Source organism: Phragmites australis, chromosome 7 (assembly GCF_958298935.1).
Source record: "Phragmites australis chromosome 7, lpPhrAust1.1, whole genome shotgun sequence".
NCBI classification, from domain to species: domain Eukaryota; kingdom Viridiplantae; phylum Streptophyta; class Magnoliopsida; order Poales; family Poaceae; genus Phragmites; species Phragmites australis.
In genome coordinates this window covers 27,871,043-27,941,621 of record NC_084927.1, presented here as the reverse complement: position 1 = coordinate 27,941,621, position 70,579 = coordinate 27,871,043, and the positions used below count along the sequence as shown (strand labels likewise).

Below are 70,579 nucleotides of genomic sequence, written 5' to 3'. Positions count from 1 at the left end.
AAACCTTGCAGGTTTACCAGCTTTCCAACCCATCCGTCAATACTACCAGTGAAATCATTCACATCAAGTCCTAGTTCAGTCAAGTTATGAAGGTTGCCTATGCTTGAGGGGACTAACCCAGATAACCTGTTGCCACCAAACAGTAGGACGTTTAGGCTGGAGGAAAGGTTACCAACTGAATTAGGTAGTGCTCCTTGTAGCATGTTTCCGTAAACGGAGAACAACTGGAGGACACTGCAATTGCTCAACGCATCTAGGAATTCCCAGCTTCGATCGTCTTGCGCTTTGAGCTTGTTGTTCTCAAGGTTTAGCTTACTCAGGAATCGAAGTTTACCGAAAGAATTTGGAATTTGTCCTGTAAACCTGTTACCTGACAAATCCATCAACCACATCCCGGACGCATTGCCGAGAGAGGACGGTATGTGACCTTCCAACATGTTGATAGCCAGGGTAAGATACTGGAGGTTAGGAAGGGTGTCACCAATGTTTGATGGCAACTCACCGACCAGCATATTCAATTCCAGGGCCATCTCATAGAGCAAAGACAGATTATAGATTGCCAGTGGGATTTCACCTGACAACCTGTTCTGGCCAAGCACCAAGTATGTCAACTTTGACAACTTCCCAAACTCATCAGGAATGCTTCCCTTTAGCTGGTTACCCACCAGCTTGATCTGTTCTAGCGAAGTGATGTTGCTGAGGTCTCGTGGGATGTCTCCGGTTAGATTGTTGAACGAGATCTTCAACGATGACAGGTTCGAGAGGCGAGCTATCTGCCGGGGAATTCCGCCCACAAGCCGGTTCCTCATGAGGTTCAGTGTCCTCAACTTGGAACAATTTGCGAGTGAATCCGGAACAAGTCCCGTCAGCAGGTTGTCGTTCAGGTCAAGAAACTCCAGCTCGCGCAGGAGGCCGAGGTGGGGTATCTCGCCGTAGAACTTGTTGGCGGAGAGCGTGAGAGAAGTGAGGCGCGTCAGGTTCCCGAGGGAAGGAGATACCCGCCCGGCTAGCGTCTGTCCGGCCATGTCCAGCGCCACGACGCGCGCAGGATGCGCCTGGCTGCACCTGACGCCGTTCCACCTGCAGAAGTGGACGCTGGCGTTCCAGGAGCTCAGGGCACCCGCCGGATCGTTCGTGATCGCGCGCTTGAAGTCCAGCAGGGAGATCACGTCCGTGTCGTCGTTGGCGCCGAGCTTTGCGCAGCTGATGCTTCCTGCTTGGTACGATGCTAACAACACAAAGGATATGAGCATGCCAAGTTCCATACCTTGCTTTGAACCCATATCTATGTATGACCTCTGTTACCTGAAAAAAGCGGAACAGAAACAGGTTCTCGGCATAAATATGTTTCAGAAAACAATCATGTTTTCCGGAAAGCAAAACTAGACATATCTGCATGAACAAGTTAAGAACAGAGGCGAAACAGGAGATAAACTGAAGCAACTTCTCACACATGACTCCTGAATCGCACTTCACATAGCTAGCCAAGAGATAAGACAAAGAGTTGTATGAAATATACATACTGATGAATGATGAAGAAGAAGAGAGGAAGCAGGGCACCTTTGGGACTGTGGGAGTTCACAGCACAGAACTCGGGGGCAAAATACCAGAGCTCCTCTTACGGGTTTCACAGGAGGCGAGTGGTGAGTGTTGCGTAATGTTTCTGAGTTTATATCATATACGGGCTTGAAAAGCAGTAAATGGCTTAAAAAGTATAGCATAGTAAGTGTGAAACGGTATTACATCGAATCATCTGATTTAAGTCCATGCAAAAAGGGAAAAGAACATCTAAATACGTATGCAATTTTGAAATGCCATTGCACCTAGACGTCTCAGCTGTTAATCTGTCATGCTTTAAACTTTTTTGTTTGACGGGGTCTGTCATGCTTTAATTGCTGACCACTTCCAAGTCTTCTCAACAAATAGACATTTGCCAACACTGGTGGTTAATGTGCACCACCTACCCTACTAAACCACGAAAGCGAAGCAAAACGAACACGACAGCAGAGAGCAGGGTTTAAAAATTCGTCGGTAACCAACTAAAATGCACGATAATCGGGCATCTCGGTTCGACTCGGTTTCAGAAACCGAATGGCAACCAAATTTGAATTCAAAAAATTCAAAAAAAAATAAAAAAATCCTAAAAAAATAAGACACAATTCTAAGACCTTCTGTGAAAACAATTTTAAAAATAATATCGTTTGCATCATATTCTATAGAGAGGAAGTTTGAAAAAAAGAAAAAAGTTGAAGCGTGCGATTCCGTTATTAACTCATTTTAAGGAAAAGTTTACATGCAAACACATATTTTTATTATGTAGAACGTATCTTAAGAGGATCTTTAAAATTGATTTCACTTTATTTAGAGTTTTATTAATTTCTCTATGATTTTTACAAAGTTAACAAGCATAAAGTGAATATGTTAAGAAACAGCATTGTAATTAACTTTTTCATGTCTACTATTATTTTTCTTATGTAAATCATAGTATAAATAAACTAATAAAAGTGGTTTCACTAATTTTTGAGGAGTGATGGGTCAGTTATGAATTAATCTAGTCGCAACATATTTACACAATCTTGCATGTTAAAATAACTAATTCATGAGTTCATGTATTTTTAAAACACATAGGATCATGTAAGAAGACTAACAAAATTAGTTTCATGATTTTTGGATTAGCAAAGAGTAAACTATGCATTTAACTTGGTTTAACAAATACATTTTCTCACAGAAAATTTTGAACTTTTTTATGAGTATAAATACTTTTATCATGTAGATCATGTTATAAAGAAACCAACAAAATTTGTTTCACTTAATTTGAAGCTCAGATGAATTAGTTATTGATTTTACAAGATTGAGATAATTTTTGAATTTTTTGTTGAACTTCACTGAAAATCAAGAAAACCGAACGGTTACCGACAAAACTGAGTGGTTACCGACAATACAGTTCAAAAAAACCGCTCGATAGATCAAGAAAATCGCTCGGTAACCGGTCCCATTCGACTGGTTACCGATAGGTCAATTTCACGAATTTTTTCTTAAATTTTAAATTTTATCAAACAAATTTTATCCAAATTTTATTCAAATTTTGAGTGGTTATCGCAAATTTTCGATTATTGTTCCACCTCGGTAACCGACCGGCGAATGGTAAGTTGAACCCTGGCAGAGAGCCGAAATCCTGTGTCACTCTATATCTCAGAGAAGCAGAGCAGCTAAACCTGATATTAGCTGCAGCAAGCCAGAGGTTGAACTGCATCCACTCTGTTTAGATGATGAGCTTTGCCGCAACCAGGAACACAAAAGGCGAAAGAAATGCATCAGATGCTGATGAAGAGACAGGGCACCTCCACGAGCATAATCACAAGGCGGATCTATTGTTTTTGTTTGATTGGAGATGAGTCTAAGTGGCTATTTTTTTCTTCTACTTTTAGATTTTTTTTTAAAAGCTATGTTTTTGTTTTGTTTTAAAAGTTGTTTTTAAATAGGTTGTTGGCTTCTATAATAAATTTTTGACTTTTTAGCACATAGTTTTTTAAAAAAGCAGCTCTTAGCGAGCTTCTCAACTTTATTTCATTTTCCTCGTAAACAACCTTCTGATCTCTCCAGAAACCACTTTTCTAAAACCTTATTTGTTTTGTCTTCTAGCTTCTAGCATAGTAAAATCAGAAACAGAAACAGAAAATAAAAAAGACCTAAATATAAGTTATGCTGGCTCTATCCAAGTTCAAACTCTATGTCAGCCGCCACGCTATCTTGAACTCAGCACCATGAATCTATGAGTTTTTCAACACCCGATGGTAGCCACATGAGCTGATGAGCCACGCTATCTTGAATCTATGAGTTTTTCAACACCCGATGGTAGCCACATGAGCTGATGAGCCACGCTATCTTGAACTCGGCACCATGAATCTATGAGTTTTTCAACACCCGATGGTAGCCACATGAGCTGATGAGCATGGAGGGATAAGGTACAATGATACAAGAACTCATCCCATAAACATTTCAGCAGTTGTTGAGAAAATAAGTTAAAATATGCATTGATTTATTTATGATGAGTGATTGATAAAGTTGTTATTTTGATTTGATGATTTCTGGGTTTGTATAAGAGTGGCTATGTATTGCAATTGTGATCATATCTAACTAAAGTTTGAGAGAAAATTATGTTGGAATTTTTATTTTAGATTTCAGAAAATTGTACACATCGGAAGTTTCGGTCCTCATCGGAAGGTCTGTGTTGGGGTTTTATGCACACCGGACCATTTCTTGCGGAGAAGAAATTTTCGGGGGAAAATGGGACTTTGAATACCGAAAGTTCCGGTGATGACGCCAGACCCTTTCTTGCAGAGAAGAATTTTTCAAAGAGTTCTGTGTTGTACTGAACATCAGAAGTTCCGATGTTGACACTGAAAGTTTCAGTGAGTACTCCCAAAGTTACACCAGATGTTCCGATGAAGAGCACATATAACAAAGGAGGTTACACATATCAGATGTTACAGTGTGTAGATCGGAACATCTGGTGTTCACAATTTCTACGGGTTATATTGACAACTAAAGATTCTTGAGTTGGATTAATTGAAGATGGTTTGGAGATATATGTTTGCTTATCTTATGGTGTGTAGGTGATAGATGCAACTTAACGGTCAATAGCGGGATCGGGGCTAAGCAGGATGCTTGGTGCCGGATGATCAAGGAGCCCGGATGAAGTCAAGGATGATCCTAGCAGTACATGTAGAGGTCAAGCAAAGCATAGAAGATGGATGAAGTCAACGTGTTGACGAAGTCAAGCAAAAGGGATGCTGGTGCAAGTGACAAGGCGGCCCGAGAGATTGAAAGCGGAAGAGACTTACTGGCTGTCAAGATTGCAAGATGGATCCACGTGGTATCATCGCGAAACTTGCGTTGAGACGAAGCTAAGTCGTGAAGGCGTCACGGCCGTTTGATGGATGAAGCAGAAAATGGACTAAAATACCCTGCTGGTAGGTAGGAGACTATTGTAAACGAGAGATATTTAGTGAACAAGGAAATTTGGCATCCAAAGAAGCTTTCAAGGCCTATAAATAGAGGGGTAGAGCTGTTAGGAGAGGATGAGCCAGCCATTGGAGAGTTGTGTGGTTGAGTTTTTGGAGAGGGAGAGATGAAAGCTTAGTGTTTATAATAAGTGAGAGCTTTTTGTGAGAAAAATACTTTATAATCTGCTTAAAATAAAGTTAACTTCTTAAAGAAATGAAGTATATGTTTACTCCGATGCTCGTATTCATCTCCTTCTAGTTTCTTTCCATTGCATCCGTTGCTTTGTTGCAAGTTTTTCCTTTTAGATGAGATTTTCATTTTGGTTTTTAGGCTGATTTTTTAGCACCTTCACAAGTCAATCTCGTGGTTGCTAGAGGCATAAAATTCACATACAAATATATACAAGTGGATATTGAATTATCTTGCCTCCATATCCTCAACTTGGAGAGTTACTTCGTATGGTACTCTTCTTTTTGGTTCGAAGGTCTTCTTCCTCAAAGTTGCAATTTGTTGTGGCAATGACTCATGGGATGAGTTTTAGTGGAACCTAGCGTTCAGATACATGCGCTATTGGTTTTTTAGTGCGTTGAATGATAAAAGGAAAAGATCATCCGTTTCGAAAGAAACTGGTAAAATGACTATTCACTCACTCTAGTCATTATTCTCAATCCTACAGTTATATAGTGGACTTCATATGGCTTGATGGTTGTACCCTAAGGGCACATGCCGCCATATTCAATGATAACTTTATTCTTTATATTCATGCCCCTTCATTTTCATAGATTTACGACTTGTCCTCTCTCACGCTGCACAAATCTTAAAATCAGATCAATGGCTATGTGGTTTGGGGCACATGCCTTAAGGTCACAACAAGAGGCCATGTAGGCACGACCGTAATTAGGTTTCAACACATCAATTTTGTATGGCATAGTGTTGAAAATCCAGCTAACCTTAGACACCACATTTTACCTTTAATTCTTCTTTTTTACGGCATGCATTTTTTAAATGTAGGCATGTAGTCCTACTTAAGTATTTAGAGGAAGAATATTTTTCTGCCTCCTTTTACGAAACTAGTAAAAAGTAACATGAAGCCCACATAGCTAGAACATATTAAACCATATATGCAACTAGCACCTGCCATGCAAACATTATTTCACATTTCATAAATTCCAGTTCTTCTTCTTTACAACTATGACACCCCGGGGACAAACGCAAGCCCAGAGTGCCACTAAACCGACCTACAAGACCGTCGACCCTAAAAAATTTGGCAGCACCTTCACTATATCTAGAGTATAACTGACCGAACACCACAGAGAGAGATAAATATATCATAACACGAACAGAAATAAATATCCTAGAAAAATAAGAAACAAGTCTTGATCATACATACATGCCACAACGAGACAAACATACATCAGAACAACTTAAGGACATCAAACTGACATTACAACCAAAAAGACAAATGGAGGTGATTTGTACAAAAGTCGTGCTGCTACCCATCCCGCATGCTCGATATCATGTCAAGGCGTACCTGGAAATATAGCAAGGGTGAGATTCAAAAATCTCAGCAAGTGAATTGCTTTAACAAGCTATTAAGCTATAATTGATTAAACACTTATCTTTAATAAAGATAATAAGTTAAACATGTTAACAATAATTAAAAGCATAATTAATCATGACAAAGCAACAATAACCACATACTATCATCCGCTAGCTACGATTCATTATATAAGTTCCCTCCAAAACGGTATTAAAGACTTCTTTGCAATATGAGAATGACGTTGAAGCAATTAAATTATATACATCCATATGAATGTACATATATGCATATGTCATGATCTTCCTCACCCTTACCCCTCTATGGGCAACGTAATGGTGTGCGTCGTACCCCTCCACGAAAAACATGCGGCGCTGTACCGATACGATCACGACCATAAGACGACGACATAACTTCCAATATATAATATGCATATGAATGACATGCTTCATGCATATCCAACAACATAACTGCCAATATAAGCGTAGTACTTCAAGAATTGCATGGAACCTAGGGTTCAATTCCATAAGAGTCATGTTTTCCTTGAAGATTTTCATCATGTTTTCTTTCTCTCCTTTATGTTACTTACGCTCTTAATTTTGAGGTGTGTTAGGTGAGAAAATAGGAAAAAGACATCCATTTTGAAAAAAATTAGTTGAGGCGTCTGTCGGAGGGTTAACTCCTATCGCAGGGATCCTGGGGGACCCCTTTTTAGAGATTCGACCGGTGGGATGATTCTGAATATGTTTGCTGGAGAAATAAATGGATGTAAATGCGGTGGCAGGTGGGGTGGAATGATCCGATGCAGAATACAGTAAATGCAATGGAGGGATTTTTAGACAGGTTCGGGTCACGCGGAGCGTAATACCCTACTCCTATGTGGATGCTATAAATGCTCTGAGGATTGTGCTAGTTACAAGAATATCTGTCTATCTTAGAGCTCTTAAATACGGTATTGGGCCTTTCACTGGCTGACACCTCATTACTGGACCCCTGTGGGGGCCACTGACGGAGGGCTTCTTGGGCCGTCGGGGAACCGGGTGCTCGGGGGTCACTGTTCACCTCCCCGGGTTCTCTCTCCCAGAAACGCTCTCTTTTGGTACTCGGGGAACCGAGTGCTCGGGGATCACTGCTCGCAGCCCCGAGCACTCTCTCCCGGACTTGACTGTACGGATCATCGGGGAACCGAGTGCTCGGGGGCCGCTGCTCGCAGCCCCGAGCACTATCTCCCGGAACTACCTTCCTTGGGTCCTCGGGGCACTTGGGTGCTCGGGGGTCACTGTTTACCTCCCCGAGCACTCTCTTCCTGGTGCTCGGCTTTCCTGGTCGTCGCAGATCATCGGGGAACCTGGGTACTCGGGGACCACTGATTGTGGCCTCAAGCGCCCTCTTCCGGGACTTAGTCTTTTTTACCCCGCGAAAATGAGCTCCGCGGGAGGGCGCCATGTGGCGGATTGCTGGTTTGGCCTCGGGATTCGGGGACCCCTGGTTCCTGATTCACCAACTGTGTCTATTCACCCCCTTCTAGTCGTCATTCTCGATCCTACACACATCCCCATCCCGCTCGATCCACCGACGCCTCCACCGCCTCTGACACATCACGCTTGTCCCGGAGCTCGACGCAGCCCACATCATTGCGTAGCTCGCCGGCATGCTCGCGCATTGCCACCGCCACAGTGTCATCCACCGCGACGTCAAGCCGGACAACATCCTCCTCAACGGACGTGTACGGGGAGAAGGTGGATGTGTGGAGAGCTGGGTGGTATGCACACAATGGCCGCTGGCAGTGCCATCACGATCGAGGATGAGGGTGAGCACAATGAAGAGGAACCGCACGAGGGCAGGAGGGTGAACCCCCCCCCCCCCATGTCTTCACCATCACAACCGAGATGCCATTGAGGTGGTGGTGTCATTGGGTGGTGAGATGGCAACCAAGGTGTTTGTGGCCGTGCTGCACGAGAGCCTCGATTCTCATTCGGGTTGTTCGCTAGGGTGTCACTGACGGACAAGGACCTCATGCGGCGGATCTCGGGGCCACCTGTGTCGTCGCCCCTCATTTTTGGGCTGCCTGCACCATCACCGCTCGACCTCACGGCCGATGATGCGCCGCCCGCCGTCGCTTGACCCCGCTGTCTTTGACGCGCCACCGCAATTATTCTTGTGGCCGCCCGTGCATGTCACCACCGGTGGCTACTCCCCTGCGCCTCCTCTGTCGCCCTTCCCGCCAATGATGTGCATGAGGATGTCGAAGGCATCGGCAAGCTGGAGTGACTGAGGGCGTAAAAGTCATTTCACTTCGCTTTCACATCTGTAGATGCAAAAATAAATAAATAATATCACATGGCATAGGAAAAGAGTTCAAAGTGGCAAACGAGAATGTTTTCGTAGGGCCTAGATGGCATTTTTGCACATCAGCTCGAGAGGGTGGCTTTGTGGAGTGTGTCATCCACTAGAGTGACAAAAAATTGATTAACCCCAACAAAGGAAGTCACTTGAAGGAGCACCCTTCGGGGTAGACCCCTGAGAGAACTTCTATGACAAGGTTGAACCAAGTTCCCTTGAACGTGCCCCTCTAGGCACACCCTTCAAGGGGACCCTCGGCCTAAAGACCTCCTTCAGGGATAAATGAAGCAAGAAATCCATCCGTCGGGCAAAGTCTCCACTTAAGGACTTCCCAAGATAATAGTTATCACTCCCAAACAAAGGAAATCCAGTTAAGGACATAAAAAGCTGAGCTAGCAAGAACTGGCGGTGATAGTAGTTATTACTGTCAATTCTTGTTATGAACTGGCAGTGACGTATCACTGCTGGTTTGTGTTACTCACCGACAATGATATTCAAATTATCATTATCGGTTTGTAAAAAGACATGCATAAAAAGATGTGCCATTAATAACCAATAGTGATAATGTTTATCTCTACCAGTTCGTATTCCAAACTGATAGTGATAATGTTTATCACTGCCAGTTCATATTGTAAACCAATGGAGCAATAAATGACGAAGACGAACCAGTGGTGTTTATTATTATCAATATTGGTTCATATTCCACACCGACAGTGATAATCCTTCTATAAATAGAGCATGTCTCCCTCAACAGCCCCCATCTCACTTCGCTTCCAATCTCTCAAAGCCGCTCCCAAGGGATAGTGACAGTCAAAGTGGTGTGGTGGTCACTGTCGCTGCTTCGGCAGCCTCTACCCCTTGTGTCTAGCTTCCACATAGCCACCTCCCGAGCAACCTCACAGCCGCCCTTGTTTCCCCCTGAGCCCTCGCCTTCTACGAGCCTATCGCCACCCCGCCACCTCCCGAGCCAACTCACGGCTGCCCTTGTTTCCCCCTTCAAGCTCGTCCCTGGCCTCGTCATCTCCAAGCCTATTGCCGATGTCACCGGCTCCCCATCTGAATGAGCTCGTCTCTCCATCTCTTCATCTCCTCACCCCATCTTCGCAACTCCCCGTCAACGAAGCAAATGTTATATGAGTGTTAAAGATTATGGCAATAGGTAGATGTAAAGAAATGACAAAAAAAACATAAATGTGTTGAAGATGATTGTGTTTTTTCATTCTTTTAGGCTTACTATTGTCACCGCAAATGTAGATTTAGATATTGCCATTCCTTCAAGCGAATGTAGGATTACTATTGTCCCTTTAGATGTACTATTGTCACTCAATATCACAAGATGTAAAGCAGACATTTCGTCATATAAAATACTCTACCTCTAACATTTTAGCATGGAGTCTCAGTCTCAAGTTCAAATTTGAGGTTGTTTCCCATGCTGAAGAGTTTGCGGTAGAGTATTTTTACACATGTGGATGGATTATCACTATCAGTTCTAGTCTTAAACCAGTAGCGATACCGGTTTTGAACTGGGAGTAGTGATCTTTTCTGTAGTAGTGAGATTTGATTGTGGATTATTTGATCATGTAAGATATACGATGGAGATCGTTCGGATCTATCACAACGGATCTATTTTGTAAGAATATAGAAGCATAGATATAGATAAACGTGAAAAATAAACCGCGCTGCATCGAACCATCTGATGATGCTCCGTTTTCATGAACTACCTGTTTGTTGATGTTTGCTTGTGACTTGATTTTCGTACCGTTTGTTAAACTGGAGATGCTGTTTGCTTCAAATTTTAATACTGTCTGGTGACAATTTTACCATATCTTTGCAGCACGAGACGTTATCATCAGTGATGATCTTTTAATTTCTGATGGAAGGTGCGAGCATGATTACCTGGATAGTTTAATTTCTGCAGGTCATATTATTTGGGCTTCATGCATTAGATGCTTTACTGCTCCTCATATACCTTCTAGCTAGTTTGTGCACTGATATGGAGGGTAAGCTTATGCCCCATGAATTGCATATTCTAGCATTGTGCAGCAAGCTAGAGCTGATGCGCCTCGTAGTCATGCATCGATATGTTTCTTATCTGACGACTATGCTTTCTTCATTTTCTACCAAAGTTATATATGCCATACAAGAACTTATCACCATGATCGTCTTTGTTGATGCAAGTTGCATAATTTGGACGGTTTTATATCAGCCATTTGATTCATCAGAAAAAGAAAAATGACACTTGTACTGTGACCACGTAATCTAGTGAGACATGCTGGAAGCCTGGGACATACCATGCATCTGAATTGAGACCGCAATTGTGGATGAGAAAGGAGACATTACTAGACAAGTACACACAACACATCAACACACCCACCCGTCGAGCACAACGAGACAAGCGACTGATCAGTTGTTTCACGCTCGAGACGCACAGGCTCTGCTCTTTTCCGAGCTGTGAACTCACCGGCCGGGCCCTCAAGGATGCAGCGCCGAGTTTTTTTAAGATAAACGAATTTCTTTATTTCGACCTCTGTAAAAAATTTATACCTAATCATTTATTATTACACATTCTAGCTATAATTTTAAAATAAAATACTAACAGATAGTATTGGATCATAAGTTTCATCCTTACTCTCGCAATTTCTTTTTTGAGTAAAGACTACAAGCGGATTCAATATGCCCTAAAAATTACCTACATATAAGATTGTGATCGAACTGTATCAAAAACAATATCATTTCTGCTCAACCATATCACCCAACAGAGAATAATTGCCCTAACCAAAATTTAAGTCTCCATATTGCTTCAACCAGATGTAGCGTCGAGTACATCCGGTATTTGTACTCCTCGATGCCCGCATTGGCTGGCGCGCCAGAGTGGTACTTGGGGCAGCATCAGATAATCCAGTGAGTACATCAGAAGAAACTAGGCGTTGGAATCCACTCAAACTCATCTATGAACACCGGACACTCCAATGTACCTTCAAATCTATTACCGGACTTTCTAGTGAGTTATCTTGAGCTATTCGAGCCTTTGCAGCCTCTCTGTGTAAAATATTTCGGTATATTCATCTTTAGAGTACCGAACCTTCTGGTGGATTATTCTTCATTCTTCAACACTTGCAGTCACCTTTGTAAGAAATGCTCTGGTGCATTTATCCTCAGAGCATCGGACCTTCCGATGGGTTATTCTTCATTCTTCAACACTTGCAGTCACCTCTGAAAAAATGCTCCAGTATTATAATCTGGTGTGCACAAACCAAGTAACAGACCATCCGATAGGTTGATCTTCAGTCTTCTACACTTGCATTCTTTTATGTAGGAAATACTCCGGTGTTACCCAGTGCAGATCACCGGACTATCCAGTAAGGTACTCAGTCTTCTCCCCTTTATCAGAAATACTTCGGTGAGTTCAACACACAGAGCACCGAACCATCCGGTGAAGTCATCAGCCTTCACTTTGCCTGTAGACAAAATACTCTGGTGAGTTCAACCCCTGAACACCAGACTATCCGGTGAGGACAATTCTCCTAGTACTTCTCCAATTCAGCCAATCTTTATCCTGACTGTGTTGGTTTCTTTATATATTGCATTCATGAAACCTATTAATATATATTCTTGATAAACATGTTAGGCACAATGACTATTATCACTAATCACTAAAATCACAATTATAGTCTAATAGTGTCATTTTCGCTACAAATATCTATTATAAATTTTACCGTCAAACTGAAAATCTTCGACGTCAGCATCAGCACCACACCGGATCATCTGGTGAACCAATTTACCAGGCACCGAGTAATCCGATGAGAATAAATCACTTGGACTGAGAGAAAATTATTTCAATTCTATTCTCCTTTAACTCGAGTTAGTTATGAACAAGAACAAACATCAATAAAACACATGCTAACCAATTTCAACTCAACTCAAGTATTATCAATGACTCATCACACATATAAAACAAGTCATTTATCTATTTGTTTCTAAAATATAACTCCACTCATTATATTTCCGCCTAATCTATATATACGAAGAAGATCATACGAATAACCATCACAATAAGTGTCAAAGCTACAGCACCGATGGGCCTTTTGCGAGGCGAACATGCGTTGGAGACGTACGTGGAGGCCGAAGGATCTTCTCCCTAGCTGAATTTCGGATCTGCCGAGTAGCAGTTGGGCTGCTAGTTGGTTGGTTCCATCCGTCCTGACAAATTAGCTGCGCCGTGCTCCTCCCCGAGCACAAATTTTCTCGGCCCTCTCGCTTTCACTGGTTGCACCGTCGACGGCGTGCGCTTTTACGTACTGTTGATGCCGCGGCTTATCTTGCTTCGGATCGTTGTCGATTTTTTATCAGAAACATACGCAGGCATGGGCTTGCGCTCGATTTTGTAGGTGGAGGATGGAGAGTTTTTTAATATATTTTCTAACTTAAAATATTAAATAAAAAGATTTATAAAAATAGACACCTATCATTCTCTCGTAGGACGATTAGTCACCACCGTGAGAGTGCAACAAGCAGTCTGACTCTGTTAGCCCGTCAGATAAACAGTAGTCTTCAAAATTACTGTTCATGGCTCTCATTTCATCTCCGCATGCTTCATTTAAAATAGTAGCCTTCTGTTACTCTAAAATTTCTATAACTTTTTGTATGTGTTTCATAATCCATGTGCAATCTATTTTAATTAGATTCATTAAAAAAGTCTGTCTAAAATTTAAACTAAAATTCTCAAAAAGATTACTTTTATAAATTCTAACAATCATTAGGGTCTCAAATAAATTTTCAAAAATCTAAAAAAATTCATTAATATTCTTCTTATACAATGGACCAATTTCTAAAATTATTTTTAGCCATAGTTTATATAGTGAAAAAAATATCACATGAAATTTTGTAAAATTATTTCCATCCTATAAATAAAACATATTTCCATCCTATACATAAAAAATATTTACAATGGATATCGGCTAAATTTTGTATATGTTTGAATTCAAATTAAATTAAAAGATAAATATCACATAAAATGATAAAAATACATACAAATAGAGTATTATAAAGGAACTCACCTTTTCACCATATAAACTATGGCTAAAAATAATTTTAGAAATTAGCCTATCATATAAGAAGAATATTAGTGATTTTTTTTAGATTTTTAAAAATTTATTTGAGACTCTAACAACTGTTAGAATTTATAAAAGTAGTGTTTCTTGAAGAATTTTAGTTTAAATTCTACGCAGTCTTTTTTTATTAATCTAATTAAAATGGGTTGCACATAGATTATAAAATATAAAAAAATTATAGAATTTTTAAGTAACAAATGATTACTATTTTGAATAAAGCATGGTGGAGACGAAACTAGAGTATGAACAGTAATTTCACCGACTACTGTTCATCTTACAGGCTAACCGGGCGTTAACATACTTTCAGAGAGCGTTAAGGTCCATGCTGCTATGGTGATAGAGTCAGACTGTTTGTTGACTTTATAAGGATGATAAGAGCCTAATCGGTTTATAAAACAGCGGTAATTGTTTATTTTTTTAAATATTTTTAGCAAGAGTCTATTATTCAATATTTTAAGTTAGAAAATATATAAAAAAAAACTCTAGGATGGATGGATGTGCCAGCGCAGCGAAGCGGTCGGTCCCCGAGTCCTGAGGAATTCGAGGCCTCCCGAGTCCTGACGAAGGCAAGACGGGCCTCACCACTTTACCAGGCCGAGCCTAAGTTTTGCTTGATCTATCTTGGGCATCCCTGCCAGCCTGAAACCAAATGGGCTTCTCCACTACCCATCTTGTTCTCGGTCCAGCAAGGGACAAATCCAAATACACCCCCAAACTTTCCTCAAAGTCCATCTAGGGTTTGGTTGCCCGCATACCATCAATCTGACTGTACGAGTCATACAGCTGAGTTGAGATAGGTTGGGGAAATGCAATAAGATCTGTTTGGTTGGTTGCATATGTTCAGTCTGTTTGGTTGTGTTTGATTATCTGCATGAGTATCTGTTGTATTACAAAGGAACTCATTTTTTTTACCAAATAACCTAGGTTGAAAATATTTTTATAAATTAGTACATCACGGGATAAGAATATTAGTGAATTTTTATGATTTTTGGAGAATTTTAATTAAATATTGACTTAGGCTTTTTAGATCAAACTAATTAAAATGGGTTGTCAATGATCTATAATTTGCTCACAAAAATATTTAGAATTTTTGGAGCTCTAAATAAAATCTAAAGTTAAATAAAAAAATTCATATGTACAGTATTTTTCATCTCCCCAGCCAGGCCCGATGGAAACAGTCGATTCCGACATTTCCCCAAACCTGACTGGACGGATGCAGCTGCATGAACCAGTGCAGACCTAGAGTGCTGATCCAAACATCCAAACGAATATCTCCGTAAACCTACTGTATTGGTGGATGCATGCACGAGCTGAACCACCCATCCAAACACCTCAAACTGTCCTCAAACTAGTATTTGACCCAACTTTCCAATGCAGTCCAAATAACCCCTTGCCCGGCTTTGCCATCGCCTGCGTGGTATTTCAAGCAAAGATCAGCCAACCGGGTTTTGCAATACCCAATCAAAGGTCTGTGAATCTTCCATCAAAGCGAAGGTCTGCGAATTACACTGGAGAAATGGCGGCGGCTACCAGCAAGTGATTCTCTTTCACGTTCTCAACGTCAGAGAATATCTGACGTAACTACACCGTAATATGAACGCTAACATATGAGATCAATTTTTAGCGAACTTTATATATCAACGACAACATCACTCAGCAATATAACGTAGCATAATCCCAACCGTTCTTCGACACGGTCAGCTCCTGCTTTGGATGCATACGACACGAGAGAAAAGTCCGCGCCGCAACCCGCAAAACGCCGCGCCGCACGTACCACGTTTATCTCGCTCGCCTCTCGTGCCCGTGCCGTGCGAGCGGCAAGTGTAAGTGACCCCAGCATTGTCCACCAGCTCCCACCATTGAAACCACTCGTCGCTGCTGCAGCCTCGGAGAGCTCCATCTCGCTTGCTGCCTCCGACGGCGACGCCGGCTTCCTCCATCACGTCGCCGGTAATATCACCGAGCTTCCTCTCCTCGTTCCGCACCCCCCCCCCCCCCGGTTTGCGATGCGTATTTGTTGGGTTTTTGCTTTCATCTTTTCATGCTTCGTGCGACGCTATATCCATGCGACTCGAGGATTGATCCGACAACCGCTTTCTTCTGTGCGTAAGCGTGGTGTTCGAATTCCCCTTCCCCTTTGATCAATCATGTCTCCGAATTCCGCTGGGGTTTTTATGTTCTAATTTGGTGCCGCTGCCACCTCCTGAGGAACTCGTCGCTGGTGATTCCGTGCTTAGGTGCCCTGAAATCTTTGTTGGTCGAGAGGGCCCCTGCGTGGCAATAGGAGCATGGGTGTGGCGCCGGGAGGCAAGGCGGCGAACAAGGTTACTCTGGATGCTGCGGCGTGGGTGTTCAACATCGTAACTTCTGTCGGTATCATCATGGCCAACAAGGCCCTGATGGCTACTCATGGTTTCGGATTTGGTAAGATGAGTCTCATATCTGCAAAGTATTAAGTATCTGCTATCCCTTTGAATCTAAACCCATGCTTATGTGGCTGAACAATGTCGATTATCCTATTTCACCTAATTTTTCTAGAACATTTTTTTTCTTCAAAAAGGATGTTGTCATGGAAAGTGACATGCTGGTGTCATTATCTGAAATCCAAATATGGTTGAACCTGAAAATTGCAGGAGGCATGCCAGGGAAAGCCATCGTACCTCCAGTCCTCCACTGATGGAAAAATTATTAAATTGGTTGCAAAATTATAAATATATTTTGCATTTGTAGAAGGGAACTGTGGCTACTCAAATTCCAAAATGCACACGATATTCTGAAAATGATAATACTATTCGATGGAGAGAGATCTGATAAAGGGAATTGACCCTGGATGGGGATGTGGATGTACAATTATGCCACTCAAGTTTAAATTCTCTTCGACGCAAATTTAGGTGCCTATTTTCTTTTAATATAAAGCCACCTAATTCCTCCTATGTTGGTCTAGTTTATTTTTTATAAATGGAATTTGGCAAGCACATTCTATTGTTGGCTTCACTGCTCTATTGTGATGATGCTTGTCACTGACATTAAATACGGAAACTGTTCTGAAACTATGTCTTACGGAGGGGCCAGCAAGTATTGTACTATTGATGCATTGAAATACGTACTGAAAGATGCAACCATACATTCTTTTTGTCGAGGCTTCTTCTGGTTGATGTTGGAAATTGAGGACGTTTTAACTCATATCTTAATGTACCCTTTTTGTCCTACATTTAATATTTGCGCTAAATTCTCCTCTTGCAGCTACGACATTGCCTGGGCTTCACTATGCAACTACAGCTTTGACGACATTAATACTAAAGTCTTTGGGATATCTTGAGCCATCATATTTACCTCTTCCAGAGCTTATGAAGTATGTCTCTTTTGCAAATATATCAGTTGTTGGGATGAATGCTAGCTTGATGTGGAACTCTGTTGGATTCTATCAGGTAAATAAATAATTGCTTTGCTTTTGATGCATTTAGATTGGATTATACATATACTAAATTGTGGAACCACCGTTTTTTCTTTCCCAGATATCCAAGTTATCTACGGTTCCATTTTTATGCATGCTGGAAGTCCTATTTGATAATGCCCGTTACTCAAGGGACACAAAGCTTAGCATAATGGTTGTCCTTGTAGGGGTTGCAGTATGTACTGTCACTGATGTTAGTGTAAATACCCAAGGGTTGATAGCTGCTGTTGTAGCTGTTTGCAGCACTGCATTTCAGCAACATGTAAGTATTGAATAATACTAGAGTTTGTACCTTCATTTGTGGGTTCTTGTACGATACTCTCTTTATGCAAAAATATGTCCTTCAGTATGAACCATGTATTGATAGCTTAGGTTAGCATTGGTTGGGTACAATCACTGCAGAGATGCTGGTTTCCATTTGTAGATTTTCACTATCTGGTGTCTTGTCCATTTGAATAGCATTGCAATTGAATTCAGGACTGTTAATCTTATTCTGTTAAAAGCTAATAAAGTTACTAATAGCCCAAGGCTGATGATTGCATGTTGTATCTATTTCCTTCTTCTTAGGGATTATCAGTGTGCCTTCTGATTCCTTAAAGTTGTAACATATTGTTGCATCAAGATGGCATTAGCAGCCTGAGCAGATTTCATGTTCAACAAAAACGTAGAATATTATTTCCTCATGCATTATGCATTTTTTTGGCAGCTTTGACATGTTTTCATTCCCTTTTCCTATGCTTCTAATTTTAGTACTTCGGCCTTTTTTTTTGCAGTACATCCATTACCTTCAAAAGAAGTACTCGCTTAGCGCATTCGACCTCTTGGGTCATACTGCTCCAGCCCAAGCAGTATCATTGTTAATATTTGGGCCTTTTGTGGACTTTCGGCTGACCAATAATAGACTTGAGACTTACGAATGTAACAACGTGGTGATGGTAAGTGCTGTTAAGCCTGAATAACAATCTGCCTCAATTTTTTTCTTGCATTCCATTTGGCATTATATGATATCTATCAGGTGCAGCATTTTTATTTCGAATAAAAATCTATGGATGGAGTTTAGGGATGGTACTGTAAACCCTAAAAAGGCCATTTGGAAAAATGCCACTGTACAATGAAAATGTCGCTATGTCAGTGACACACGAACAGTGGCATTTTTCCAATTTTCCCTAAAAAAATATATGCATAGGAACAAGTTTGCTTTCCTACAATTTCCCTATCCTATGATTATCTGTTTTACAATAGCTGGGTCAAGTGATGGCTGATGTTTCTCTTTCATCCACATCCCTCGCAGTTCTTCATAGCACTGTCGTGCGTGATTGCAGTCGGAACCAATCTAAGCCAGTTCATATGCATAGGAAGGTTCACAGCCGTCTCATTTCAAGTTCTAGGCCACATGAAGACGATCCTTGTGCTCACCCTGGGGTTCATCCTCTTTGGAAAAGAAGGCCTGAATGTTCATGTTGCGTTTGGGATGCTCCTAGCTATTGTGGGTATGATATGGTACAAATATGCGTCTTCGAGACCTGGAGGCAAAGAAAGCCACGGTCACCGGGAGCCCGTCAAGGAAGATGTCGAACGAGGCGTTGGGTCATCACAGTAGAAACCTGACGAGATAATTTGAGATGAAAACCTCTGAGATAATTTGAGATGAAAGCCTCTGAGATACTGTACTTTTTTTCCAGAATAGGAGGCTCAAAAGGAGCCTCCCGGTGTCAGCGCTGGGGATCAAACCCAGATCGCCGGCTTGGGACGGAGCCAATGAACCACTACGGCTCAGCTCCCTCAGCCTGAGATACTGTACTTGACGTAACTTTGTCCTTCCAGCGCTTACTGTAATCGTCCCAGTTTCATTCAGCAAGAAAACTGTTATTGCAACTACTACTGCCGGCAATAGAAGATCACTGGAAAAACCGCAGTACACTTGAGGCAGATTTGTTCGCGTGATGTCTATTACACAGTCAATCTGTAAATGTTGGGGGTGGTAGGGTAGGACCGTAGGGGCTTGTTTGGCTACCAGGGGACGATTTCCACATGAGAACAGCACCCCGTGTCGGGTTGTCGATCAAATCCATGCCATCCCCCCTGGATTACAATCACCTCCAAATTGACAATCTCTTGCTCTATTTGGGACTGAGGTGTGGGGGGAAACCACTCGATAAAAAAAAGAAAGAAATCATAACAAAAATTGAAGTTCAGATCAGATTCGGCGCAAATAGAATCAATTCTTCAGTTTCAACATGGAAAGGCAAGGATGAAGATTCAGCCATGCAAATTTCCTCTAGAATTTGTCAATTCAAACACGGCAAATTCTCAATCTGGACTAGGCAAACCATACCAAAACAGAGAGGGAGAGGGGCAAAGCCGGATTGTGTTGAGAGTGCGAGGACGAGGAGACCAGTGATGACAACTGCCAATGGCGGAAGCAAGTAACGTTGACGGTGGCGCTACTGCTGCTTGTGCATGTGCCATGTCACAATGTCACAGCTGCAGGAGGCTTCAACAATGGCGAACAGAGAAGACTTTTTCTTATTAAGATATATGGATTTGGCACATTATATTTGAATAAATCTTAGTAAATCTAGCATGTGAAAGAAGGTTAGAGTTCTTTAGTTCTTCATTGCTACCAGAGCTACAGAGAGACCAACTTAAAAGTTCTCTCATTCACCCCTTAGCTCACGAGGACTGGAAGAATACATGTGCACGCTCGTTCGTCTCACTAAGTCGGGGCGAAGGGCGTAGGCGCATGACATCTGCGTGAATGGTTCGTTAAAATTGGATTCAATTGCTTGCGTAGGTGTGATATTCTTTTGTTATGTGGGAAAATATCAACACGGTTATGTGGGAAAATACCAATCATGTCACGTCTAAGCTATGCGGTTTTCTCTTTATATACTTACCAGTCATCATCACAAGAGACATACAACAAATTAAGGTTTTGTCTCTTCCTCGTTGTTTGCGTCGTCACATATAGATTATTCCATCCCACTGCACCAGTGTGCATCGGCGGTCAGGAGAGCAGATATTCGAAACCTATCGCACTTGAAATTCTACATTGGGAGAGGATGAATATGGTTTTTGGGAATCGATCGATACGACTGCTCACGATCTGCTCCCTTTATGTCCCATTCATCATCGTCTGTTGCATCATCATCGTGTGGGACTCTACATCTCTCGCTGTCGATCGGTACGTTTACTTTACTCTTTATCACGCTACGGGACATATGTGTAGCCTTATCGGTTTGTGTATGATTAGGCTGCTTTATTAGTTTGTATTCATGGTTTATTTAGAGATTAATCTAAACCTAAAAGTGCCCTTATATCCAACACTTCTTCCTTGCCACGGCTTCTCCAACCATGACTAGATCTGGACTTGCGTGATGACGGTGCTAAAAAGAGGCATGCCAGAGGAGACACCGGATTAGGGAGGGAGCCTGCCAGAGGAGCTCGAAGAGGGAGCATGTCGGAGGAGCCACCGGATCGGCAAGAGAGCTTGCTGGAGGAGGCTCTAGATCGACAAGGTGAGTGGTGCGAGAACACCACGATGTTTGGGGCTTCGGTTGCACACAAAATCAACGCGCGTGAAGCGATTTTTCGTCCTAGCCTATGAGGTGATTCTTTTTTCTCCCTTGGAACGGACAGGTTTGGACCAGGGTTATTGCGTTCCATGCTCCAATCAAATGAATTCTCGATCCACGAAGGAGTTTCCACCCCGGCGTGAGCTTCGCTTGCTAGGTGTCTAGGATTATGTTACAATCCCAGCTTTTTCTAGGGTTGCCAAATGAAACTTATGTGGTAACATGCCAAAGATTAGCTTGCTCGAACTTAACTCTTAGAACAGAGAATTGTGTGTTAAAAAGTTCAATAGTTTTTAAAGTGTAGACGAACAATCATAGTAGCAGAGAAGATGAAGCGATGGGCTATTGTCACTTTGTTAGTAATTGGCTGCCGCTTGCCCATCCCAAATCGTCTGGTGGGCATGGCGACGTCACTCTCCTCTCGAAAGGAAGTAGAGAGGCAGAGGAGCGTAAACTCAAGCATGGCGTGCTACTTCTCTAGTCCTGACCATTTGATTGGTACAGGATGAGGAATGCATGATAGAACAAGAAGGGAATTGGAGTAGTGGAATTCTTAAGGTTATGTAGCAATTTAAGTGGCTTTTTAACGTGGATCCTGAGAGTCCAAATAATTTTGATATTGAAATAATTCTGAACCACATTGGTTTCATGATTCTTCGTTGTGCCATAAAGTCACTCTAAATAGAGAAATCACTAGATAACTCGAGAGGCCAATTAAATTAAAACCATTATAAAATATATGTATTTTTTAGACACAGTGAGACTATATAATCCCTTTGGCCCTATGCCCCTATCCATCCAGAAAAAACCGTGCCTGGCTGATGAACTGGTCTAATCACGAACCCGTCGCGTCTAGCATATTTTCGTGGCAGGCTACACGCTATTGCATTTGTGTGGAACAAGAACCTGCTTTTTTCTTAAAAAAAGAGAGAAGAACATCAGCTTTGTCAGGGCTGATCCCTAATTCCTGTACTGTCCAGGGACGATACGCAAAATTCCCCATACGGGTGATGGCCCCGTCAGTAGCCAGTACAGCCCAATCAACCAAACCCGGCTCGTTCCCCAAGCACCAACTCGAACCCAACCCGGCCGGAACGCGAAGAGAGGCCGAGCCATCTATACGCACGCACGCACAGACACGGCAGCGCCACGTTGGAGTCCCCGCGCGTAGCCGTGCACCGGGCGGACCCGGTGTTGGAGCACCGCCAGATCAGACGGCACGGCTGGCGCCATCTGGTGCAGGAGCGCCGAACCCACCGTGGCCCGCGCCGGCGGGCAAACCCTAGGAGGTGGGCGCGGCTCCGTCCGTCCCCCTATAACCACCCTCCCACACCCCGTCGCCTCGCCCGTCCGTTGAGAGAGTCGTCCCCCCCGCGTGCTCTCCGCCTGCGGCCTCTATCCCGCAACCAAAAACTACCAAAAAAAAAAGTTTCCCCAACCAAATCCGCGAGATCTATCAGTATCGAGCGACCTATCAATCCGATAGCTAGGGTTTAGAGCCGATTTCTTCTCAAAAAATCTGAAAAAAAGTGGTCGAGGGGAGGCGATGGCGGCGCAAGTGGCGGCGAACGGGGGCGCGGCGGGGGCTGCCCCCGCGGTGTTGTCGCCGGGAGCGGTCGGCGTCGGCGTGGCGCAGCCGCTTCCGACCACGTCGCTCTACGTGGGCGACCTGGATGGGTCGGTCACGGACTCGCAGCTGTACGAGCTCTTCAGCCAGGCGGGGCAGGTGGTGTCGGTGCGCGTCTGCAGGGACGTCACCTCCCGCCGCTCGCTCGGATACGCCTACGTCAACTTCAGCAACCCCTTGGATGGTATAGTTGCGATCTCCTCTTCGCCCTCTCAATTCGATTTCGGGATGGAGGATTTGTCGAGGTTTGGGTGCTGTAGAATCAGGGTGTAATCATATGACGTTAGGTTTTCGGTTTCGTATAATCGATGATTCCGCTGGCATCTGTAAGCTGTTTATCACCAGTAATTGCTTAATTTGTCGGTGGTGGATTGGTTGCGTTTGGTAATTTTTGTAGAGGTTGGATCTTTCATACGAGCAGAAGTCAATGCCCGTGTTATGTGAATATGTTGATATGGTGCAATGCCACTGGGATTTGTTATGTTTTGATTACCAGGAAGGATGATTGTGTCACTTAGGTACTCTCTTTTTTTTTTTTGAGAAGGGGGAGGCTGATGTCCGGCAATAAGTTTTTTATCCTGGAGTCTCGTTGGTTGTATACACTATAGACAAAGGGGTTTAATACAGCCTTGCATACAATTTAATGGCCGGGTTAATTTGATGTGTTTGAGGTTCATTACGTGGGGACATGGATATGCTATAGACAAAGGAGTATGTTGGAAGAATTGATGGCTTGCTAATTGATTGGAATTTATGGTTCTATACAGCTGGCTTTAGGTGTTTCTGTATTGATTTTAGCTTACATAGATCTAATAGGAATGTAACAGCCACATTCAATATCAAAGTTAAACCTGGGCACAATCTAAATATCCATCTTAGTGCCCGCTGAGAAAGCGGGGATTGCTCTAGGAATTTTTAGGATTTAGTTCAAATTTGACTAAATGCTAAGGTTTTGGATCCCAAACCTCCTATCCAAACAGGCCCTTAGAGGAGATATAAGGTGCAATATAGTGAAGCAACGTGCAAAATAAGACATAAGGAAGATAATGGTTTACTTTGCTAGACATGCTTTTCAATAGAGTTACTGTAATGCCATAGTGCCTTACCATACAATATCATCCGTCATGAAGTTTTTTCACGTAATGCAGTTTTGCTATTAGCCTATTACTGCTGAATGTCTGGGCAAAGGACTTGCAATGGCTAATTAGATTTTCCATTTTACAGCTGTGAGAGCATTGGAACTGCTGAACTTTGCTCTTCTTAACAACAAGCCTATTCGGGTGATGTATTCGAACCGTGACCCAAGCAGCCGGAGGAGTGGCTCCGCTAACATTTTCATCAAGGTACTGGGTCATCTGGCAGTTTCTTTAGTATGCATTGGCATCCAAAAATAATCAGCTCTGTTTATAACTTACTCTGATGAAACACTGTCAATTGGCTTTTCTCCAGAACCTCGACAAGACAATAGACAACAAAACTCTTCATGATACCTTTTCTACATTTGGTACCATTCTTTCATGTAAGGTGGCCACAGATGAAGTGGGCCAATCAAAAGGCTTTGGTTTTGTTCAGTATGAAAAAGAAGAAGCTGCACAGACTGCAATTAAAAGTCTTAATGGGATGCTTATCAATGACAAGCCTGTTTATGTTGGACATTTTCTTCGCAAGCAAGAGAGAGACAATTCTTTTGACAAGACAAAATTTAACAATGTCTTTGTGAAAAATTTGTCTGAATCTACCACACAGGAGGATCTAGTAAAATTTTTTGGTGAATATGGGAATATTACAAGTGCTGTTGTCATGATTGGCATGGATGGTAAATCAAGGTGCTTTGGCTTCATCAATTTTGAGAATCCAGATGATGCTGCCCGTGCTGTTCAGGAACTTAATGGAAAAAAGATAGATGACAAAGAGTGGTATGTTGGAAGAGCGCAGAAGAAGTCAGAAAGAGAGATGGAACTAAAAAGGAGATTTGAGCAAAGCATGAAAGATGCTGCTGACAAATATCAAGGACTGAACTTATATCTCAAGAACTTGGATGATAACATTGGAGATGATCAACTTCGTGAATTGTTCTCAAACTTTGGCAAAATTACCTCGTGCAAGGTGTTTTTATGTTTCACAATCATCAATTTTCCTTTTCTTATACCACTGTCTATTGATGATATATTATCGCTGACTGAATTTGTTAAATAGGTAATGCTTGACCAAAATGGCCTTAGCAAAGGCTCTGGCTTTGTTGCGTTTTCAACTCGTGAGGAAGCATCTCATGCTGTAAGTTCACATCATGGATATTGCATTAAGCTCTTTGATGCCACATGTGGTTTGACAAGTTTTCCTTCTACACAGTTAACTGAAATGAATGGCAAAATGATATCTGGAAAGCCATTGTATGTTGCATTTGCACAGCGTAAAGAAGATAGAAAAGTGATGTTACAGGTAATTATTCTTAAACCAGCTGTATTTGTATTGTGCTAACGCTAAAATTGTACCACCAGTGTCTATTACAGATTGGCACATAGTATCACATTTATTTAACACTTCACATAAAATGAAGAGCTGGCATATGAATAACTGTTCTGTCATCTTGAGCAACGTAGAAGCAACAATAGAATGTTGACGTTTGCCAATTATTACTTATTTTTAGGCGTAGCACCTGTTTCATGATACAGGGCTCCCTTCTATTCTTACCATTCTTTTCCCTTCAAAATATATGCCCCACACAATCAAGTGTAATTGCTGAGGTCATTTCCGCTTTAATACGTTTTCCAATCTTCTCATTAATATGGGCAGACTACTCCACTTGTTTCTCTTATCTCCTTGATTTCGCCATTCCTTGACATGAAAATGCACTTGTGCCCTTTACTAACTTTTTTTAATGCTAGCCTACCCCTATTGTACTTTTATTTAGAAACATGAAACCTTTTTAATCCAGAGCCTAAACATTGAGAGAATTCCTTCTGTGCCACTGCTAATTTTTACGGTTTCCTTATATGCCACTAATGTTTTAATTGCATGTGGGTCCTGGACCCAGATGTCATTGAGACATCAGTGGCATATAAGGGAATGCCAAAATTTTCAGTGGCATAGGAGGAATTTGTTCAACATTTTATTTGGGCTGAAGATGCATACTGGTGAATGGAGGTCGCATTGTGTTACTATATGCCTTGTTTCTTACTAAACTCATTGATAACACTACCTCTTCTTAACAAAAGTTTCTTGCATAAATTGCTGACACATTCCATATTATCCAGGCACAATTTTCTCAGATGCGCCCTGCTGTACCAATGACACCCACTCTGGCTCCCCGCCTACCAATGTACTCTCCTTTGGCTCCTCAGCAACTCTTCTATGGACAAGCTCCGCCAACTATGATACCCCCTCAGGTACCATGGAAGCTGTATTTTTCTTTCATTTTGAACTTATGTTAAATCCCTTTCTCCAAATTCAACTTGAGAATCTTCCCATCTTTTGTCAAGATTAGCTAGCACTGGTTTGGTGGACAGTCTAGGTTCTATGAAGTTATCATCATATTCCGTTTGATTAAATGGGCATACAGAGTGGAGCTTAGTCGATTATTGTTTTGCATGTAATGATTAACGGGCATACAGTGTTGGGTAGTGTCATCAACCCTATGTTAGTTCACGCATTATGTTATATGCTCATTCTTTTCATGAAGCATTTTAATTATGTTAGCTAATGTGCTGAACTTAATGGATACTGATGGTATGTTCACTTCATTTCATATAGCCGGGATTCGGTTTCCAGCAGCAGCTTGTTCCAGGCATGAGACCTGGGGGTCCCCATATGCCAAATTACTTTGTTCCGGTTGTTCAGCAAGGCCAACAGGGTCCGCGCCCAGGTATTAGGCGCTCTGGTGCTGGGGCCCAGGGCCAGCAACCTGCTCAGTCATTTCAGCAACAGGTATTTTTCCATTAAATTTCCTACTGTTACTTTGGGTGTTATTAGGGTGATACTTTTTCAATGGAAAAAAAGTTAAATCAGGTATGAACCATGATAATTGCCTAGATTGTCAGACATTATGGTCTGGTCCAGTCCTTTTTTGTGCTCATTTTCCACCATACCTCCTTTTTCTTAACTTTCTTTCTGGACGTTTGGCACGGTGGGTGAGACACTGTTTACTTCTGTTCCATGGGGGACTAGTGAATGTGCAGTGACGTATCTTGTCATGGTTCTCAGATGCTTCCACGAGGACGGATGTACCGTTATCAACCTGGCCGTAACATGCCTGAAGCTCCGCCAATGCCGGGGCTTGCTGGAGGTATGATTCAGCCGTACGATATGGGAAGCTTCCCAGTAAGAGATGCTGTCTTATCGCCTGCTGCTCAAATTGGGACTCTGACTTCTGCCCTTGCAAATGCTTCTCCGGAGCAGCAAAGAACGGTATGTTCTATAATTAATTAATAATCCTCCATATTTCATAGTACTCCTTCCGTTCAGAAATAGTAGATTTATTTATTTTAGGCTTGGTCTTCGAAGTTAGATTTTGACTAATGTTTTCTCACAAAATATAACCTATATAGTGTGAAATCATTTTGAATTATGAATCTAATTGTATAATTTTTGTACACTATATATTCTTATAATTTGATTAATGTTAGTCAAAGTACACAAAGTTTGACTTATTCAAAAAGAAATGCGCCTATTATTTCTGAACGGAGGGAGTATTTGCCTATTTGGTGTTCAGTTGATCGGTTCATATTATCCATTTCAATCCTACCCAACAAATATCAAGTTCACTTGGATCTGCACAGTGATAGTAGATGTCTTTCTGCTATGTTGCCGTGTGGGTTTATAGCGTTACATAAAATGCATTGTTATTTCTCTGCTATACTTTTCATGTAGCACTGTTGATTTCCTGATCTTTCTTTCTTTTCTGCATCTAGCTACTTGGTGAAAACCTGTACCCACTGGTTGAGCAACTGGAACCAAACCAAGCAGCCAAGGTCACTGGAATGCTTTTGGAGATGGATCAGACAGAGGTTCTTCATTTGCTCGAGTCTCCTGAGGCTCTCAAGTCCAAGGTTGCTGAGGCAATGGATGTTCTCCGCAATGTGGCCCATCAGCAGAATCCAAACACCCCGACCGGTCAAGTTGCTGCGCTATCACTGACCGAAGGCATTATCTCCTAACTTTGAGAAGTCGTAGCAAGCTTTAGTTTGCAATTCCGTGTGGTGTTCCAGAGGTTATCCGGCACATGACAGTATTGCTCCCTTGTTTTTTCCCGTGTGGTTGGACTTGATTGAATCGAGTTTCCATACTGGATGTTAGGTGCTATTTTGTGCTGTCTGGTGTGATGTCGTTACGGCGAGGTACTTATTTCCAAGTTTGAGTACTACTGTGGGGCGTTGGTTACATACCTTGAGACTTATCGAAAGTTTTGCTGTTCATGATTGAGTGAGAAGGAATATCTTGATCTTGTGTCATGAATCATATAGGGGCCCAAAGTAATTAAGCTACACTTAGGTTCTACTCGGTTGATTCGTTGGTTAATACTTGCGTGAACTGAGGAGAGGCTCAAGCAGGTTAATACTTGCGTGAACTGAGGAGAGGCTCAAGCAAGCCGGGGTTGCTTCTGGTGTAGCCTGGATATTTTGCTTGGATGTCTTGGAAAATACCTGAATACATGTTCTGCATATCCTTATGTAGGGTTGGAAGTAAAGTTCCAGGCCCGTGAGTCAGCTCGGACGTAACTAGGCTTGGCTTGTTTCAGCTCGGTGGCCAAAAGAGCCGAGCTTAAAGCGGCTCGGTGGCCAGCCCAACTGACCTCCGCTCCGTGCACCAAAGCCTCTTCCTCATGGGGCTCGAGCTTGACCTTCGCTCTGTGCGTCGCAGCGGGAATCACCCTCCTGTTCGCCTGCAGCGTGGGCGTTGCGTTCGTGCCTCGCTGCACCATCCCGGGCGCCGACCAGGCTGGGACGCTGGGTACCTGTCGTTCCTCATGTTCATGGGAGTCGCGCGCTCCATCATCGCCTTCCTCGTCCTGGCACGCATCCTCGCAGAGCTCAAGCTGTTGACCACGCCCATCTGGGAGACGGCGCTTGCGACCGCCGTGTTCAATGATGTGGCCGCATGGGTGCTGCTCGCGCTGGCCGTGGCCATCTCAGAGGGGGGAGGGGAGGGAGTGCCACCGGAGCCTGCTGGTGTCGATGTGGGTTCTGCTCTGCGGCACGACATTCGTGGCGGCGTCGATGGTGGTTATGAAGCCGACGATGGCTTGTCGCGTGGACGCCGCAAGCCAGGGAGACAACATGTGGGTGGCGGTGACGCTTGCGGACATGCTGGCGTCGGGTTTCGCGACGGACATGGTCGGGATCCACGCCATCTTCGGTGTGTTCGTGTTCGGTCTGACGGTGCCCAAGGAGGGGGAGTTCGCGGGGCGGGTGACGGAGCAAGTGGAGGACGCCCTGTGCAAAAGCTACCTTGGCTCACGAGCCAAGCAGAGCCGGCAACGAGCCCGAGCCGAACCTATATTTCAGCTCGGTTGTCTAATCGAGCTGAGCCTAGTTCGGCTCGTTCACAAGCATCTACCAATTTGGAATTACTTTTCGTCTTACAAAAATTGAAATCACAGACATCTATCAACTAAACTACTACAATTTGGAGTTACTAGGACATGTCGTGTACATAGTAGGTGCGTAACTTGTCTGAGTGTAAATTCGACCATTTTGCCTTCTTTTTAAGACCAAACTGAATTTCATCTGTTCCTGTCTTGCATACGGAGTTCGTGGTCTCCCATGTTCTCACTACAAGCCCCATTAGATCAGTGCTAGCAGTGGAAATCACATCAATATTGCAGAAATTTTTATTGGCTGCACCCAACCTACCTAGAAAACTCTCTACTAGACTGATTAATATCCATAATCGGTGCTCGTGCTGCAACCCGCATGCACTCCCATAAGGCTTCAGGTGATAAAAACTCCTTGGATGCTATGTAACTTGAGTAGATAGTTGCAATAAGAGGATCACGTGCCGGCCATTTAGATCATACCAAAATGGTGGCCAAGGCATCAACCACCTCTCTAACTTCAATGCTTGTGATGTGATAGTTGCTTGTGATGTGGTCCTGAAACTGAGCTATGTTTGTAATAAGCCTCATCCTGACAAGATTCTCATGGCTAGGGAGTGACCACAGTTCTACTCTCGCCTCATCTGTTCGTTGGTTGACTTCTTTTGATAGCATGTTAATGACATATGCCAAGGAAGAGTATCCATGATATACTTGCCCCTGAGCTGGAATGATGATGATTGTACAATTGTATTGAACTGATACAGGAATGTACTAATGCTGAATTCTTTCACTTTAATCATTGCTAATATCTTGTGTTAGAATTCCACACTTCTGTCTTGTCTTTTCCCAAGGATGTCTGAACACTATCAACTGCATTACAACAACAATTATACCTCTTGCAATAACACCATCATGACACTTGCATTTGCTCAAAATTATGTCCCATCGAATTGATGATTCCCCACACAAAAATCTCTAGTAACCAAAAACAGTGACCAAGCAATCTTTAAATTGATGAAAGTGAGACCAACTCCACACTGATCAGTGCTTGTGGGTAGAATTAGCCGGTAGATAGACAAAGTAGAAAGTTCCATGGTCTGATAAAATGCCCTTAATACTTGTAACAGACATATTTGTCAAACCTCTCAAGTATTCACTCCTGTATTCCCGTGGTGGCCATGGAAGCATAAATTGCACTCCACTTGGACTGCATAGAGAAGGTGGTGGCAAGGGATTTCAAACTGCAGTAGCACAAGATATTCTCTGCACTTGAATGAGGGCCCAGGTTTTCAATGTGTTCTGTGTACCAAACAAGATATGACCCAGATCGAGAATGAACCATGGAAATACCTTAAGTAGAAACCCATCAATCAATTGTGATTGCCTAAACCATGATTCAGCCACCTCGACCCATAGCAACAATGGAGGCTTTGGCTGCCTGTAGCCTCGCCCATGCATGTCGTTGCCAATATAGGGCAAATTGCTACGGGCCATGCACACATCAAATAGACAGTGGTGGACTATGATTCCGGGTTCGCCATCAGCGTCCAAACTGAAAGTCCTCTCTAGAATTGCAGCCAGCTTGACGGCGACGTGTTCCATGGGAAAAAGAGCTCCATTAGCCAACATGATTATGGTCATGCCAAACCAAGGCTCGAACTGGAGCACTGCAGCAGTGGTGAGGTCAACAACATCACAAGAGTCGGAGTTGAGGTCAATGACACCGTTGTCGTTGATGAAGCTTTGGTCTGGACCAAGTGCCAAACACCTTGAGGGCATCTCATATTTGCAGTTGAGGACCATGTGTTGGTGACATCAATGGTGACATTGCGGATGATGGATGAAGAAGCAACGACATGACCTGGGTTGTTGGTGATGATTTCACGTGTGTCGGAGGTCGCTGCAGAAGTTGGAACATCGGGGAGGGTGTTCGCGGGCGTCGGCATGTCGGTGTCATGGCTGAGACAAACCATTGAACAACTGGCGGGCGCGCAAGTCGGTGTTGAGATCGACGTCGATGACCAACCTTGGTGAGGAGGCCTGCGAGGACTCCACATGTACTGGAACATCCTTGGATACTCCCGTCACGAGCAGGGACGCGGCCGCAGCGTGGCCAGCATCGATGTCGACATCGAGGCCCGGCGTCGAACAGGTGGTGGGCGTGTTGGAGACGGGGCCGTCCTCTGTCCTTGCGATGGTGGTTGTTGCAGATGTGGACGTCGGTGAAGCAGGCATGAACGTGTCCTCAGAGCCGGCTCGCTCGACTTTCATCATGGTGGTCATATGCTTCAACATCTCGATGCATAGTTCGATCATCTCGAACTCCGCCTTCTCCTCGTCGGACATGGCAGCCCACTCCTCCTCCCAGCACGCGAACTCGGTGATGGTGGTGGCTACACCGGCGGTAGTGGTGGTGACGGTGCCGGCGACACTGGTGGTGAGAGGCTCTGATAACCAATTGTTACAAACCTCCATCTCTAATCACTCAATACTCGGTATTATTGACTTAACCAATGGAGAGTACTCAATCCTGGGAAGGTTCCAGAAGAAGAGAAGAGAGAGTCCGAGAGAGATAAAAAGGAGCCGAGGTAGAAGGAAGCCGGTTCTTTAGTTCTGTTCGATCCTCTCTATTGCTGGTCGTTGCCTTCCTTTTATGCAGCCTATCCTGAGCCCAACGGGTCACGGCCCTTCTCACGGCCCACATACATGGCCCTGGACCTATGTCCATGACACCATCCATTTACTTGGGGCATTCCCAGGCATGAGCGTTCTGCGTTCAACAAGCTCGGCATGTGTTCCGCACTTCCTCTCCGCTTGGTTATTCACGGCATGGCGACGGTAGCGCACCGGCAGCCGACGAGACATGGCGGCTCGCCTCCACTTGCCAAGCCCAGTGCTGCCGCGCTTACGCTCACCTGACAGTGAGCTCACGCAAAAATCCCACACGAGCAACACGATCGCTCGCGCGGCGCCCGGGCTCCCGCCACATGGCGCGGCCCTCGTCACAACCTCAGCGTGCATGGCATCCTTTCCTTGCGGATACGAACCATCCGTCGGCGCCCCCCTAAATGAAGCCTAACCGAACCACCGCGGCCCTCCGCCATGAGCTGACCGATCGAGACAAGTCTCCGTCTCCCTGCGACTTCCCGCCTGCAGGTGGGTGCGCATCTCATCTTCTTTCTCTGAGAGGCCCGGGGTTAGCGTCACAGTTTGCGCTGAATGGATAGACTTCTGAGTCCAAAATTGCACTTCCTGTGTGCCTCATAGCTTGTCAACTGCTTCGGCTTCATGTGGTTATCGGCATCGCCCTCATTGGAGCTTCGCATCGTCATGGCAAGCCTTCTATCAGCTGTGTGATCTTTTGGCTTTGATTTTCCACATCTGGTTGCGTGATCGGAGGTGCAATTTGCATCCATCAGCTAGTGGTAAATTCCGCACGAATAATTCTTTCTCGATAAAAGGTTTTACCCTGCTTAATTCCGCACGAATAATTGAGGCTACCACTGCCGCTTTTGAAGGATGAGGATCTCGAGAACAGCACCAAGACACCGCCGATGCAGGCTCCGAGGTCGCGCCTGCTGCTCAGCTGCGGGGAGCCCATCCTGGCCGTGGCGGAGCGCGCGTACCAGCGCGTCGAGACGATGAGCTGCCTGGCCGGGGGGGGGGGGGGGGGTCGCCCACGTGGCAGCCCTGGTCCTGAGCCCGCTGCGGCTGCGGCTGAGGGTGCCTCTCGGCGCTCTCCTTCGTCGACCGGCAGCTCGTCGTCGCGCAGGACGTCGCCGCAGTGCTCTTCCCGCTGGCCGAGCTCGTGCTCAGGAAGGTCGACGGGTTCGTCCTCTTCGTGGAGTCCCTGCCCGTGAGGTTCGACGGTGCGGCCGATGGGCTCGAGGCCCTGGTGGCCGGCGTGAGGAGCGGCGTCGCTGCCGGGCTCGGTCCGACGAAACGGCGGTGTCGCGCCGACCAGGACGGCGACGTGTTCAGGGACACCCGATGCGACGAGGAAGCGGGAGGTGCTGTGCACCGGGACGTGGAGAAGATATGCGAGGACGTGACTCGGGAAGCGGAAAGCCTGGAGGTTGTCACGATCACCGTGGATGATGGCAGCGACGACGTAGGCAGAGCGGGGGATGAAACGAAGGCCATTGGCGTCGCTTCAGCGGGGAAGATGACCGGGGAAACTCAGTGCAACGAGGATAGCGCGTTCCGGTACGGGAAACGACCATTTCAGGCAGAGCAGCGACGAGACTGGCCATGACGACGACGATGCCGCCCAAGGCGCCTGCAGGGAGGCAATGCATCCTGAGGCAGAGAAGCAAGAGGCCGGCTCTGAAGAGAGCAAAGGAGAGGGAGACCTAGTGAAATTTCACATGTCAGGTGCCGAACAACGCGATGAGGGGGTGAGAGTGAAACGGGACGACCGCCCCATGGAGGTTGTCGAGGCACATGCTGCAGAAACCATGGAGACCGGGCAGAGCACGGACTCACAGAAGGTTGAAAGTCAACAGGCTGCCTCTCCAGAGGCGGGAGCCAGCGAGACTGCGAGACGGGAGAGGCCAGCGGCGAGGAGAGCAACAAGGACGGCGATCTGCTGGATCTGTTTGATGAAGTCAACAGCACAAGCTAGCCTAGACCATAGTTACTGATGAACAGGCCATTGTGTTTGTATTTTAAGAGTGTATCTTAGGTATATTGCGTATGCAACATACAGAAACATACCGAATAATGGGATCTTGCGAAATTCAGGTATGTGTCGGCCGTTGACCTTCACTGCTCCCAAGATTCATCAGAATTCAGAGTCTGTGCAAATAGAAGCATAGGGGATTTCATATATCATATCTCATCAGGAGTTCTTTATTTGGAATCAACTTCAGAATTCTTGACACAGAAATAAAGCTATGGTTTAACGGCACCGCCTCAAATGATGTAGGCCCCGCAAGGTATTGCAGTATGCAGCTACGTTTAGGTCTTCCTCGACTAATTGGACGTTGGCAGGGAAGGCCTAAGGGAGTAGGAGCAAGCTTTGTAAGCCTCAACATATCAATAGTTTATCTCACATAATCAACGTTTAAATCATCTGCTTCAACTCCTACTCTCCTAGGTTGGACTGCACAAGCTCAGGGCTAAGACGCCTAGACGCTGGTGCTGCTTGGAACGTCCATATTTTTTAGAGTTCGCAGTGTGCAGCAAATGTAACATAGACACGCTCACCCAATGAACACCTGGATCCTATCTCCAACAGTGTCCTCAACATCAAGCAGTATCTGACCGTTCTGGGGGTTTTCCATGTCAATAGGCGCATTCCGAAGCCTTTCCATGATATTAGCTCCAGCCAAGCCTGTGAAAAGTTGGCAAAAGGACATCTTAATCATATGAAACATAGAGACGTGCATTTACAGATTCATGCTCCTATCAAAGATAAAACTGCAAACCTGGAATAATTTTTGTCATCCCTTCTAAGAATCCGGCCTGTTGTAGAAAAGGGCAATCAAAGGGTACGACCATTTCGATCAGTATTTGAATTACTAATTATAGTAAAACTACTGCAATAATAGGAGAAACAACTTCAGTAACTGGGCATGTGTATATCCCAACATCAAGATGTTGGTTTAAGTTTCATAAAAAATGTTGATTTAAGCGAGTCTAATGTCGTTGCAGAACTTCAACTAGAATGCAAGTGGGTGAGAGCCGAGTATCCTTAGTTCCTAACTAGCTATGGCTGCAACTGAACATGCTTCAGTTTGTTGAGGCGGCCTGTTCAACAGTCTAGGTGCAACTGCAGCGGGCATGGCCAATCTGCTTCGCAGCCTGTGCTCATGAGCTATGGCTCGCTCGCAATGCTCGGATCTTAGATTGTTAACAACCGCGACACTTCTCACCAATATCAGATAATCCATCACGTTATGGAGTTCATGTTCGGAAGGATCGACCTGGGATGTTATCTTAGTTTGGGCAGAGAAGTTCGTTTGATTTTCTTTTCCCTCTTCTCATCTTTTCCGTTTTTCTGTTCTGCGTTCGTTCTTTTTTGTTTTTTTTTTATATTTTGTAACCTGCTTCATTGCTTTCCGACTATCAATGAATCCATAAGGTAGAGACTCCTCTACCTTTTGCTTTAAAAAAGGATGCAAGTGGGTAGCCAATAGGTAGTTTGGATCACCATTCTAGTCTATTTAGCCTCTAAATCAAAGGAATAAATGAGCTAGCTATTAGGTGGAAGTGCATTTTTAAGTTTAATTAATGGGTTTTTGTGTCGACCCAAAAATAGAACTTGCATCCCTAACTTCAACCTACCTAGCAAAAGTTGAACTTTGGACCTCAAGAATTGGGAACTTACAGGTATTCTAGCATCAAATTTCTGAACTCCGTCTCTGCCTGTAATCTTTAACCGCAGTGTACGTGACCACATCCCAGTAGAAGGTCCTCTGCCACCAGTGGAACCAACATCATATACCTGAGGCAATATGTCAACAACAGGTTCTTGTGGCTTTTCAGTCCTGGACTTGGATTCTCCTGAACTGCTTGGTTCACTTGTATAATCATAATAACCTATAATTGAGGAGCAGCAGGTTAAAAAATAAATAATTCATTCATCTTAGATAAGCGTGAAGAACTGAAGATCCATACCACTCCTGTACGATTGGGCTGGTGTCACAACATATTGGTTTTCTTCCTCATAGTAGTGGCTAAACCCCAGTGTATCTTTGATCTCTTCAAATGATGGTAAGCTGCCTGGAGGAGGTATGCGACCACCCTTTATAGCAACAAGAGCATCCTGCAGATCATGTATCTTCTACAGTTCATAAATGACAGAGAAAATTCCGCATATATGTGCATACCAAATTTAACAACTACACGATGAACACTACATATGCACAAGGTCACATGACATGAAACGATATATCTAGGCAAAATTTTCTACTGGACACTATTTAAGTGTGGTCTTTACTCCTGGACACCGATTTTTTTTCATATTTTCTGGACGACACTATCGAAATGTGGATATTTGCTCCTAGTCATTGCACCTGTTAAAATATTCATTTTTTGGCAGAAGAGGACAGAGAAATGCGGTGAATAGACCTTTTTGCCCTCCACCTTTCTTCCCTCGGGTCCGCTCATCAGTATTCTTCCATCTCCATCCTGCCTCGGTCCACGTCAGCTCCAAGCAATTCACAATGAAAAAAAAAAGAAACAATTTCACTTTGGCCTCCTCATCTTCCTCTCGCATGTCGTGTGACCAGATTCAGGCCTAGAAGCGCGCTGTCGCAGGAAGGCCACCATCCTCACCGCTCTCCTTGTTGAGGACATTTGCAGTGGTGGATTTAGCAACGGTACAGATCCCAACAATGATGGCCGTGGCAGTCTGCAGGGGCATGCATGCTTGGCCTCTTCCTGAGCTGCGGCGAGGCGGACTCTGGTGGTGACAAGCTCGGGCTTACATGCTTTAGGCACTTAATTGCGAATCAATTCTGCAAGCTAGTTGCACGTATGTTCTCCTCCGATTGTTAGGCAGCTCATATGTAGCTAGCTAGCATGGACCCATCTCATGATGAGCAAAGATCCAGACAGTCGGCTGCTTCCTTTGGGTGGATGACTGATGGACTCAAACCGTGTCACGGTGCTCAATGCCCCAACCTTCCTCGGCAGATCTAACAGCGGCGGTGCTCCATTACATGTGCTCGGCCCTTGGCTGAGAAGCAAGACGTGTCACTGCCGGCACTGCTGAGGCTGAGAGCCTGAGACAGTGGAGTTCACTAAGAAGCAAAGGAGGAAGTAGGGGAAGAGAATTAGAGAACATATGAGAGGTTCACAGGTGGGGTCAGGGTCCACCTGCCAGTGCAACCAAGGGCTTGAGATGTCATTTTTTTATAAAAAAAAATCTCTTATCTCTAGAGCCAAAAATACATGCCAGTGTCTTTCAGCAAATATCCACTTTTCAGAAATGTCTAGCAGCAAAGATAAAAAAAAAAAATAGTGTCTTTCAACAAAAACCACACTTAATGTAGCAAAAATTGCAATTTATCTATTTTCCCAAAGGTGCTTTTGGAAATCTATGTGCAGGATCCCTTAGGACGCAATTAGTCTTGTAGTGAAATATAACATGCATGACTAGTTTAGTGACCCAGCATAAAACAAATGAGAAGGAACAATGACATTCGCTTTATGTATACAAATAACAAACCTCCATTGCACGCATTGATACCCCGATTAGAGATAACGGGTAGGCTATGATTTTATAACCTATTTCTTCAAGTTCAACAGGGCCCAGTATAGGAGTTTTACCACCACCTTCTAACATGTTGGCCTGCAGAAGGGATTACAGAGTATGATCGAAACCATCGCAAGTATGTGGGAAATTCAGAAAGCACTGATAATAGAACATATCATCTAACCATTTTTGGAACTCCAGGTGCAATAGCACAAAACGCCTTCATCTCTTCTCTTGAAGCAAGGGCATCAATAAATAAAACATCTGCTCCAGCGTCAGCAAAGGCACGTACTCGCAACAATGCTTCATCGAGAGACAAAGCTTGACGAGAATCTGTCCTTGCTACAATAACTATGTCGGAGCCACTCTCATTCCTGGCATCTACAGCAGCTTTTATGTGCATAATTGCTTCCTCCCTCGAGACAACCTTCCTTCCTTGTGTATGTCCACATGCTTTTGGTGACACCTTCAGAATACTATATATCATATCACTATAAGAGAATCTATTTAAGTGAAAGAAAGATCAATCACAAATAAGCAATGGAGGTTACATAGTTTGAATGCAGAAGCAAGGATAAATAAACATTGGTTCCGTGAATATGAAATTCCACAAACCTAAGAATGTGAGAAGTCAACCAGATTCCAGACTACACAAGTTATTACAACTGATGAAACTTTCATGGCGAGTGTTCATTTTCAGTGCAGAAAGGTGCTATTTCTAAACCACAAACTTTAATGCACTACTAGCACATATACAGAGCATAAAAGCAAGACAGCTGTACTGTTCAGCTAACACAACATTTAACATGACATTAAAAAATTCTAGATTTCAATAGGTGCCCTGATCTCAGCCTTGCACATAATTTCTGCAAGAGGAATGTCACCTTATATGTTCATTTCCCATAAAGAAGCATGTCTTTAAAAAGTGCCCTAGAGTTTCCCTGGAAATACCATATTAACAAAAGCATACAAAATAATTCCATACTGACACAGCAGATCTTCCAAACTGGACGTCATGTAGATGAGCAGAAACACTGTTCTCAAGAATAAATTCACATAATATTTACAATTCACAAGATCCAGTGCATCAAGGAGCAAAATTTCAAGACAAGCAGAACAAACGCAATCAATGGGGAAAAATTTCTGGTTGGTATTCACTGAAAACTATACCTGATCTTCAAGAATAATTCCAGCAAAACCAGCATTAATAAATCCCCTAACTGTCCTCTTCACATTCATACAGTTTCCATAACCATTGTCAGCATCACCAATCACAGGGATTGATACTGCTTCAGTGATTAGGCGCCCTTGGTCAATCATTTCCCCATAAGAGATGAGACCAACATCCGGTAATCCAAGTCGTGCAGCAGAGATTGAGAAGCCTGAAATAGAAAATGTGGAAATTTCAATGAATGGAATCACTTGCACCCTCCTTTTACAAACCCTATTGCAAGCTCAAGAAGCAAGGCATTTCATTGTCTGGCACTATCTTAGGGGCTTGTATATAAGCTATAAATATGTTTTTGGTAATTCTGGAAGTACAATGGCACTTGATCAAAGTATCTAAATGTTCAAAAGCAAAAGCAATAATAGATCAACGCAAGAGTAGCATTGTATGAAGTCATTCTCACTATATTCAATTAACTATGTTGATATGTTCATTCTCCTGATCTTCTTCCAATCCGAAATACAAATTTTCTTGGTGTCTTTATATGCTGTTTTTCTTCTTCTTTAAGTGGTGGGAGAGCTATCTATGCATACTACATACAGTGAAAACTGGCAATATGCCAATAAATGCCTCCTGAAGCATTGTGACCTGGAATGGGAGCAGAAAAAGAATTTTTGTGTAAAGACGAAACTATGATCCTTTATACTTTAAATCGAGATGAGATATACCATTGTGTTAATCAAGTCACTCAGCAACCTACTAATTAAGTAAACAATGGGAGAAATTTTCCCAGATCAATAAAGTACCAAATAATTCTGCCTACTACAACACCATCATAGGCGAAGCAGTGAGAGCGCCGCGGGGGCAAAAGAGCGAACACGCACCGCTCGTGAAGCAGGCCCTGAACCCGGCTCGCTCAACAAGACGGGCGCTGAGTGCGTCGTAGCAGGCGGGCGCCTGGTGAGCGCCCGGCGTCTCCAGGACCCGCCGAAGCGCCGCCGCGGGCGGCTCCACAGCGCCGACAGAGTAGGAGCAGCGCGGGGAGATCCTGGCGCGGGCCAGGACGCGGGCGGGAGCGGAAGAGATAGAACGGGTTGCGCGCTGGAGGCGCGGGGCTCCGGCGCCGGGGCGACGTGAGGAGGAGCACAGGGAGAGCGAGGAGGCGAGCGGCTGGTGCAGGAGGGCGGCGTAGCACGCCATCTCCGATCGCCCGCTGGCACGCAGCGTCGTCTTCGCTCGGCCCCGTTGGCTTTTGGTGTGGGTCGGCAGGGGAGCCAGACGTCGCGAGTGTTTGTGAGAGGAAGAGGAGTGGGCTGTGTGATGCCAGTATGGGCCAGGTCCGAATCGGCCTGCTTGCTACAGGACGTCCCCCCATCTGCTGGGTGCTGGGTGCGGCGCCTGACATGGGAAAACTGCTAGATAAGGTAGGATAGGAGTAAGCTTTTTTTTTTCACGTTTCCTAGTCGCTGAAAACGCGAAAACTGACGGTGTGAACGTGACGGTGACCTCGGGTTTCGGGAGGCTGGGGTGGTGACCGACTCGGCGGTTAGTTGCGGTGTGTTGGTGCGGCGAGACGATGGTGGTAGCGTCAGTACCGTGGGTGACACGTGGACGGTTGACTGTGGGTGCAGATCCGGCGGCAGAGCGTGGTTTATAGGCATATCTCTACTTTTGTATTCGTGTTGTGCTCGGTGCCCTGCGAAGCCTTGCACTTGAACTCTCATGGGAACTTGGAAACAAACTTGTAACCTCCTCATCCGCCTCAGGTTCGGACTTTGTACAGAGCTGTAGCGCAAATCCAACGATTCCGGATCCGAACTCACACACGAGTCCTCATGGAACTCGAACACGGCGGCTACCTCCCCCCTCCCCAGACTCTCAATATAACTAACTACACAATCCTCTGCAGCAAACAAGCATCAATCTCGTCGACCGGCGTATCCACGCATCATCGACGACCACCGGCCGCCTTCTCCGGGTTTCCCGCAGGGACGTACGACCGCCTCGGCTTGATTGTTCGCGCGACATGGAGGGGGTAACGGCCAGCTTCAACCCCTGGACGCTGCTCGACAGTAACGACCCCGGCGACCGCATCGGCGAACCCGCTGCACCTGCCTGGGTGTCCAACAAAGCCATGAACTCGTCTACGCCGGCAAAGAAGAAGAAGAAGAAGAAGAAGAAGCCGGCCGCGTCTGGCGATCCAGCTAACGGGAAAGCAGGCCCCGTCGGAAAGCAGAACGGCGCGGCGAAGGCGAACAAGAACGGCGTCTCCGGCGACGGCAAGAACCAGAGCACGGCGGTGCAGAGAGGCTACCACAACGAAGGTTACGGGGCGCCGATGAAGGAGCAGCAACGGGTACGGGCGTTGGACGAGGTGGAGGTCCCGGTGGTGGAAGAGCCGCTGGACATCGCTGATCAGAACGACCTGGCTTGGGTGTGGGAAGATATTCTCTTTTTACGCGAAGACATTCTCCTTTTAGCAGAGAGCATTATCCTTCTAGTAGAATACATTCTACTTAAAGTCGGAATTATATATATTGTGTAAGTATTGCTGAAGTTCACATGTTGTAAATGGTACGTGTGTTGATCTTAGGCTAGTCTTGAGATACACTTCGGGGATACTAGAATTGTGTTTGTTTTGAGTGATCTAATGGCATTGTGTGTTGTTATTTAAATGTGGGTTAGCACATGTGTTGTGGAAAGGCAAGCATGTGCTATATCTTATTTTCGTGGATATTCGTTGGGTCAATTAAACCAAAGATAATTTGGATGATTCTCCATAATGTCTTAGGTTTTAATGCTAGGTGTCTTAGGTTTTATGATTGTTAATCTTTAGATAAGTTACTAGTAAGCTTGTACGAGTAATACTTATGAAATCAGTAATATTGTGATGGTAACTAAAAATTTATACGAGATAGTAATTGTGCACATGAAATACACGTCTAGTCAATATATATTAAACAAAACTTTACAACCACATGAATATTTTCCAAGAAAACAAATTATAACAATACTATAATGTCATCTAAATTTAGAATATCCTTGTCAGAGCCTAGTTGATTTATCCAAACAATATATTTCATGGAATTCTAATAAATGGTAAAACAAAATACGTAAAAACCTATAAATTGAAGCATGATGTCTCATTTATATGTTGTACACACTTCCATTAAATGGCCAAGCTATTATTTTATCTTTTCAACCAACTCTACACCAAAGAACCACTCCGCAAGAATCAAATTATGACTCACTTAAATGGCATCAACAACACAAGACTTTGATGAGAAAAAAATATTTCAACAATAAAATATCAATCAAAGATTTACAATATGGGTGCATTAAAAAATAATTGCAAAATTCCATATTACTTGACTAGATATCTTAGAATTTGCACTTAAGAATTCTGAAGAGTAGAGTGAAATAAACATAATACACTGAACACATATTGAAAAGCAATTCTTGGGTAACCATAGAGCATGGAGACCCTCCAATTCCTAATTAGCTGAAAAGAGCTATAGAAAAGACAATCATTTCAAGAACAATAGATTGATATAACATCTTCGGTTTCAGAACATTAGACATGTATAAATAATTGTGCACCCACATCTGATATTGTTGTACACTGAATGGATAACAGGGAAGGCCTACTTGAAAGTAGCAATGCAAAACTTAATCAGGGCCAATAATCAATGCCATTGAGATTCATGATCAACTGAACATATCATCAAATTTCGGCAACAGACAAGCAATAGATAGCATGGACCTACAGTAAATACCAATATAGTAAAAAGTTCACAATAGAGGATGTTTAATACATTCTGCCTATAAAACAAAAATAAGGCAAGAAAAAGAAAAGTCCTGAGAACTATTGAGCAACTGTTTGAATTGAATATAGTAAAGATACAATAATTAGATTAGAGATGACAACTAATCGAGACTTCAAATATATAAAAATGATAAAAAGAGGGAGGATAAGAAAACACAATATAATACCAAAATGTTCTCTAGATAAAATAGTACTCAATAAGTTTTCTTATCTCCTCTAGATAGAATAATTACACAATACCAATAAGTTCTCTTTATCTCCCAGATAAAAAAACATTAGACACAAAGAAAGAAAATATCTGCAGTTACCTGAATGTTAGATGAAATGTACAATAGTGCTCGGTATATATACAAACTGGTTCCTCCTCTAAACAACAAATGTTGAACTCTTCAAACTGCTGCATCAAGCTGTATACTTTAAGAATCAACAGTCTCTATTTGATTTTTCACTACGTAGAATGAAACCAAAACCAAATATTATCATTTATATAGTTTAAGAAAGGCAATATTTTGAAACATTAGGCCAACTAAAATTTCAGATGGCCATAAGGCGGCCACTGCCCATATTTTGGATGATTATATGAAATATAAGCTCCATTTTCTCTAAGTTGGAAAATCCAGGTGTTTGAGAAAAAAACACAACATATTTTCTAAATACAGTAAGGCAATGATGGAATGGTTGTGGCCTTTATTTTCTACAAATATTTAACAAACTAACATGGAGACCAAGTTGAAGATCAAAGGGCTAGGGTTTTCCATATCAGTTTGTACCCATGCCACACATCTCAGATATGAATAAAAAACTAAATATACTCTACCAAGATATGAGCTATTCGCAGGCAACCTAGTAACCTATAGACTGTAGTGCTACAAAAATATTGAATATATAAACACTAAGCAGGTATTACTCACATTATTATGTCAGGAGTTGAACATCAACTGCTTCTACAACGGTAACACCAAATTTGTTGTGATACCCTGCATGAACAAAGCATATAAGAAGAAGTGCCTTGAGTTGTGAATTGAATAAAAGAAATTAAAGAGATTTGTGACGGATGAGATGACAATCTCACAAAGAACACATAAGATGGTCTGCATTTAATGATGGGACTAAAAAATCATGCTTGTGGCCGTAACCTTGCATGAATAAAACACATAAGAGGATATATGTTGTCAACTGTGAAATGAATAATAGAATTGAAAGACATATGGGACTAGTGGTGGCAATCCCATAACAAAGATTACATGGCCTGCACTAATTATTGTACTAAAAATCAATCTTCCTCAGCCTAAATGTGAGGAAGGCGCTTATTTCTTTCTTTCAAAGTGATGGCAAGAGTTCTGCCAATATATATTAGAAGAGGAGCAAAAATAAAAAAACTCATATATATATAGCCATACAACATTGTTTCAAGAATTGATGCTAGGAGAGTTACATCATTAATACCATAGAGGTTAAAGATTTGATGGTATATGGGTTATGGACATCCACATAAATGAGATTTCATAACACTACCCCTTGGATGTCCATTAATTGTGAATATATATGCCTCGTTAAAAACCTTGTCAAGGAAAAACCCAGTGGAAAAAAAACCATGGTCGTGGAAAAAAAGAGTACACACATATTCACTCCCCCTGATAGCAATATCACTTAATATTTTTGAGTCACCGTAGTCCAACACCATGAGTTAATTTCTTAATACTGAAGTGGGGAGTGTCTTTGTGAATAAGTATGCTAGATTCTCGCTTGAATGAATTTGTTGGACTATAATAACATCATCCTTTTGAAGATTATGGGTTAAGAAAAACTTCGGTGATATATGTTTCACTCTATCTCCTTTGATATATCCATCTTTTAATTGAGTAATGCAAGCTATATTGTCTTTGTGTATGATTGTAGGTGCTTCTTCTTTTGAAAATAAATTGCATTCTTTATGAATATGATGTGTTATATTCCTCAACCACACACATTCTCTACTGGCTTCATGAATTGCCAAATTTTTTGAATGGTTAGATGAAATTGTTGCTATAGTTTGCTTCATTGAGCGTCATGGGATAGATGCACCATTACACATGAAAACATTGTGATCGACCATTATGTGGATCAGATAAATATCCTGCATCTAAAAAACTAGCTAGTTCTCCCTTGCATATATTATAAATATATAAATCCATGCCCTTTGTACCTTGAAGATAACGAAGTATATGCTTCCACCATTCCAATGTTGTCGTGCAGGATAAGAGCTATGTCTTGCTAAAATATTAATAGTGAATGCAATATCAGGTCGTGTATGAGTAGAAACATATATGAGTGCTCCTATGGCACTTAAGTATGGCACCTCAGGACCAAGAATTTCACTTTCACTTTCTAGTGGGCGAAAAATGATCTTTGGTTACATCAAATGATTTGATAACTATTGGGGTACTTAAGAGATGTGCTTTATTCATGTAAAATTATTTCAATATTTTGTCTGTAGAAGTTGTTTGATGCAATAGAATTCCATTCTTGAGATGTTCAATTTGTAATCAAAGGCAAAATTTAGTTCTCCTTAGACCCTTCATTTCAAATTCTTTTTTCAAGCAATCCATTGCATCAGTGATTCCATGAGGAGTACCAATCAAATTTAGATCATCAACATAAATAGCTATTATCACAAATTTAAATCTGGATCTTTTTATGAATACACATAGATAAATAGAGTTATTCTTGTACCTCTCTTTTGTCAAATATTCACTGAGACGATTATACCACATTCACCTAGATTTCTTTAATCCATGTAATGACTTGTTCAATTTGATTGAATATTGTTCTTGAGAACCTGCTTCTGGCAGTTTAAACCCTTCAGGGAGATATATAAGTATGATGTAACACTATCCATTAGACGCAAGTCAAGATTCTTTTTTGTTAGTAGACTAATAAGATATCTAAAAGTTATTGCATCCATCACGAGAGAGTATATTTCTTTATAATCTATATCAGATCTTTGGGAGAATCCTTGGGCAACTAATTGTGCCTTATATGTTGTAATTTCTCCCTTCTCGTTCCGTTTTTGCACAAAGACCCATTTATAACCAACAGTTTGACACCATTATGTGTATAGTTTACAGGTCCAAAAACTTCTCTTTTGTGAGGGAATTCAATTCTGCTTGAATTGCGTTATTCCATTTTAGCCAATCTTTTTTTTTGTTTGCATTCCTCGACTGATGGAGCTTCTCGATCCTTATTTTCATCCATAATTTCTAGCGCTAGATTATATGCAAATGCATCATCAATGATGACTTTATTATGGTTCTAAATTTTTCCAGACAAGACATAGTTTAATGATATATCATTTTATGAATAATTATGTACATTTATTTCCTCTGTAGCATTACTATTTGCCATGTCTACTATCTCTTCAAGATATTTTTCTTGAATTATCATTATTTTCTCGACTTGGCCATCTTGATTCTTTGCTCCTGTTCTTTTTCAAGGATTTTTGTCTTTAGAACCCAATGGTCTACTGCGTTTTATAGTAGATTTTGATTCATTAGCGGTGGACAGTTCCTGGTCTTAGACATTGATTTTTTCAGGAGCATTAGCAGTTAGAATATGTGACTTTGTCACTCTTCTCAAGTCTATGAAAGCATCTGGTAAATTATTTGCTTAACTTTGTAAATGAATTATCCTTTAAGCTTCTTGCTCATATTGTTTTGTACGAGGATCAAAGTGAGATAGTGATAATTCATTCCAACTTATTTCTTTATCCAGCTGCTTGTTATCTCACCGTATTGTTGAGAAATTTGATTCATCAAAATGACAATCAGCAAATCTTGCGGTAAATACATCTCCCGTTGATGGTTCAAAATACTTTATTATAGATGGAGACTCATACCCAACATATATTTTCAACCTTCTTTGTGGTCCTATCTTAATACGTTTTAGTGGAGCAATTGGAACATATACCGCACATCAAAAAATTCTTAGATGGAAAATATCTGGCTCCTTACCATAAACCAATTGTAACATGGAATAAGTGTGATAACTTGTTGGTCTGATGCAAATTAATGCTGTTGCATGCAAAATAGCATGACCCCAAGCATGTGTTGAAAGTTTTGACTTCATAAGTAATGGTCCTGCTATTAGTTGGAGTCATTTGATAAGTGATTCTACAAGACCATTTTGTATATGAACATATGCTACAGGATGCTCAACACTTGTTCCAATAGACATGTAGTAATCATCGAATTTTTTTGATGTAAATTCATCGGCATTATCCAATTGTATAGATTTGATAGGATTGTCCGTAAATTGTGCTCGTAGCTTGATTATTTGAGCCAACAGCTGCACAAATGCCAAGTTATGGGTTTATAACAAGGAGACATATGATCATCTAGTTGATGCATCAATTAAAACCATAAAATATCTAAATAGTCCACTTGGTGGATAAATGGTCCACATACATCTCCTTGTATGTGCTCTAGAAAAGCAAGGGATTCATGCTCAACTTTAGTTGATGATGGACGCACAATCAATTTTTCTTGAGAGCATGCAATATATGAGAAGTCATTAGATTGAAGAATTCTCTGGTTCTTCAACATATGCCCACATGAATTATTAATAATTTTTCGCATCATTACTGATCTGGGATGGCCTAACTAGTCGTGCCAAATAATAAAGTTGTCTTGTTTGGTGAACTTTTGTTCTACCACCATATATGATTCACTCTTGTTGAGATTTGTGTAGTATAAACCATAAGGCAATACTAGCAATTTTTTTAACACATACTTTTTCCCTAATGGTATCTTTGTAATGTTGAGGTACTCCAAATCATCCTCACACATTGTCTCAATATAATATCTATTTTGTTGGATATCTTTAAAGCTCAACATATTTCTTTGAGACTTGGAGAATATAGGACTTCATGTATGTTTACCTTTATCCCACAAGGTAATACAAGTATGGCTCTTCCAGAGCCCTGTATCAATTTAGTACTTCCAGATATAGTATGAATAATTGCATATTGTGTCACAAGATAAGAAAAATACACTTTACTCTTTAATATGATATGTGTTGTTCAATTGTCTATAAGACATATATCTTTTTCATATACAGGCTCTTGAGCCAATAGCTCGTCCATTCACTTCAAAAGAAAATATACTAATAAATATTAATATGTTTAAAATGAATTTATAAGCAGTGAAATAATATAGCCATGAATGCTAAATACAAACATATTAGAAATTATTGGTTCTTACTATTATTACATCAGATTTATTAATGCTTGAAGAAATAAGTAACTACTAGATGATCTATTCTTGTGTGAAGAAATCAGCAACATCTAAGTGAGTTGCATCATCGTGATCGTGTTCTCCATAATCTGTCGCACCAATAAGATCATCTTTGAAAATATCATTACCACTGCCTCTTGCAAAGTTTGTCTTTATCCTTTTCTTTTTCTTCTCAAGTGATACTTGATATACATCGACAAGGTATTTTGGTGTACGACAGTTACATGCCCAATGAGTTCTTCCTCCACAACGGTTGCATGGATTTTTAGTTATTTCACCTTTCTCTTTATCTCCCTTTTCTTACCTTTTATGAGGATTGACCGGGTTCTTGAATTGAACACCATAATTTCCTCTACCACGGCCACGCCCAAATCTGTAACCACAACCATGGCCACGTCCACGTCCGCGACCTTGTTTACGCTCTCTATTTTGGTTATCATATCTTGTTGCATTTGCTTCTAGGAGTGGACTTGAACCACTTGGATTTGACTTGTGGTCTTTCATCAAAAGCTCATTATTTTGTTCAGCCACTAGTAAACAAGAAATAGTTCAGAATATTTCTTGAATCATTTCTCAGGGTTTTGCTGTTGAAGCAGCACATTTGAAGCATGAAATGTAGAGTATGTTTTCTCTAACATTTCCTCATTAGTAACCTTTCTCCACATAATAACAATTGTGAAGTGATTCTAAACATGGTTGAATTGTATTCAGAAACACTCTTATAATCTTTCAACCTCAGGTGCAACCAGTCATAACAAGCTTTGAGGAGAATTCCTATTTTTCTGGTGATCGTACCTTTCTTTCAATTTGTTCTAAAGAATAAGTGGATCTTTATCAGCAAGGTATTCAACCTTTAAACCTTGATGGAGGTGGTGGCGAATAAAGATCATAGCTTTAGCTTTGTCCTGATCAAATGATTTATTTTTTGCTTTGATTGTTTCACCAAGCTCATTGGCATTCAAGTGAATTTTAGCATCTAGCACCCAAGTCAAGTAGTTCCTGCCAGTAATATCCAAAGCCATGAAATTAAGTTTGGCAAGATTCGACATAGAAAACTACAATATAATAATGCAAAGCATAAATATAGAACAAAGACAATATATAAATTAAATAGATTAGAAATAATAACTTACAGTGGAAAAGGACACGACGATCAGCAAAATGTTCTTTAAAAAATATAATTCATGATAGCTTATAGAGACATTCGTGCTGATAACGTGTTATATACTAACCACTTATTGACTATCATAAATTGATATACAAGAATGTAGAGAACAAAGAGAGTGGTAGATAAAATAAGATGGTCTTATTGTCTTCTATCAGATGCATGCAAACTCCTATATATATATATATATATATATATATATATATATATATATATATATATATATATATATATATATATATATATATATATATATATATATATATAGCTATACAACATTGCTTTAAGAATTGATGCTAGAAGAGTTACATCACTAATGCCATAAAGGTTAAAGATTTGACGATATAGGGGTTATGGATACATAAATGAAGATTTCATAACACTAAGCGATTTTTACACCTTCAACAACTAAACAACTGAGCAAAAGGTGTGAAATCTTAGCCTTCTGTACTCTCCTCCCTCAAGGATACTCTTCTTTGATCAATATCTTTCTTTACTTTTGAAGCTACTATAGCGCATTGAGCTAGTAGTTATCATCAACGGCAACATGATAAGATCAAAATAAAACTCAGGAGCAGTAAAACTGCAAGCACCCTTAGCTCCAAAAGACCATGTCATAGTTCACAGATGTGTTGATCATGCAATTACAGAAAACAACATAAATTTATGTTTGGAAGAGAGTTAATTGCAAAAGAATTCGTTTGAACAATGATCAATGGTTTGATGGGAGAAGGCATCAAAACACGTGATTGCTGCTGTTACAAGAATTCTATACTAGTATAATCAGTAGTAAAGTGATAGTACTAATTTTCAGACGATTATGTTTGAGTTGAGGCAAACAAAATCTTCCTGAGCTTACCTTGTTGGTGTAAGGCATGCTATTCACGTTTGACCATCTGAGATGTGATGTGCCACTCAACCTCTACTTGATCTCCAAATGCTCTTCCTGCAATCAAAGTAGCAATCACGCCACACCAATCAACAATAACTGACGCTTGAAAGCTAAAACAACCTGAACGAAATAGAAGTGTCAGACTGACCCATAGTTTTTGCAGGTTCTCAAGATTTTTTTCCAAGGAACTTGATGAGCCACGTCAGGCCTGCCGTCGTCATGTCATGCCTGGCCATAAGCAATGTCATGATGTTGTCCTTCAGCTGCGAGTCAATCAGCTTGTCTGCTTTGTCGCTGGTGTGCTTCCTCAGGATTGTCTAAAGGAAGTCGTTTTGGACTTCACCGCCCTCATTGAGTCCAGCATTGTGTACATATGATTCCTGACATGTTCAATCGACCAAATAATCTCTCAATAAACCATATTTTGATCATGAAAGCACTGCAAATTATGTTGCTCGTGCTAATTTCTTAAACAAATTCAAGGAAATGCAAACACAAACTAACTAAGAATATTTTATCAATGACTTCAAATATACTAAATGCTAATTAAGAATTGGGATTGATTGGGAACATCAAATAAATAATACATTATGAATCCAAAGTTTCTCCACTCCTCTCTACCATATCAACCTCTGAGTTTGCTCAATAGCATGCCACCTACCACCATGGTCATGAACAACATTGCCACACTCCATTTGGTTGAAGAGCTACACTGCATCTTTGCCATGGTCATTCTTGGCCAAACCGATGATCATGCTTGTCCACACCATCAAATCCTTTCTATTAAGACAACAGAATATTTGGAGCACGCTTTGTGCATTGCCAATCTTTTAGTACATATCCATTAGAGATTGTAAACTATGACGTGTGGGAAAGCATTTGTCTCCTCCAAATAGGCGTGCACCCCTCAGCCTAAGGTTCTCTCTCCCTTGGATGTACAAGCATGCAGAATGCTCAGCCATGCCACCTTATCAGGCTTCATCCCAACAGCATTCATGTTGGCAAACGCCTCTAGAACCTTATCGAAACCTCCATGCCAACTGCAAACCTCAACCATGGCATTAAAAGATATCTCATTTCTCCAAGGCATTCCATCAAGCATCTCAAATGCGACGTTCGGACCACCGCACCGTGCATACATGTCAAGCACTGCCAAGGCAAGAACGATGTCTGCCAGCATGGGCTCGATGCCCCAACGCCGAAGCAGCACGTGCGCCCACCTCCCACTAACCACGTCATCGCACTGGGCGCACGCGGACATCACCTGCGCGACTATGACGATGTTAACATCGCACCCACTCGAGCTCGACACAACCTCCTTGAATAGCACGACCGCCTCTTGCGCCTCCCCAGTTGCGTCATGTCTGACGATCATCGTCGTCCAGGTGAAGACGTTACGGTGCTGCTCGGCGTCAAAGACTGCACGCACGGAGGTGTTGTCGCCCCGCGAGGCGTAGGAGTGGACGAGGGAGGAGGCGACGTAGATGTCGATGGCATCACTAGCCTTGACAAGCTGTGCGTGAAGGCACCCAGCACGGGCTTGCGGGGATGGCCGCAGTGAACTAGGGGCCTTGGTCTGGGTGAGCGCCTTGAGGGCGAAGGGAAGGTGAAGTGGTCCGACTGACCGGTAGCAGAAGGCAAGTAGGGAGTTACAATGATCGATAGCGCGACAGAGGAGGGCAGCGTAGTAGTAGGTGGCCATCGTGGAGTAGGTCACCATAGCTGACCTTCTCCTACTTGCATGATGCATGTGGCGTGGTGAATTACAGATTGGAAGGAGGTCATTTAGTATGGCAGACAAATAATGGGTGATTGATAGCATTTTTGGAAGAAAAATTGAGTCTAATTTTGTACATTGACCGTTAGATCAAGTTAGGTGGATGGTGAAGATCATCCAGATCAGTCACAACTGGTAAATTATATAGGAGTATAGACTAATAGTATTTATTTTGGAAGGAAAATTACTATATTATTGTTTTTGGCCACTTTTAGGGTGTTTTCAACAAATCCATGTCAGCTAGCTTTAAGGGTGTCCACATCATATTTTTGTCTATGCGGTGGGGAGTTAATGCTAGGAAAGAGGAAAAAATAGCTATTAATGTATATTCAATCTATAGTGCATTTTAAGAAGCATGTAAACTCATATTAAATTTATGAGAAAATATTATAGCTAGTTTATTGGAGGGATTGCCCATTGTGTTGTGTACAGATGATATGGATAATTTGTATACTCCCTCTGTCTCAAAATAGACGACATTTTAGAGTTGAGCACAAGTATTAAGGTGAAAGATACAATGATCATTTTACCCTCTTTTAATACCATTAATTACATAGGAAATGAGACTTGTATTGGGAAGGAAGTTACTTAATTGAGGGGTAAGACTGAAAAACTTAGGCTAAAGTTACCTCAAAATTTAGAACATCATATATTTTGAACATTTTAGAAAATACTAAAATATCATTTGTTTTGAGACAGAGGGAGTAGCTGCTAGTTGACTATATTATTGGAGATGCTCTTATGGTTGTGTTAAATTGCATTCAGAGTGATGAGTGTATCTAGTTATATGGGTTCAATATGCAGGTTGGTGTGGTTATTGCACAACATTGACTACATATTTATAATACTTATTGTTCAATCTCTTTGGTGATTTAGTTTCAATTTATATGTGCATCTACCCAAATTGTTGAACATATTCCCCAAGATTTGATCTTGCATGTATCTTGGACATTTTTTCTCCATTGAATATCCAACCGTGTAGATCGGGCTCCTCTATTTTAACCTTATCCTCGCTCTCTCCAAATCCCGATGGTGCCACCTATGATCATGATCTTCCTCCCAGGCGATCCCTCTAGAGCCATTGGCATGAGGTAAATCCACAAATCCTAGCCCTAAAATCCCCAACTCTAACCCTTGAATCCAGTTCAAATCTAGGTGACTGAGAGATTTCCAAGATCTCAATCACCTATCTAGCAACAAAAGTTGAATGGTGTGCGTGAAATAAGGAGGACATGTGAAAGAAATAAGGGAATGTCTAGCTGTCTATTGATAGATTGTGTAAGTCAAAATCTGTCAAATTTTCAACTAATAAAAAACTGTCGTGTGACAAAACAAAAATCAGACAGATATTAAACGAAAAATTTGTCAGATTTCTTAAGCAGGCCAACTATTAGCATAACAGGTTAAAAACCCCAAAATCCAATAGCAATGAGATTAGAAACTCCATCATCACAAGTGTAGCAGACATGCTCAAACAAGAAGGTAACAAACATAGCTAACGACAACCGTACAATCGGTTCCACCATTAGAGCCCAAAATATAACAAACACAGAGTCCCAACAAAAAGAAGATCCGAACATGGTAATCACAAAATTATGATTGCAGGATGAGCAAGATCAAACAATCACATTGAAGGAAAAGTAAATATACAAACAAATGGGGAACATGTATACAGACTCACATTCAATAGTGTAATTAGTAGATCCAAGCATGGTAATAAAAAACGGAAGACCACTAACATCAAACATAAAAGATTGGTGCCAACTGTGAAACAAATCATATAAAAAAAAGAAACAAAAGTATGATTTTTGCAAGCACTTTGTTAGAGCAAATCATAACATATCAACATGTGAATTAAAAAATAGTAATTCTTAGTTGCACTTATATTTGCAATGTTGTCATTGAACAACAAATCATTGACAATTTGAACTCAAATATTCTTAATGTTATCTTGAGATAACTCATCCACCAACTTAGCACCGACATTCCACAATTTCATATAGTGTATTAAAAACACCGTAATCAATATTACATAAACAAAATCATAGAATAAAGAGATGATAGAAACATACAACCACAATTCAATAAAATTACACATTATTTTCTTTCATATGGATAATCAATCTTGAACTTGTGAAAAATCAGCACATATAAGGTCGTCATAAAGATATAGCTATAAAAGAGAGAAACATAAATAAAGAGAAAGAGAGTTACATTAGAGATAATGAGAGGAATAGATAGAGTAATATAGAAAGAGAGAGGGATAGAAATATAGAGAGACAAAGATAGAAAAAAAATAGATAGGAAGATATAGAGATAGAGAGACATACATAGATAGAGATAGAGAAATAAAGAGAGAGGTAAACAAACGGAGAGAGGGGGTAGAAACAAAGAGCAAATGAGAGAGAGTGTGACACAAAAAGAGAGATATAGAATAAGAGAAAAATAGATAAATAGAGAGAGAGAAATGTAGAAGAAGAGAGAGATAGAGAAGCAAAAAAAGACATAGAGTAATAGAGAGAGAGATACACACAAAGAAAGAGAGAAAGGTACAGAGAGAGACATATACACACAGAGAGGGAGAGAGATACAGAGAAAGAGGTATATGTAAAGAGCTATACATAAATAGAGAGTTAGAGACATAGGTAGAAAGAGGTAGATAGAAAGAGAGGGACAGAAGAAGAGAGATACAATGAGATAGATAGAGATAAAAAGATAAACAGATAGAGAAAGAGAAATAGAGAAGGTACTAAGTAGATAGAGAAAGAGAAACAGAGAAGGCACTAAGAGAGAAATATAAATAGATGTGAAAATATAAACATATAGATAAAAAAAATATAGAAACAAATAGATAAAGATAAATACATAGAGAAACATACAGAGAGAAACAGATAGAGAGATAGAAACAAATATAGAGAAGAAATAGAGAGAGATAAACAGAAAAAGAAGCACAGAGAAATAGAAACACATAGAAAGAAGAGGGACAAACAGAGAGAGATGAAATTAGAAACAAAAACATATAGAGAGAAGAAATAGATAGAGACAGATAACAACTAGTTGGCGCATGATATTGGTCAGCAAAAAACGAAATTCTACTTGTTCCACTTGCATGTTTATTACTTGTGAAAAGGTCCGACTAATATCATGAATATTTGTCGATTAGTAGATATTTGCAGATCATATTGTAGCAATATATATACTCATAAATAGCTTAACATTATTGGCTTACTCATGATCATGCATGTATATGCTCATAAGGCCAACTCCAACGGAATCAGCAAATTTCAGAGCTACAGTACTTTGCCATCTACTGTAGCACCAGCAACCATCTCCAACAGAGCCGGTATCAAGTGCTACAGGAATGAGGTCGCGGCAAAGGAAGGAGAGATGGACGGCTTTTTTGCGGACGAATCATCGGAGCCGCAACACTGTACGCGGACGCATCCGTCGCCGTCCACGTCGAAGGTAGCGCGCAGCTCGGCCTGGAGCTCGCCGTCCCCGCGGCCGCGGGCGTGGAAGGCTGCACGGGACCCCATCTTCCCGTGGCTCTCCGCCGGCCGCCGAGCCCATCTTCCCGTAGCTCTCTGCCGGCCGCCGATCCCATCTTCCCGTGGCTCTCCGCCAGCCGCCAACCCCATCTTCCCGTGGCTCTCCGGCAGCCGCCGACCCCATCTTCCCGTGGCTCTCCGCCGGCCGCCGACCCCATCTTCTCGTGGCTCTCCGCCGGCCGCCGACCCCATCTTCCTGTGGCTCTCCGCCGGCCCCTGTGTGCTTGATCCAGACACAGCCAAGTCGGGTTCGGGGGCGCCGTCCAGCAGCGCCATCCAATTCTGGCAGTTGCAGCCGCCAACACAGTTGACGTTGTCTGCAGTGGGTGGAGCAGTCGAAGCCACGTCTCTTGCACCTCTTGACGCGACGAGGACGCCTGCGAGCTGGGGAGAGCGCACAGATGCCAGGACGGCCAGGACTCCTGTGAGCCGAGGGACGGAGAGCGGAGAGAAGGGATGAGGAAGGGAGGAGCAGGGACGAGAATGGACGGTTAAAGGAAAAAAAAATATAGGAGAGAAGATAAGATTAATTTATAGAGTATCTGTTGAATATGGTAGAAAAAAATAGTGCTATAATAATAATAGTGGATACTATAATAGTATTATGGAGTACGAAATTTTAAGATAGCTATTGAAGTTGACCTAAGAATACATAACGAATAGTGTAAAGATTGAGAAAAGAGAGAGAGAGGGGGGGGGGGCGTATGGGTTGTGGGCGTAGATTCGCGCCCGAATAGCACAAGCATTAAAGCAGTAAACACAATCAAGTACAGAACAAATAATAAAATAGATCGGATGGTGGTATATGCGATAGATTTTGTGTGCTAAAATATGGCGACAAACAAATAGCAGAAGACAAGAAATAAAAGGGAAAGGAGGGGAGGAGAGGGATTTGGATCAATTAAACCAGCTGGAGTGCTGGAGGGTTAGCAATGAAAATAATTGGAAATGAATTAAAGGGAGAGAAATCTGTACGCATGCAGCGTGCATGGACAAGTTTGGCATGCAGCCTATGCATGGAAGATGGAACCTGATTTGCATGCGAGCTTGCTTCCTGACATCGCGCCCAGCTTGATGGAAAGAAGCCCAAAGCCAAACCAGAAACGTGTAGGCATTTCTCTGCCGTGCCAAGATGTTTACTCCGAGATGAAATCGTGAAGGAAATATTTCCACCGTGTCGACCAATCAATGAAAGGACCCGCGTGCCCATATTGTAGGCAGAACCACAACTGGGTTGGTTTGTAACTAGCTTTGGTCGAGTCAAGTAGTATTAGATGCAAACTCGAGTTAGGGAGGTTTAAAAGCCAACTATTTCTTTACCTGTACCGTGAATCGTATAGTTTGTGACTAGCATTATGATTTTATTTTCATGAGAAATAACCACCAGAAAATCGCGATGGTTTTGACTTCCATGTTCGTGGCTTCCCGAGCTTGAAATCGAGGAAGGAGGGAACCATCTAGGGTTTTGCTATTGCATCAATTTGAGGATTTCTAATCCCCTTTTGGTGCTAATGTTTGATCGTCTCTCACTATTACCATCTGTCAGATCGGTCGGTGGATATCTTGTTCATCTTTATTGCTAAATTATCGTACCTGAAAGATCAGAAAATAACTCTAAAAAAAATATAGTTCATCAAAAAGCTAAGTTTTCATTTTAAAAAATCAATGGGTCTCTCATCCACAGGTGAAAATTTATTGTCAAACTTGCTCATGTAACTATGCAGAAGGTTCTCTCTCCGGTCTTATATTCATAGTAGAATATCGTGTACTCGAATTTTCTGAATACACCTTTTAACAAGGCTCATGGAAAATGGTACATGTATATTTGCATTTAAGATCGTCACACACTGGTGACCACAGTTGCTTCTTTACATGTCAACAACTCTTTTTAATGAGTTAAAAAGCCAACAGCCTTTTTTTTCCCGAAGGGGTGACTTTCATTGACCATGAGTAGCATAAACATATTTCATATAAGAACCTGGGACAAAGAAAAATGAAGAGAAATACCACAGTTCCTGACATGGTCCCGATCCACCGTCACCGATCCTGATCAAAGTAAGACTATGTCCAAAGGATTTCTATCGCGGATGAAAATCTCGTTGTAAAGAGATTTTCGTTCCCTTCAGCGCTCCAACGATTTTCCTTCACGGTTCTTATTACGAAGGGATTCTCAGGGTCATTCCTTTCAGAACGAGATTCTCTCTCCTTTCCCTTCGCGATTCCTCTCAAAAGGAAGCTGTTGCAGATAAGAGAAAATAAAAAGAATGGGAACAGAAAAGGGAATCGGAAGAGAACGAAATGAAAAGAATATGATTGAAGATGGTCTAACCATAGTCTACTCTGCACCGACGGAGAAAGCCCAAAACACCCAAATAGATTTTTCACAGCCACCTCTATTAGTATCTCGCAACCAGAATGCATTAAGACCGATGAAACGCGTCAGACAATCCCATCGGTAAAAAAGAAACCCAACGCTGTCAAACATATCCACAACCCGAAAAGAAAACCCAAAATTCAAAATTAGATAACATACATAAACGTATTTATTAAAATAGACAATATATTATCGTATTTACAAATTTAGCATTCGTATTCGACGCATCATTTACCAAAAATAAGACTTTCGGTACACCGTACGCGCAAAAACTCATATTCATGTGCCGAATACAGCACTGTAGCCCGTATTCGGTACACCGTGTGCCGAATCCGATTGATATTCGGTACACGATGTGCTGAATATGAACTACAGTGCTATATTCGACACACGGTATGCTGAATATGATTGGACCCGTGGTTTTTCGGTATACGGTGTACAAAATTTTATTTTCAGTAAATAATATGTCAAATACAAATATTAAAATATTAAATACGATAACATATTATCTATTTCAACAAATATGTATATTATTTAATTTTGAATTTTTTCATCACCTTCCCATCGTCAACCCGGACACCCATCACACAAACATACCCATACAAACTGCAACGGCTCGCCATACCAGCACCAGCCGAAGGCACCCGAAAACGCATTCCAAACAAGGATATGAACAGAACCACCATCACCTTCTCCAAAAGCAACATGTCCTTCTCCAACGGCGAGCTCCATCAATCCAGACGCAACTGCAGATGGCGCACCCGCACACCAGGCTCGCAGGCGCCGCGGCCGCGCATGGCCCGCACGCCCTCAGGAGCCGACACGGCAGGAACAATCCAGCCGCGCCCCATCAGCAGTCCGACTTGGCGTCATCGGCAGTGCTACCGGCTCCGGCTCCGACATCCCGACACGCCAGGACGACGAGTGCTAGCAGCAGCACGCCGCGAAGAGAAAGATGACGCTGGAGAAGAACAAGTTTCCACCTCAAAAGCAACAGCAAAGCCCGGCGAACCAAGAGAGAGAAACTCCATAAAAGACCTAAAGAAACCTAGATCTACACTATTACTAAACATGAGAAGGGTCCCTCGCCCTTCACGCCACCGGCGATGAGCCAGAGACGGAGGGAAGGGGCCAGATTTAACCCATGACGGGAGGCTTCTAGAGTTCGCTTTTTTTAACAGTAAGGAGTACTCTCCAATCATTTAAAAAGTGTTGTTGTGTGCAGTTAAAGTCGTTTAAACTTTGATTATTAATATTTTTTAAAATATTTGGATGGAACTTTTGAAGATAGTACAGGTAGACTTGTCTTAAAAATAGTTTTTTAATATCATAACTTTGCTATATTTATATATATTTTATACTAGCAATTCGCACTCAAAATACGTGTTGGTGTTCATATCGATGTCTAAAATAATTTTTTTTTACTAGAGGTAGTAGTAAGAGCACATCTCTAACTTTAAGAATTCTCGAGCTGAATATCTCTAACTTTAAAATTTTACGAAATTAGAGTTATAGATACATTAAAAGTGTTTACGTGCGTCGTCTTGTTTGTATTTTAAACTAAATATATATATATATATATATATATGTTTAATTTACTTTATTTTAACCTACAAACTACATATATGAGGTTAAACTGGGATATGAAGCTCCACCAAATAAAACCTAAATAAGCACATATACACATTTAATTTTAGAACATTGCTCTCATACTACTGTTTTAAAGCGGTTTGCAAGTATACCACTCCTTTTCGCTGGATTACTATACTACAACTCTTTAGTTCGTGCAGTTTGCTTCCTCTAGCACTCCATCATCAGATTCATCGGTGGCGCGAGATGGCAAGCGTCGTGGCCACATCGGTGAGGCCGGAGCACCCGACGACGGAGCGGAACAGGGCGACAACGTCTCGGGCAAATCCGTCAGGAGTAGAAAGAAAGAAGGATACCCATAAGATCTTCACCGGATGGCTCAGATTGATCGTCTGAAGAAAAAGAAAAAGAAAGCAGACATATCTCGTGCACACCGTAACACCAAACCGGACGGTGCAGCACTAGCAGTTGAACCTCGAAGAAGTTAATATCAACATGTGAGTCCACGTCGAGACGGTAAAGTACGACTTCCAATGGCGCCGACGCACCGGGGGCTGAGACGGCGCTGGCGGACGCAGGGAGGCAATGCATATGCTCGCTCACGACGCACCCGGGGTCCTTCCGGTGCCGGCTCCACCGCGGCGGCGTCGGCGTGCCGAGGTCAGCCTCGTGCCAGTAGTTCGGGGCTCCCGATCGCTCTGCTCCGGCCACATGCGGAGGGCCGCGTTCCAGCAGCAGTTCGCGCATCCTGTCACCGGTGGCGGCGGCATGTCGAGGTCTGCTGCTTATGAGCAGCAGTTCCTGCGGTCCGCCGGCGTGTCAAGATCGGCGTCGTGACAAGATTTCCTTTGTGATCGATCGAGGACGGTTTCTTTTTTCTTTTCTTTTTTGGGTGGGGGGTGGGGGGGGGGGGTTTCAAGATCCGGCGGCAGTTCCATCCTCGAACCCTCTGATTCCTCTTCTTTGAAGTAGTACCTTCTAGTTTGTGAACTATTTGTATCTGTGCTTAAACTAGTTGAGTGAATTTTGCATCTCGAGGTCTGTTACATGGTGCTGTTGCTGTGTAGGAGAGTATAAATCGAGAAATTCGGAACGATCACTGATCATAATTTCAGGGTTTTGTACAAGTAATAAACTATTGTGCGTGGGATTCAGCCAGAGGAACCGAAGGTAAATCTGCGCCAGCGATATAGTAAAAGCTATGATCACAATCTACATGTTAAAATAAATAGTTGGATTATAAAAACTGAATTATGATCGTAATCTATAAGCTAGAATAAACAGCTGTATTGTTACAATCATATTGCAATATTACAGCAATCCGTCTTCCATCAGCCTTTATAATCTATAATTCAATTTTTACAATTCAGTTTCTTACTATCCACGATCTATAAACTTCTTTTCACAATCTCAAGCTAAAACAAACAAACCTCTTTTCACAATTTTAAGTTGAAACAAATAAATCCTAGGTTGACTGACCCATCAATGATTTTTGTCTTGTCTGAGGATCCAAAAATAAATCACTAGTACCCCTATCTAATAGATAGGGTTGTATAAATGCATTCATGTTTTAATAATCTAGATCATCTGTAATGCATTGCCAGTATTTTAGTGTCAGAGGATACCTAAACTCATGAGAATCTAGCTAGGTGTTACATTACTGTACTAGCATATTCCTTAAAGCTAGAAGCTTCAATTTAGTACTGTTATGTAGCTCTCTAAAATAAAGAAGGGTATCACTAATTACCAAATAATTTATGCATGCATTATGATTGTTTTAGACTCGAACAACTTTTAGCAAAAACGAGTTAATTAAACTACAGAAAAAAGTACTAGTTTCATTACTTGATCAGTAAGTGAAAAGAAACAAGATAATTGTCACCGAAAAAACAAACATCAGCATGATCATTTTTTTCTCTGGCTAAAAGTGATGTTCCCGGCAGGGATAACTACAAACTCTCAGTTAAAAAGCTATACCTGCTACAAAGCCTAAGCTCCATCCATCTCACCCTCTCCATGCAGATACATCGCAGCTTGCCTTACTCTTAACACAGTTTACTGCTGAGTTCGATACCCATCCACCTTGCGCTTGCAAACGAATGAAGCCGTGAGCTTTTTTCAGGAAAAGCTAAGCTTTTCTGAAAAAAATCACAAGGGAGAACCGGAATTAGTACCCTAGGTGTAAGCTTCTGCTGTTTCTGCTACTACTACAATTCAAAAGAAATCAAATTTGAATTAATGAGCGATCTTTTTAACAAAGTTAAGAACGTGAACTTGCGATTTTGCAAGCCTACCTAGCTTTGTACTTGTATGATATGTTGAAAAATCACCAAAAGTTAGAAGGGGTAGAGAGAGATTAAGAGCAGTACTTGCCTGATCATCACTTTACTACATTCTATTTGCGGGACTCCACTAATATATAAACTGGCTTTCCATTGAGCTTGTAGAAATCCTGTACATAAAAATTGCAACCCCAGTTAGCAGATTTGAGGGACTACCTTGCCATGCATCTTACATGTCCGGGTATATTTTTAGATAACAGAATAAAAATATCGCAGGCGCTACATCCGACATATCCAGGTATATATCATATATACTCCATATGCTAGATTCCAAAGAGTGAATTTCTTACACAATCACCGCTTCTATTGTGGTCAAACGTCTAATCGATAGGAGAACACGTATGGTCATGTGGTATGTAAGCTAAGCTAAGCTGTTCTTGTCATCCATGTAAAATAAGCCTTGAACTACAGGAGCGCATCTATCAATGAAAGTTACAGCCTACAGACATGTTTGAACTTAGAATTCTGAGATTTCCTTGTACGAGGAGAAATTATCAGCATGTTGGGTCTTTTTCTTCCACTTATCTGCAGTCACATAAGAAGAAGAACAAGTAGACATTTTTTTTACACTGGTCGTGATCTATAAGTGGCTTCGTCCCTTCAGAGATAGTGGCGGAATCCTTACTCAGTTTCCTTTAACTAACTAAAGTGCATGTAAAGAGTATATTGGTGGAATTTAAAAAAATGTATATATAGATACCTTAAACTTGGGAACCCCAATGAGGCATGCACATTCAACCACGTCAGCTCCAGCACGTTCTGGAAATGAAACTAAAAGTTAGCGAAAAGCCACTTTCTTTTACGTAGCTCATGATATAATGGAGAATACAGTACATAAACACCAGAACATACGCTGGTTTAATATTGTAAAAATCAATGACATGCAACAGTCTACGTACACAAGATTTTGAATTTTGAATAAGAAAATAAGAAAAAGAAAGATTGTTGAGAACTTAAAACGCTGGAGAAGGCAGGCGTTGATTGTTGATTCTGTGAGACATAAGTGCCCAATTCTTATCCGCCAACTTTTCACATCTAGCATAAAAATTCAGGAGTTTGCTTCCAGTCTCACCAAAACAATGCCTATACGCAATTAGCTACCCCATAGGGCGTATCATTCAGACAAGATTTTGTCCTATGAATAAACAGCTTGTCCCTCTTAAGGACAAGCTTCGATTATAGTCAAAAGAACATGATGCCCCTCCACTCTACATGTCATGACTGAGTTGTTGATATGCTTTGGTCCTCCTTTTTCGCAACATGATACTCGATGCACCATTTTGACGCAACAATCCCAAAATTAGTACGCAAAGTATAACTTCGGTCCTCCTTTTTCTTATGATCTGTTTTCTTTATCATCTTTATCTTCTTGTTACTTCTTTATTTTTAGTGTTTCGGATTCTAAAACCACTTGTGAAAAGATTTTCTTAATAATTCCAGGTTTTCCTCATTATTTGAAATCTGAAATCATGTGTTTAAGTTTGAAATGTTGGAAAATTTTATTTTCCTCTTTAGAGAACCAATATTGTAATGATTAAATTTGCAGCTGATGACCAAAAGGCACAGAATGCTTGATTGCTATGCACTGCTGCTTCAATGTAATACTCAACTAATATACTCCAGCCTCACCAAGGCATAAACATGTATGAATAGCTTTTTTACATTGCACCTAAATAGCAAAATTGGAACAGTTCCCTTGGTGTATGTATGTTAGAGCAAATAAAACTGAACAGCAGTAGTATTTGAGAACTTCCATTATTGGTATCAGATGATGAATTCTGTTTCCACTACTTTTAAAGAACAATCATGCAAGGTTGATGGATTCATTCGCATGTATATCATATTGAACATAACATGTAAGAAGGTACTAACCGAGAAGTGTTATAGCAGCAGAAAGTGTTCCACCAGTAGCAACCAAATCATCAACAACCACTATGCGCTCGCCCGGTTCAATAGCTCCAACATGCATCTCCAAACAATCCGTCCCGTACTCAAGTACATAAGTCTCAGAAATTACCTCACCTTTAATGTTGTAAAAAGCAACTATTAGTGCATCTTGAAACTGTGACAAAACTGCATTCTACACTGAAGCTAGTTAATTACAATTTTCTTTTGGAGAAATGATAGTTAATATGCTTTTGGCAAACCGAATTATAATTAAGACAGCACTTGCACATAGTAACAAGCCTGTGATGTGGGTGTACAGTGTGTGGCATATGGTGGTATCTTCAGACTTCACGGTGAAACAAAAATGACAACTTCATATATCATAAATGTCGCAGATGGTTCACTATAGGATGATATGTTTTTTTAATGAAACAGTAGGATCGTCTCCTACTGGTTATATATTAATTTAAAAACATAAATGTACAAAATGAGAATTACAAGCCAAAAATGAAAATCAAAAGGAGACATAAACAAGTTATTCTAAAAGTAAATATGCCAATTGGTTACATTCTTTGTGTTTGAAGTGACCTAATATGTTCATTTTGGTCCGAATTTACTTCTTCAATCACATCACCTGGGAGTTTCTTAGGTTTGCGCAATGGTATGAACTTTGCTCCGATGGCTAGGGCAATGGCTGGGCCAAAGATGAATCCTCTTGCTTCAATACCTAGTAAAATGTGAAGAATTCACCACACAAAAGTTAGAGGTGTACATGAAGTTAGACTTAAGCATAATTATGTCTATGAAAAGATATCTTCAGCTATGTGTATTTGATGATGATGCAGAGGCCAGAACTTTTCCTTTTATCTAAAAAGATGAAAAGAGAACTTCAACATTCGTCATGTGATCAAAAGAGAACTTCAACATTCGTCATGTGATCAAAAGAGTAACTTGATAATATAACAACAGCGAAACAGTGGTAGCTGTAAAAAAACAACGAGAAGTACTCCCTCTGGTTTTAAATATATGACATTTTGACCAAAATCCGGTCAAACTTTTACAACTTTAGCCGTTAATAGTTTTTAAAATATTTATTTTGAAAACCTAAAAATATAATATTATAAAAATATTTTTCAAAACAAATCTACACATGTGATTTTTATATTTACAAAGTAAATATTTTAGAAACTATTGATGATCAAAGTTTTAAAAGTTTAATCGAATTTTGATCAAAACGTTATATAATTAAAACCGGAGGGAGTAGCATACAAGGCTAAAAAAGCGAAGGGTAAAAAAAAACTCAAGTGAGGTCGTCCTAAATAATGCCGATAAAGAAATGCCATCCTACAGAACAAGCCACGAGGGAAATCCTCCGAACGGACAGCAAAAGTCCAACAGAAGTGTCACTCTACTCTGCAGCCAGCACATCAGGAGATTACTGTGCGCAATGCCAGACCATATGCAGGACTAGGAGTACAAAGGAAGCACGACCATCGACCACCACCCTCCCGTCCGAGACCAAGCCGAACCGACACCGCATGTGCGCGACCGGAGTCGTCCGATCAGGATCCCGGCGGGCCGCAGACCACCCCACAACGCCGGTCCCCTACCTGGCACACGAGCTGATCGAGTCTCGCTCGCGCTGCCAGTCTGCCACTACTAATGGGATCGAGCTGAGCTGAGCTCCGTCGAACGATCCTGCCAATCACCAGCCGTCTACATGCCTGCCGATCCGGGCATTGAACACGCGGGATTCCGCTGGACCACCGAGGCAAAACCCCGGCGCGCCGTGGCACGACCCGACACGGCCCTGTCGCGAAGCCAGCTTGGCTGGGGCATGGCATGGACCATGCGGCCATGAACCAACGCACACGCCAACACGCCCGTACGTAGAGAGCGAGTGGAGGCCATCGCTAGCTTCTCGTCTTCTCTCCCCTCCCACCGCGGCGGGCCGGCGGCATTGGCCCCCTGGATTTATTGTCCAGGGCCAGAAGGTGAGAGAAGCATGTGTGTGTGGGTTTGTGTGGCGCCGACATTGAAGTTACGGCTGTTTGATTCTCGCCCTCATAAGCCAAGTCAAAATTTGATCATATTAAAAGTTTGATAGGCTAAAAATTAGGATAGCTATTTTAAACGTTAAAATCTTGTCTAGCTTTTATATAGGAAAATTTTGACTCATCAAATTTTGGTTTTGAACTAAATAAAACTAATTTTTTTAGTCATCACTACATTTTAGCTTGACTTCCCGAGAACCAAACAGCCGTACCCAACAGCTGTGTCACTGCTGCTGCTAATAGGAGCATGTAGGTTGGAGCAAGATAGAGCAGAAAAAAAAGGCGTAGGTGCACAGGCGAGGGTGGGGAAACAGATCCTCTGACTTGAGCCGGTAAAGTCACAGCGGTGCTACAGTGAAACAAGTGAGCGGTGCTACAGTGAAACAAGTGATTTTGCAGTTAGTTACTGCACGGTTCCCACTGTTCATCAGGCCACTGCGGTTTTTAGCGGTGGATCTGATCCTTCCGCCTTACATCAGACGGCTAAAGATCCACTAAAGTCACGGCGAGTTTAGTTTGGCTAAAGTCGGAGGATCCGTTTCCGGTGGTGGTGACCTGATCGACGAACATCAAGGCGTGGGGGGGGGGGGGGGGACAAAAGGAGCGCGAACGATCTGCCCCAAAGATATTACGGAATCTTGGGACACCACCTTGCGGCGCTCAGTGCCGCGTGCGCGCGGTACCCAGCGGCAGGAACTGACGCCAGCACCGAGCGGCGGCAGGGCAGGGCAGGGGCATTAAAAAAAGATGGGCGAACTGCCTGCCCGCACGCGAGGTCGCGGCCGTGCGCGCGCGCAAGAGGCGGCTCATGATGATGAAACGATGATTGGCCGGTGGCTGGATCAATTTACCTGCGACGGCCGCGATGCCCATGCCGCGGTAGCGCTCGACGAACATGTCCACGGCGTCCTTGAACACGCGCGGCCGCAGCAGCAGCGCGGTGATGTCGTTGAACATGATCCCTGCATGCATGCGCGCACCGGGAAGAACGGTAAGCTCTCGTGTGTGTGCGCGCGCGAGCGCCTGCCATCGACGTGCCCACCTCGCGCGGCGCGCGCGTGGCTAAGGGACAATCGAATGATACGATTAAGATCGAGACCGGGCGAGCGAACCTGGCTTGGGAAAGTGGGGGACGACGCGGATGGCGTCGGAAATGCCCTGGAGGCGCGGGTCCGCGGCGCCACGACCCTTCTCCTTCGCCGCCGCTGCCGGCGCCTCCTCCTCCACCATGGTGTTGGTGCGGCCGCCGCTCTTGTTGTTCTCCTGCTCCCCCATACCACACGCGCAAAACCCTCCGGCCTCGCTCCAATACAACAAGCCGAGTACTGACTTGTAATTCTTCTTCTCCAGCTATCGCTTTGAGCGGTAGCTGGGAGCGTATAAATAAACACGGGAAGCGAAGACTAGGTAGAGGCGCGGGTGGCCGTAGCAGCAAAGTGTGTGAAAGAGGTGTGGTTTTTATCTTTGTTATCCTTGGAAATCGGCTGCGGGACCACACTTGAGCTGGTGCTGTTCATAGAGAAGGCGAGGCCAGCCTCACTCTCCTCACCTCACTCTCGCTGGTCAGTGCCCAGTGGCCAACCTCTCTTTCTTTCTCTCTCCTCATCCCTGTTCATGACTAATGGCCAGTAGCCGTGTTAGCATTATTGGAGATTTTGCTATGCTGACTAAGGGGCTGTTTATTTTATCTTCAATAAGTTAGTCTAGTTTTTAAATTTTGTGAAAGCTACATTTTATCATATTATAGATTGTGAGATTTTATATTATAATTTAACTTGTGAATGGTAAGAATTAACTTTTATATTATTATAATTTATTTTGGTTTTTAAAGCTAGAATCTATAATTAAAATAAAAAAACAAATATGACCTAACTCGCGTGGCTACTGCTGCTTCGAAATGTGATGCCAGATTTCGCTCGAAGTTAGGTACTAGGTACGTACGGTACAGCAGCTATAATAGCCTGCCGGAACACATCTTTTACCAGGCTTAGCTCTTGCATAGATAGTTGCATGCATTTCCCGCAAAAAAAAAGATAGTTGCATGCATTTCCCGAAAAAGAAAAGATAGTTGCATGCATGCTTGCTGTGCCGAGAGGGCGAGGCGAGCGAGCGAGGATCCGATGCTCGTTCGCTCCCTGCATGACTTTTCTTGTACGGAATGACTTGTGCCACGTCTACACATTGGCCAGTGTAGTTGGTATTTGCGGCACATCGTGTGTCTATGCTACTAATGCAACAGTAAATATCAAATCAAATGGCATAAGTTCCCAAATGAAGACATTGCTACTGGTACTGGATGTTACGTTTTCTAGTACCAGTGAATAACCTTGTGCCGAACCGTGGACTTGGTTAGCTCAAAGAGATTGGATTTTGGACGGTGCCAAATTGATTGGAATCAATCGGTGGTACTACTAGTGCATTAGCTGCTGTAGCTAGGTAGCTAATACGAAGCTGTGGTCTGGCTGAGCAGCTGCTCCGGCAGAGCAAATCTCCCCGGCCCCCGCACCGCACGATCCCGGTGAGCAGTGCGCGCACTGACGCGGGCGGATTTGGCAGCTCCAGCATCGCGTCTCTTCCCATGACAACCATCGCCATGTGATCTCCCCACTGCGGCGTGACTGTACGTGCGCTGCATGCGCGGCCGCCGACCGGCCTATCTCACCTCAGCAGCGGGCGCCACGCCCGTCCCATCACCTCAGATGCCTGCGCCTTAGCTCCACAGCGCGAGGCGAAGAACAGTGTGCCTAGTGCGGTAGCTGCAGCATACGGGCCGCGCCGGGGACGACGCAATCACGCGGCGGTAGAGCACAGCAAGCACGAGGGCATGGATGGCTACTGGCTAGGGGAAGTCGGAACTCGGAAGCGTGAGCGAGCGCCGAGCGGCCACACGGGTGGGAGAGTGGGAGGGGAGGCGCAGAGGATCGCGGGGCAGGCGGAGCTTTCGACCTACAGAGGATTTCTGGGGTAGCGTATCTGCGGGCAGTGAGATGCCGGATATTGTGGTCCCATGTTACTACTAAGTGTTAAGCTCACCTACAATACACGATGTCTACAGCTATTTTTAGAAAAGAGAATAAAAAAAATACATGCTAAAAATAATCTTTTTAATATATAAACAGATTTAAATAAAAATAATAATCAACTATAAAATTATAGATATCATTGATAGATGTAATTTTTTTATAAAGATTATTTTCATATGAGGTTATATAAAAAAATTATATTTTTTCTTTGAATATCATATGAGCTGTCAGCCAGCGGATTGCTATTGGAGCTCGTCCTACCTCAATATGTACCAAATGGGATGTTAGCACTCCAATCGCCGATAGATAACTAGTTGACAATTGGAATAGCTATTAGCACCTATTTTTGTAATTTTTCTATTTTAAATTATATTTTCGTATTTTCTTAATAAAATAATATTATTTCAAAAAATGTGAGCAAGCGTCATGCGGTCACACTGGTGGGAGAGTGGGAGGGGATGCACAAAGGATGGTAGGGCAGGCGGAGCTTTCGACCTATAGAGGATTTCTGGGATCAGTGAGCCCGTGCAAGCGTATCCACGGGTAGTGAGATCCTGGATATTGTGGTCTCATGATCGCTAAGCTTTAAGCCAATGCTTATAGCTAGTTTTTAAAAAGAGAGAATACAAGAAATACAAACTAAAAAAATAACATTTTCAATCCATAATGTCTATTATTTGTATGTAGAGAGCTTTTTTTAACCAATAGATAAATACGAAAACATGTATCTAAGACAACACCTTCTCCTAATGCAAATTTGGTTATTTCTTGTCTATTGTATTTCGAGCATACCTTATTTTATTCCATAAAATATTAGTTCATTCTCTTTCCTTGTTTAATTGTTTGTCACATTAATTTTTATCATTTGAAAGGTGATTGTGAGTAGCCTAAGGAAGCGAGAATGGAAAGTGTATTTAGGCTCTTACGTGGGTTTTGAATAATTGATGATAAATGATTAAGAAACTCATTAATTTATTAAGGTTATGAACAAGTTTTAATGTCATCGATAAAGTTAAAAGACGTTGATTTCCCTTAAAAAAATGACATGTAGTTACTGACATGTTTAAATTCATTTTATTTTCGAATTTGAATTTATGAATGTCGTACTATCAAGAGGGATGCGTGTTGATAGTCTTGAAGGTACCTCGGTGCTTAAAATACCCTTTTAGACCTAAAAGTTGATAAACATAATCACCCATGAACACCAGGATAGTTGCAAAAGTTATCTGAATTCAGAGTCTCCGGGTTAGCACGGATACTCTAGATTCTGGACAGTAGGCCAGAGTATCCGAGTTAGACTCCGAGCCGGGCTCTCAGTTTGGGCTTGAGTGCCCAACCTGGAGTCTCCGGATGAACTCGGATACTCCAGATTGTGAATAGTAGCCCAGAGTCTTCGAGTTAGACTCCGAGCCAGGCTCTCAGTTTGGGCTTGAGTGCCCAACCTGGAGTCTTTAGGTGAATCCGAATACTCCAGATCGTGGACAGTAACCCGGAGTCTTTGGGTGAACCTGGATACTCCGGGTCAGTAGAAAAAGTATTGTAAGAGTTAGTTTTGGAGGGTGGGTTTAAATATCCCTCTCACCCTCTCCTTCATTTGTTGTTGTGCTGCTGAGCTAACTCGAGACGAACTCATTCGTAGCCATTCAATAACCCCATTAACTCCTCTAGTGCAGTAAATCTTGCTAGATTTTGAAAGTTAAGTTGGGAGAGTGAGATTGAGTTCTAGTGAGCTTAAATCCATTCATTGAACACTTGAGTTCATCGTCAAGCCGTTGACTCATGTTTTTTTACTCTTGGAGTTTATAGCTTCTAGACGCTTAGGTGTCACCCGGATAGCACCCAAGCTTGTGGAGTGTCTCGGGAAGTTTATGAAGATTCTTCTCGCCTTCGCAAGGGAAGATGAACTCTTGAGTAAGTCTAAGCTCGATCTTCGTGGTCGCTTGGTGAGGACAAGGGTTGAAAGAGACTCGACTCTTTGTGAGCACCTCAACGAAGATGTAGGGTCGTTTGATCCGAACTTCGGGAAATAAATTCTCGTCCCCTTTACATTTTTGCATGTTTTCCTTATCCTAGTTGTTTTGGGGGGTTTATCTCGATCTACTTGTTTGTGAGGTTGTAATTGTAGGGGTTGGTTAACAGAAGCTCTTACATCAATTAGAACTTGTGGTAAACTTTATATCCAACTAGACTTACTTAGTTTTGCTTAGTTTTTAATTTCCTATATCCAGGTGTCACGCCCAATTTTTCAAAAGACTATCCAAGAGCATTCCACGT

General features: G+C 42.3%; 5 protein-coding genes and 2 pseudogenes across 9 annotated transcripts; 3 read left to right on the top strand and 4 right to left on the bottom strand.

Annotated features, from left to right (window-relative positions):
* The window catches only part of LOC133924541 (receptor kinase-like protein Xa21), a 4,353-nt pseudogene extending 2,552 nt beyond the window's left edge, over positions 1 to 1,801 (bottom strand).
* A 13,959-nt stretch (positions 1,802 to 15,760) lies between these two features.
* On the top strand, positions 15,761 to 19,965 carry LOC133924540 (UDP-rhamnose/UDP-galactose transporter 5-like). Of its 2 annotated transcripts, none has more exons than XM_062370126.1 (6): positions 15,761 to 16,100; positions 16,236 to 16,422; positions 17,242 to 17,426; positions 17,514 to 17,714; positions 18,226 to 18,387; positions 18,744 to 19,965. In XM_062370126.1, the coding sequence occupies exons 2-6, from the start codon at positions 16,287 to 16,289 to the stop codon at positions 19,050 to 19,052; spliced, it is 993 nt and encodes a 330-aa protein (XP_062226110.1). In that variant the 5' UTR covers positions 15,761 to 16,100; positions 16,236 to 16,286; the 3' UTR covers positions 19,053 to 19,965. The 2 variants fall into 2 exon arrangements, with proteins under 2 accessions (XP_062226110.1, XP_062226109.1); XM_062370125.1 differs by having other exon boundaries at positions 15,763 to 15,948.
* A 2,387-nt stretch (positions 19,966 to 22,352) lies between these two features.
* On the top strand, positions 22,353 to 28,108 carry LOC133924539 (polyadenylate-binding protein 2-like). The gene is made up of 9 exons (XM_062370124.1): positions 22,353 to 22,838; positions 23,879 to 23,997; positions 24,104 to 24,760; positions 24,851 to 24,928; positions 25,004 to 25,093; positions 25,909 to 26,040; positions 26,405 to 26,578; positions 26,855 to 27,058; positions 27,562 to 28,108. The coding sequence occupies exons 1-9, from the start codon at positions 22,574 to 22,576 to the stop codon at positions 27,805 to 27,807; spliced, it is 1,965 nt and encodes a 654-aa protein (XP_062226108.1). The 5' UTR covers positions 22,353 to 22,573; the 3' UTR covers positions 27,808 to 28,108.
* A 5,737-nt stretch (positions 28,109 to 33,845) lies between these two features.
* LOC133924538 (uncharacterized) lies at positions 33,846 to 39,943 on the bottom strand. 2 transcript variants are annotated; one of them, XM_062370122.1, is made up of 9 exons: positions 39,442 to 39,943; positions 38,560 to 38,771; positions 37,574 to 37,855; positions 37,363 to 37,485; positions 35,808 to 35,955; positions 35,518 to 35,711; positions 34,616 to 34,652; positions 34,395 to 34,521; positions 33,846 to 33,983 (listed from the first exon to the last, which is right to left on the bottom strand). In XM_062370122.1, the coding sequence occupies exons 1-9, from the start codon at positions 39,755 to 39,757 to the stop codon at positions 33,977 to 33,979; spliced, it is 1,446 nt and encodes a 481-aa protein (XP_062226106.1). In that variant the 5' UTR covers positions 39,758 to 39,943; the 3' UTR covers positions 33,846 to 33,976. The 2 variants fall into 2 exon arrangements, with proteins under 2 accessions (XP_062226106.1, XP_062226105.1); XM_062370121.1 differs by having other exon boundaries at positions 35,518 to 35,729; positions 39,442 to 39,938.
* Positions 39,944 to 40,241: 298 nt separating this feature from the next.
* LOC133923567 (uncharacterized) lies at positions 40,242 to 41,183 on the top strand. The gene is made up of 2 exons (XM_062368849.1): positions 40,242 to 40,323; positions 40,467 to 41,183. Exon 2 carries the CDS (start codon positions 40,584 to 40,586, stop codon positions 41,100 to 41,102), a length of 519 nt encoding a protein of 172 aa, XP_062224833.1. The 5' UTR covers positions 40,242 to 40,323; positions 40,467 to 40,583; the 3' UTR covers positions 41,103 to 41,183.
* A 9,144-nt stretch (positions 41,184 to 50,327) lies between these two features.
* Positions 50,328 to 51,412, bottom strand: LOC133925539 (putative pentatricopeptide repeat-containing protein At3g05240; annotated as a pseudogene).
* Positions 51,413 to 60,236: 8,824 nt separating this feature from the next.
* LOC133924536 (adenine phosphoribosyltransferase 4-like) lies at positions 60,237 to 66,706 on the bottom strand. 3 transcript variants are annotated; one of them, XR_009910821.1, is made up of 8 exons: positions 66,395 to 66,704; positions 66,134 to 66,244; positions 63,863 to 63,955; positions 63,214 to 63,363; positions 62,042 to 62,100; positions 61,373 to 61,451; positions 60,977 to 61,137; positions 60,237 to 60,414 (listed from the first exon to the last, which is right to left on the bottom strand). XR_009910821.1 is itself a non-coding variant. In XM_062370120.1 (7 exons), the coding sequence occupies exons 1-6, from the start codon at positions 66,555 to 66,557 to the stop codon at positions 61,395 to 61,397; spliced, it is 633 nt and encodes a 210-aa protein (XP_062226104.1). In that variant the 5' UTR covers positions 66,558 to 66,706; the 3' UTR covers positions 60,818 to 61,206; positions 61,373 to 61,394. The 3 variants fall into 3 exon arrangements, 2 of the variants coding, with proteins under 2 accessions (XP_062226104.1, XP_062226103.1); XM_062370120.1 differs by lacking the exon at positions 60,237 to 60,414 and having other exon boundaries at positions 60,818 to 61,206; positions 66,395 to 66,706; XM_062370119.1 differs by lacking the exon at positions 60,237 to 60,414 and having other exon boundaries at positions 60,818 to 61,137.
* Positions 66,707 to 70,579: the final 3,873 nt, after the last annotated feature.

Excerpts from the sequence above, each read along its gene's own strand:
- LOC133924540 (XM_062370126.1), top strand. The coding sequence starts at position 16,287 with ATGGGTGTGGCGCCGGGAGGCAAGGCGGCGAACAAGGTTACTCTGGAT. Across the intron at positions 16,423-17,241 it reads TACTCATGGTTTCGGATTTG|CTACGACATTGCCTGGGCTT; the intron begins GTAAGATGAGTC and ends CTCCTCTTGCAG. Across the intron at positions 18,388-18,743 it reads AATGTAACAACGTGGTGATG|TTCTTCATAGCACTGTCGTG; the intron begins GTAAGTGCTGTT and ends CATCCCTCGCAG.
- LOC133924539 (XM_062370124.1), top strand. The coding sequence starts at position 22,574 with ATGGCGGCGCAAGTGGCGGCGAACGGGGGCGCGGCGGGGGCTGCCCCC. Across the intron at positions 24,761-24,850 it reads GCAAAATTACCTCGTGCAAG|GTAATGCTTGACCAAAATGG; the intron begins GTGTTTTTATGT and ends TTTGTTAAATAG. Across the intron at positions 24,929-25,003 it reads GTGAGGAAGCATCTCATGCT|TTAACTGAAATGAATGGCAA; the intron begins GTAAGTTCACAT and ends CCTTCTACACAG.
- LOC133924538 (XM_062370121.1), bottom strand. The coding sequence starts at position 39,757 with ATGGCGTGCTACGCCGCCCTCCTGCACCAGCCGCTCGCCTCCTCGCTC. Across the intron at positions 34,653-35,517 it reads AATTTGATGCTAGAATACCT|GCCGGATTCTTAGAAGGGAT; the intron begins GTAAGTTCCCAA and ends TTTCTACAACAG. Across the intron at positions 34,522-34,615 it reads GATGACAAAAATTATTCCAG|GCTTGGCTGGAGCTAATATC; the intron begins GTTTGCAGTTTT and ends AACTTTTCACAG.
- LOC133923567 (XM_062368849.1), top strand. The coding sequence starts at position 40,584 with ATGGAGGGGGTAACGGCCAGCTTCAACCCCTGGACGCTGCTCGACAGT.
- LOC133924536 (XM_062370120.1), bottom strand. The coding sequence starts at position 66,557 with ATGGGGGAGCAGGAGAACAACAAGAGCGGCGGCCGCACCAACACCATG. Across the intron at positions 63,364-63,862 it reads CAAACCTAAGAAACTCCCAG|GTGAGGTAATTTCTGAGACT; the intron begins GTGATGTGATTG and ends ACAACATTAAAG. Across the intron at positions 61,452-62,041 it reads TTGGGGTTCCCAAGTTTAAG|GATTTCTACAAGCTCAATGG; the intron begins GTATCTATATAT and ends TTTTATGTACAG.